Source organism: Tachypleus tridentatus, chromosome 10 (genome assembly GCF_004210375.1).
Source record: "Tachypleus tridentatus isolate NWPU-2018 chromosome 10, ASM421037v1, whole genome shotgun sequence".
NCBI classification, from domain to species: domain Eukaryota; kingdom Metazoa; phylum Arthropoda; class Merostomata; order Xiphosura; family Limulidae; genus Tachypleus; species Tachypleus tridentatus.
In genome coordinates, this window is record NC_134834.1 from 67,642,634 (window position 1) to 67,714,722 (window position 72,089).

The 72,089-nt window shown below is 32.8% G+C and overlaps 1 protein-coding gene across 1 annotated transcript; it reads right to left on the reverse strand.

The window, feature by feature from the left end:
* Positions 1-30,548: 30,548 nt before the first annotated feature.
* On the reverse strand, positions 30,549-58,737 carry Fdh (alcohol dehydrogenase class-3 Fdh). Its single transcript, XM_076461849.1, has 10 exons — positions 58,429-58,737; positions 57,411-57,512; positions 56,873-57,014; positions 55,625-55,712; positions 46,695-46,827; positions 39,447-39,663; positions 39,000-39,130; positions 38,312-38,447; positions 34,857-34,995; positions 30,549-31,098 (listed from the first exon to the last, which is right to left on the reverse strand). Exons 1-10 carry the CDS (start codon positions 58,450-58,452, stop codon positions 31,074-31,076), a joined length of 1,137 nt encoding a protein of 378 aa, XP_076317964.1. The 5' UTR covers positions 58,453-58,737; the 3' UTR covers positions 30,549-31,073.
* Positions 58,738-72,089: the final 13,352 nt, after the last annotated feature.

Sequence of the window (72,089 nt, forward strand, 5' to 3'; positions counted from 1 at the left end):
TACTTAAAGCATTAGTTTAAAATGCCTAAGTTGGTGTAATAATAAGGCTTTTCAGACGTAGCAGGACTTTAATTTCAGTTTGATTGCAGCTAATCCTTCTTCACATTCCCTTAGCAATCTTGTTATTTCCAAAACATTTGTAGATGTGGAAGTTTGCAAGTAGTATAATTGATAATTAATGATGAACTCAAATGCTAAGGTAACACCCTCTTGTAGTAGATCAGAAGTAACGACTGCAACTATCATAGGGTGGACTTTTTTTCTGGTTTTATTGCATAACAGTGTTGAATAACAAGGATTATGCAAACGGCAAAGAAAATTTTATTAAACCCCATATCACTACTACGTTATATAGTTTATATTCGTAATTTTATCTCATTTCCTTTTGAGCGAAAAACACCTTTTTGTAAATATAAACATGTTCACATTCTGGAGAAGAAGACGAAAAAGTTACAAAATTTATAATTTTGTAGCAATGAGCGAACGACTTCCTTTGCACGTAATTTATTGAAAACATTTCGGTTACAATGCTTAAAATACACTAAAAAGTATGTGATGTATCTTTGATTACTAATTCAGTTATATCAAATAAATATTCAAACTTCTATTTTAAAACTTTCGTTTTCACCTACCTTAAATAAATACTTCTACTTCGTATGTTAGCTTGAGTGAATTTGTTAGTTTAATTAGTTATAATATTCCAGGAAAGTTTAAGAAAATGAAAAACAATGTCTTTTCAAATCAAACGCTAGATTGTACTTCATTCAGGTGGGTATTTGATAACTCTGTTAGTAAATCAAAAATAATTCCGTGACTTATTTTTCTGCCTTCATAGTTTGCGATAACTATTCTAGCACAACTGAAGGTCACCATATAAAAATATCATACTTTCCCCTACTGAAAACTATAGTAACCGTCTTTCCCTCAACCCAGTAACATAATGGGATGGATTGTTTCCAGACAATTATTAAAATGATATTATTTTACAAGATGTTTTCTTCTATGTTCAGAGGAAAGTATCAGAGACTTAAGAATCTTTTCATCCATATATATATATATATATATATATATATATATTAACACTCATATACTTATATTAAAGCTTGAAGGATATAAGAGATACTACCCAGCTGGATTAAATATGACTCAGTGCTACCAATTATGTAGTAAACAACATAGACTTTATGAATACATTTTTTTTCTCTCAGTTGGATTACAAACCTTAAATACATCTCAATATAAGACAACACGATAAATGTTTACAGGGAAAACTATTTCCTCACTTTCCTGACCAACTGAGTTGTCGACATAGTTTATCAGCAAACTTTCCCATATATTGGTTTCAAAATAAGAGTTTTGAGTATTAGTAAAAGGAAAATAGTGTAACATTTCTCTTTCTGTGCTGCATGTTTTGTGGTCATCTAAGATTATTTAGTTGGGAGCAGCTACCTTTCCAAAAGGAAAGCACCCCAAAGGCACATCGATATGTCTTCGAACTCATACCGATATAAACCGAGTTTCGATATCCGTGGTATGCAGATTTTAGTTTTGACACTGTCACTAGAAAAGTAAGTATGTGTGTAAGATGGAACAGCTGTGTTGTTTGATAAAGCGCAAGCTACCTCATTTGGATTCGGTAACCATGTTTTGGTCTGCACATTATTAACATGTAAAATTGTTTACATTCCCTTTGCATGTATAGTAATCGTGCATAACTTAGTGTGGTTGGTGATGTTAGTGTACCATTATTACGAATTATTCAAATTCAACATTAGAATAGAGACACTTCTACTGAATATATTGTAATCAATAGAAAGGATAACCTGGGTCGACATATACTAAGTAAACAGGGATGGGTGATCGTGACACTTAATCTTCGTTGCTGAAATTAACCAGAAGCCTTACTTATCACATCAACCCTGCAACATTTGAAACCTAGTAATTCCGAAAGTATCTGGAATTTAGCAAAATGCCTCGTGAGAAGCGGCTAAAACAGGTATAGTGTATTTGACTCAACACTGTACATTCTTTTCTACTTTAACCGAAATTTTTTATTAATAATTATACACACATAAAAAAAGGAAACGGACGGTTTTGAGCAACCGTTCCGCTCAGCTTACCGTTTCTGAGAAACAATTAAAAATATTTTAGAAAATAGTCTGTTTATGTTGATATACGTTTAGTTTCTGACGTTTCTAAGGATGGTCTATAAAAGAAGAAGGAAAACTAAAGAGTAATACAAAGAAATTAGTTACTTTAGTATACGAAGAGTTCGAAAGGAACGAGTATAAACTAGCATCCACTGAGAATCTCTGAAGCAAGAGACAGAATACATCATTTTCAGACATATTTAGCCTGAATACTCTCACTACATCCACACGAAAAAATCTTGTCACTGCACAAAATGTTATTCACTTATAATGTAAAAAATTACACAATGGGGTAACTGCACTTTTTTTAACGCGAAAAAGGGAATACGGGATTTTTTACTTACATGTATGTGTTTTCTTACAGCAAAGCCACATCGTAATATCTGCTGATTCCACCGAAGGGTATCGAACCCCTGATTTTAGCGTTGTAAATTCGGAGACTTACCGCTCTACCAGCGGGGTATTTTGTTAGAAGTCCATAAACTTGTCGAGAGTCAACTTTCGTCAAAGATGGACGATGAACAAAACACAATCCTTTAGCATCTATGACTAACGAAGGTCTCAATTCATTTACACAGCTGTATGTCTGCGGACTTATAACACTAGGATTAGGGTTTCAATACTTGTGTTCAGCAGAGTACACATAGCCCATTGTGTTGTTTTGTGCTTAACTTAAAAAAATCCATTACATTTTTGGATCAGGGAAGAAATATTATGATCATACACAAAACTATTTTAATGTAGAATTGAACATTGTAATATCAGACGTAACAGAAGATACATCAACTGTAAACTTATTACTCCGTTCTTCATTTCTCAAAGTAAATATTTACCTGAATGAGAAGTTAATAACATCATCTTACAATCTGTTTGTTAATGTAGCCTACAAAGAATCAATACTGAGTTACAATGGCGAATAAAGTCAGTTGACTGCTGCCGTATGAGTCACGGATACGGCTGTAAGTTTGATGATGTAGATGGTTGTTCGAACAAAAGAACCAAAGATTACATCTGCCACAGTTAAAAAGTGTTCGTGTGATTAATAGATAATATCCAGCGAGTTGTTTTACAGGATAAAACTTTTACCTGACGATACAAACTTAAAACTTTGTCTCGTACAAATAAAAAATGCCTTTTTTTGATAATGACTATTAAATAATTAAGTTTCAACATTATTGTACAACATGCGTCTGATAAAGTCAAGATCAGGTTTTCCATCGTCTTGCCTCATATCAAAGCGTTTCAAAAATAAACAGCTAAATATTTTTTGAAACCATCAAAGTGAAAAGTTTTTAGTGGCTCTGGGGAAATTTGCAAGAATCCACTGATAATGTATTTTTGGACAAACATCAACTCATTTTATGTTTAGCTGTGTGTATAACGTTAAAGTTAATGGATTTTGAACAAACAAAAGTCTGTATAACTTCAAACATCACAGTGTCAGTTTTGTGGCCGTCAATGTAAATGGGAAACAAATCCCCACTTGACTTTCATTCTCCGATTTGAATGCTAAGTTTCGTATTCGCTAAGTAGAACAAGAAAACAGTTTCAAGACCGAAGAACTGATATCAACTATGATAAATATTTTGAAAGATTCACACTATTTGTATTTTATCTGACGCCCTATCTGTCTGCTGAAAATTCCCACTTCAATTTAATGCGGTAAGATAATATAAGAATTTAATTGCTTTCAAAGAGCTTTACCCAGTATTATATGCGTGACTGTCTAAAATGAACTGCGATCAGTTTCGGGAATTATCAGTTGAAAAACATCTTAACATATTTTTAAATATGAATGAAATCGGAATTTTATCTCAAGTTACGAGAACGCGGGAAAAATTTAACGGTGGTTTGCTTGTGAAACTAATTTACGTTACTAATTTAGATCTAATTGGTCTGTCTAGCAGCTACTGAGTCGATTCCTTCACGTAAACCACTGATAAGAAGATTCATCTTGACGAGCTGTTAACTATATGAATTAGTAGAAAAGTGCTACAAAGACTGTATTATTCCGTGTTTGAATAATTCGGTATTAGTTATGTGAATTAATATTGGTGTTTTAAAAATAAGTTGTTTTCATGATTTTGTTCAACTCGTTTACACTTCAGTGCTTCATTTGTTTATTCTTCATTTTCTAAAGACGAAACTGCCAGATGAGTTAATGAATCAGAAATAATCAAAATAATTAGTTAGGTTCTACTTCATTCAGAAAGCTAATTAACAAAGATTGAGGTTATATGTACAGAATTGGAAAATACAATTTATTGCATATTTGAAATTGTCAGATGAGCTCTGATAATTCTTATATAATTCATATTTCTCAACTTTATCCCAGAGAGACGTATCAATAAAACCTCGTACGTTTAAATTACTAATTCTTAATAATATACAGACTGAGCTTTGTTTTTATTCCGGCCCGGCATGGCCAAGCGCGTTAAGGCGTGCGACTCGTAATCTGAGGGTCGCGGGTTCGCATCCCCTTCGCGCCAAACATGCTCGCCCTTTCAGCCGTGGGGGCTTTATAATGTGACGGTCAATCGCACTATTCGTTGGTAAAAGAGTAGTCCAAGAGTTGGCAATGGGTGGTGATGACTAGCTGCCTTTCCTCTAGTCTTACACTGCTAAATTAGGGACGGCTAGCACAGATAGCCCTCGAGTAGCTTTGTGCGAAATTCATAAACAACAACTTGTCTTTATTGACTAAGACACTGCAGCATTACAATAAAGTCCCCCAGTGGATCAGTGGTATGTCTGCGAACTTAAACCGCTAAAAACCGGGATTCGATACCCGTGGTGAGCAGAGCACAGAGAGCCTAATGTGTAGCTTGTGTTTAATTCTAAACAAAAAAACAAATTTGTACAAATTCTAAACCTTCAAATAAGTTAGATCACCATGAAAGTACATATTGTCTGAATGTACGTAATTTATGTTCCAATTATTAATCGTTAAAATATAAGTAGCACTATAAATTTTAATAAACTCTGTGTCTAAAAAAAAACAATATTTCATTTAATACTTAATTCCTCACTCTACAGAAGCCTTTGATTCATTGGGACACATTTTTTAAACTATACTGTTATATTGGATAGACTATCTAAATTAGATAACATTTTGAGCGTCTCAACTAAATTTGTTTATTTTAAACAAAATGTCAATAATAAATGAGAGAGAAAATTGTTAATTAAAATTTAAGAAATACAATTAATTCAGACACAATATTCAGATATTATACCATCAAGGAATCATAAAAAATATTATTATTATATAGATCCTAATGCACGTAAGGAAATACGTTCATTAAATTCTACAATTTTAAATACTGAACTTACTGTCTTACTAGATTTTAATTTGCTGAAAGAAGAAAGTAGTAATAAACATACTTTGAATAATAATTATGAATTTTCTAATGAAATTTAGAATTTAAAATTTTATAGTGAAATCGTTGTTGTTAAATTAAACACAAAGCTACACAACGGGCTATCTGTGCTCTGCCCACCACCAGATATTTAGCAGTGTAAGTCCGCAGACATGCGGCTGTGCCACCAGGAGATAACTAAAACTATTTTGCCAGTTCTGTTTTGCAGAACATAGCACAAGATATTAGATATTTATCGCACTAGTATGCCTTAATATGTGTTTCTTACATGTGAAAATATCTCTCCCATGTATTGAAAAATACAAATGTTTTATAGAATATTCCATATATCGTTATGAATTAACTAAAAGCTAGCGTAAAGCTACACAACGGCTATCTGCGCTAGCGGTCTCTAATTTAGCAGTGTAAGACTAGATGGAAGGCAGCAAGTCAACACAACCCACCGCCAACTCTTGGGCTACTCTTTTACCAATGAATAGTGGGAGTGACCGTCACTTTATAACGCCACCACGGCTGAAAGGGCAATTATGTTTGGTGTGACGGGGATTCAAAGCCACGACCCTCAGATTACGAGCAGAGCAACAACTTAGCCGTGCCGGGCCTACCTATATATATATACGAAAATAACGAAGTATATCTGTGTGTGTGTCTGTGTGTGTGTATACTGTTTATGAAACTTCTGGACTATGTCATAGATGGTTATGTACATAGTTGATATGTTGAAGTTGAGACCAACCTTCTGCTGATAAGACTTTTTACCATTTGCTTAATGATATTTAATATTAATTAATTATATCCACCGTTAACGTTTTCACATCCGTGTAATTATTCATTTAATACCAATAATTTTATTAATAATATTAATAATCTTTAACAAGTATTTAGAAAGGCTGTTGAATTAAGAAGTATTTAGGACAGCTGATTTAATAAGTATTAAGAAGACTGTTGGTATAATGTATCTTTAATAATCTTTAAATAAATACTTCCGCTTCGTATGTTAGCTTCATTGGATTTGTTAGTTTAATTTGTTATAATATTCCAGGAATGTTTAAGAAAATGAAAAACAATGTCTTTTCAAATCAAATGCAAGAAAATACTTCCTTTAGGTGGGTATTTGATGGCTCAGAATATTCATTCCCTTATAAGAAACAATACGACTAAAAGTGTTGAATTGATTTATAACAACAATTAAAATGGACTGCGTATTTTAACGGTTTTTTTTAAATTAAGGATATTTGTTATCGAATAATTTTAGTTTCTGTTCAATTCAATAATTTTGCTATAATCTGTAGATTGTTTGTTTTGAATTTCGTGCAAAGCTACACGAGGGGTATATGCACTTGCCATCCCTAATTTAGCAGTGTGAGACTAGAGAGAAGGCAGCTAGTTATCACTAACTATCACCAACTATTAAGCTACTATTTTACCAACAAATAATGGGATTGACCGTCATATTATAACGCCCCTACACCTGTAATGGCGAGCATGTTCGATGCGATTGGGATTCGAACCCGCGACTCTCAGATTACGAGTACAACGCCTTAACCCACCTGGCCATGCCAGGCCTATAATCTGTAGAAAGGTTTCTTTTTAACCAATCAGGTGCTTTGTTTTAATAAAAGACGGCAATCAGGGGAATATCTGTATGAAAGAAAGTATATAATAGATACTATTTACCATAATCTTAATACTGTTCTTCAGTTTTGTAAGTTTCCAAATAACAGACACAGTAGTATTTAATTTACTCTAAAATACCTGCACGAGCACAACTTGTTGTTGTTGTTGTTTTTCCAGTACTCTCGTACATAGTTACGATGGAAAAAAACAAAGCAAAAAACACTGGCTTATATTTGCACTTTACAATCTTACGCATATTTGCATGTAGAATTTAGTACCTTAAAGAAATATTACGTAATAAAGTGTTTTCCAGCTACTTGATAGGTGAAATAATCCGAGGTTTATAGATTCATAAAAACTCCAATACACAGAGTTTTCAAATATTTAATATCCATAAGTTTGTTCTGTACTGACAAACACGTTTCGCTTGTTACAATACAACTGTGTATCCTTCTTCACAAAACGTATGTATATGTATAATTAGGCTGTAGTTTAAATCAAGATGTTGTCTGTAAGACTATTTCACATATAAAAATAGATTATCATCATTGCAGACATTAAATGTAGTTTATCAGTTCCACCGTCTTGTTATAAACGAGACTATACCTGATCCATGACGAGACAGCAGACACATGTAATACAGTATAAAACTATAAGCACACTAAATCAATTACACATATTGTAACACATCTTAAGTAAGCGTGACTATCGCCTATTGATAATATCTTAAGATTCTGATTCTGGGTGATGATGAAAAGGACCTTTGTGTAAAAGAGAGTTTACTTCTTTATAGGTAAAGTTAGTAACTTAGTCCAGTCAGTTTCACCATAGATTTCACTGTCTAATTTGTGAATTAAATTCCTATTTATTATCTTATTACCTTACAAATTACATAAAGCGAATACACGTTAACTACAGAAGTTCCCTAGAGGTTAATAAGCCGAGCTTGTGGATCGAAAAATCAAAGAATTTTCGGTGCAATGCCGCTGAAAACGCTTCGCATTTTCAGAGAGGTATGTGTTCAAAGCTAAATAAACTTCTCGATGTTGCTGACAAGATGCATTTCCTTGTAAGTGGCTCAAAATTAGAAACCGCTATGCCTGAGCTTTAGGAGTATCAGTGCTGATCACTCACTCTGTGTGTCTCCTATAGCACCATTCACATATACAACACTAACAGTATACAGCTCTCTAATTATAGCAAAGCTATATTTCAGTTATTTAAGTTTATTAAATATTTGCAAAGCATTTAGTTGAAGAATTCGATCAACAGATATTGTTATATTCTTAAATATAAGAACCATTGCGCTCACTGAAAATTGTTTGTTCTCAAGCACAAAGCTATACAAGGAATATCTGTGCTGTTGTCACCATATAAATTAAAAACACACATTAAAATACCATCAATATTGAGTTAATGACGCTTATAACTGTAGGAACCTTCATGTTTTGCAAAAACAGTTAGCAATTTCACCAAGGTGTTTGGGTATTTTTGTAACAGACAAAACCCTAAACATAAAATAACTTAACATGATACAATATGTCAGGGGTGGCCAAACTTGCTTAACGTAAGAGCCATATGCGATAAACTTCAGATGTTTGAGAGTGCAAGACATGAATAAATATTACACACACGTTTTATTGTTACATGTCATTTTGTTAAATAAATTTTATATAAATATTAAGAAATACATGTACGTAATAATATTTGTCCATGTATGTAGTTTTAAACTGTAACAGTTTCAATAATCACAAAGTACGCTTACACATACAAAACGTTTTCAAAATCCTGGCTGATTATTGTTTTAACTATATTGAGCGTATTTAATACGGTAAGGAAACATCTAAAAAATATATGCAAACTTGCATTTCATTAACTTTAAATGAGACTGCTAAAAATAAAAAAAATGGGTGAAAACATATTTTTAATGATATTTACTTGTCTTGGTAAATATCCGGTCAAACCATGGAGGAAAATATCTAAAACAATAAAATTAAAGATATTTTAGTCACATACCACCTTACAAAATTTTATTCTTATCATAATGTTTTTGACACAAACAGGCATTGACACAATTATCAGGATATTTACTGCTATTAGAAGTATTGTGAGTTTTCATCTTGTTTGCGAGTCGTTGAAACTCCGGTTGATATATTGTCAAGGCTGTACGAATTAGCTCCGTCTGGTGCTGATTCGTAAGGATTGCACGATGCTTCAACTTCACAAACTTTATTACAAAGTACAGTAATTCACAGCAGTATGTTGTGATGAAAATTAAGATGACTTGCACACTGGTTTTCTTCAGTTCAGAATATTTTATTTCTGGAATTTGCTTCCAGAACTCAATTGTAATATCGGATTTATGGATCATCTTTAGACCCAGGTCCACCTGTCTTCCATTTCCACAGCAGATGATTCTGTAACCAGAAGTTCGATTACTGGAGAACCATCATTGATCACATCAACCATGAATGGATTTACAAGAAAGGCGTAGCAGAGGTTCAGCTTCTACAAGTCCTCAAACCTGTCTAGGAAATTATCAAGCGGTCATTGTAATTTATCTTTCTATTCTTCCAGTTTGTGGTCTTTTATTTCAATATCAGGAAATGTACTTACTCTCCTTTTGAGATTGGAAAATTAACTGAAGTTTCTTGACAATACGTCTCTTTGAAAAAGTCTTATTTTATTCTGAAATCTGAAAATTGTCTGAGTAAGTTCAGAAAAAAAAAAATTCTTCCCCTGGAGTGCCAAGTTGAGAGTTTATAGATGATTCATTACATCATTAAGGAACATTAGATCTTGCATCCATTCCTCATTTCCCAGTTGAGGATGGAATATTTTCTTTTCTTCAAGAAAAGTAATAATAGGCTCCAACAGATCCACAAACATATTTAAGACATTGGTGGTTGACAACTACCTCACAGTGCAGTAGAAAGAGACATCCGTGGATTTATCTTCAAGCTCTAGTTCCTCAATAAAATTTTTGAGTTGTCAGGAGGTCTTCCGATTTAAGCATATAAAATTCACATTTTCAAGAACAAATTTCATAACATCTTTATACGTGAAGTATCTGGCTACCAGATAATGCAATGAATAGGGAGAAATTCTGGAAAGCTAGGATCACTTTTCATAAATGCAATTAATCCTGCAGTTTTCCCCACCATTGCAGGTCATCCATCTGTTGCACCTCTAAATAATTTATCCAGTTAAACATCACCATTTGTTAAGGCTCTGTCAAGCGCATTTTTAATGCCAATACCACAAGTTGTTTCTTTTAGTGCCACAAAGTCCAACATATCTTCTTTCACAGATATATCAGAGGAATCATAATAAATAAATACCGCCAGTTGTGCGTTGACTTGTATGTCTGCAGATTCGTCAAGGACTAAGCTGAATGCAAGGGAATTCTTTAAATCATTTTGCATTTTGCCTGCAACATCATCACTGATCTGAGAGATATGTCTCTCTATAGTGTGGCGTGAAGCTGGTGTTTGGGCTATTAATTCCTGAAGTTTTGCGATATTTGTATCTAACCCTGCAACAACTTTAGCTATATTCTTCTTAACAAATTCACCATCAAAATATGGACGTTTAGTACGAGCAATATTCCATGATAAAACTAACTTCTGTCGTTGTATATACTTCCTTACTGAACGTTGCCAACAGTGTCTGCTGGCTATTTAGTGATGATTTTAACACAGGAAACTTGTTTTTCCGTAATTATGATTTAGTTGGATAATCAGCCAAACCTTTTTTGTTATTTGTTTAATAATACCGTTTCAAGTTACTGGCTTTGTAATGACTGAGTGGCACATTGCAGATAAGACACAAATGTTTACTTCCTTTAACAGTGAATGCAAAATTTCTGTTTTCATCTTCATACTTTCGCTATTTACAAATTTATGACGCCATCTTCCTTCACAAAATTTTCACAGACATTTCTAAAACATTAAAGTGAAAAGAAAGAATAAGCTACAACATGCGCATTGCAACCAAACTACAGCGCCCAGTTACACACTAACACTCCGTTAATTTCACTGCCCGCAACACAGCCACACATGCCATAACCAGGCGATCACAAGCCACGCCCACTAAAACTAATATTGTCAGCACGGCTTGCGCGATTACTGATTTTCCAGCACAATTCCTCTGCAATCCTTGGTGATCCGAAATTTTTTTAATCCTAGACACAAATCTAGCATTAAAAGTAGAATTTAAATTCTTAAATATATTTACTCACAATGAACATACACCTACGTTTTAATCCAGTGGGCTCTCAGTTTACATCCGTTAAATAATTATAAAGCTTGAAATATTTTTATTTACCTTTTATTTTAATTGTGAAGCAAAAAGGATCTTAGTTAACATATATCCGCGAGCTGCACAATATACACTGCTGGTCAAATTCTTAAGGCCAATAAACATAAAGAAAAAATATGCATTTTGCGTTGTTAAACTCAACCACTTATTTGCATAGAGCTTCGAAACATGAAAATAAGAAAAGGGAAAATAAAAAAAACTATTTTATGCATTTAATAAAGAAAATTTGAAAACTATGAAATTAGCCTTAAATACTAGCTGGTCAAAAGTTTAAGACCATACCAAAAAAAAAGTCCTAAACAGGGTAGGAAATGCCCAACAAGAGGTCTCAGTAGTGAGTTTCACGGCCGTCATTGCAAATTCGATACAAGCGTTTTCAGAAGGTTGGCTGGAATTGTATTCCAGGTGGTTAAGATGGCTTCACAAAGATCATGCATTGTTTGAAAATGACGTCCATTTCTATAGACTTCTCTTGCCATCCACCCCAAACATTTTCAATGGGGTTCAGTTCGAGGGACACGATGGATGGTTCAAAAGAATCACGTTATTCGCCATGAAAAAGTCATTTGTCCTGGGGGCATCGTGGATTGCAGCGTTGTTTTGTTGAAAGATCCAGTTACTTTCAGAAGAGCGAGGGCCTTCAGTCAATAAGGATGCTCTCTCCAACGTGCCAATGTAGCCAGCTACTATTTGACGCCCCTGTATAACCTGAAGCTCAATTGTTCCATGGAAGGAGAAAACACAACCCAATTCATAATGGAACCTCATCCACTGTGTCGTTTAGAAAATGTCTCCTTATCGTACTAGTAACATTGAAAGCTATCTTGACCATCCAGGTTAAATTTTTCTCATCACAGAACAAAACCTTCGTCCACTTTTCTACGACCCTTGTTTAGTGCTTCTCAACAAAGTTTAACCGAGCTGTTTCGTGGTGTGGAAGGAGGTGTGGCCTTTGAAGACGTTTACGGTTTTTAAAGCCTTTTTCTCGTAGATGCAGTCTAAAAGTTCTTCAGCTATATTCTACGTCCGTAAGGGCCTTAATTTGGTTCCACGATAGGCTGGTGTCTTGCCAGACAACCCGTCAAATCCTCCTGCTCAACGCTGGCGAAATTTTCTTGGGTCGACCACTTGAAATTCTCGTTCCGTATCCCTCAAGGTCTTGTATGAAATTTGCAACAGCAGTTTTACTACGCCCAATCTCCCCAGCGATGGCACGTTGAGAGATACCTTGCTTTTGCAGCTTGACAATTCTACCACGTTCAAACTCTGTCAACTGTTTAGCCTTTATCATGTATTTACCCAACGTAACACAAGAGATGTCAGGGGAGATGTTGACAACGCTAATGCTTGAACACAAATAACTAAATTTTGTTACGTGTTTACCGATTAACGCTTCGTTTCAGTATGGTCGTAAACTTTTGACCAGCTAGTATTTAGGCCAATTTCATAGTGTTCACATTTTCCCTATTATATGCTAAAAAAGTTTGTTATTTTTATTTTCCCTTTTCTTATTTTCTGCAATCCACAATGCCCGCAAGACAAAGGAATTTTACATGGCGATGGCGAATAACGTGATTCTTTCAAACCATCCAGCGTGTTCGCCCGAACTGAACCCCATTGAAAATTTTGGGGGTGGATGGCAAGGGAAATCTATAGAAATTGACGTCAATTCCAAACAGAGCATGATCTTCGTAAAGCCATCTTCACCACTTGGAATAACATTCCAGCCAGCCTTCTGCAAACGCTTATATCGGCCATGCCAAAGCGAATGTTTGAAGTTATTTGCAATGACGACCGTGCAACTCGCTACTAAAACCTCTTGTTGGGCATTTCCTAGCCTGTTTCGGACTTATTTTTGATATGGTCTTAATCTTTTGAACAGCTAGTAATTAAGGCTAATTTCAGTGTTCTCATTTTCCCTATTAAATGCTAAAAACCTTTTTTTATTTTCCCTTTTCTTATTTTCATCTTTCGAAGCTCTACTCAAATAACAACGCAAAATGTATATTTTTCTTTATATTCAATGGCCTTAAGATTTTGGCCATCAATATATGTTCCTTTCAAACACGCACACACGTTTTATTTCAGAGGACATCTGATCAAGCTACAGTTAGAAATAAAATATTATTATATTATTTTTACTCGGCCGTTTCAAACAACTCTAATAAATAAAAAAAAATTATAACATGAAATATTTACCAGAAAACTTAAAGGAATCTATATTTTTTATAAAACCTGATCTAAGACCAAATTAAGAAGTTTAAAAAGGTATTAAATAAACTGTCGTAACAAGCTACATGCACTGGTGCATTTAGATAAAATATGAACAAAAATCTGACACATGTTAACACAAATACACCAGCCATAAGATAAGATAAAATCTAGTTGTTGAATTAAACTGATTGAGTTTTAGCTTCGTTTGTGAAAGAATGACTAAATATCCTAAGATTATTATGTTGTTGTTTTTTGTTTTTCCTGAGATCCAATAAATACTTTCCAAGCTGAATATTTGGTATTTACCTACTACAGTGGACGTTTTCTAAAGTTCTGATTGCTCAAATAATCATAAATTATTTGATCAATAATATAAATAAAAAAGTCATTTTGCAAAGCAAATTCTGATGTTGAAAGGTTCTTTATATAAAATTTTATAAATATTTAAAAGTTTATGTGCACAGTCAATTAAAATCATCTTTAGGTTTTGTTTTTAAATAGAGTAGAAAATAACTTGTAAAATTAAAGGCCAGCATATATTTTCTTATCGTGAGTTTCCCATAATCATAGTTGTCCTTTAATGTATCCATGCATGAAAATTTATTATCTGTTCATGTTCAATAATAAATAAAATACTCTTATGTTTAACTTTCACGTATTCCTAAAAGTGAGAAAAATATTTCGGGCATAAAAAACCAAAAGTACCATCCACCTACCTGCAATAATATACTTGTTTAAAAGAGAGTAACTTGACTAACACCTGTTTTTTTCCTTCAAAAGAAAAGAAAAAGATTTGTTAAAGAAGTAGCCAACCTAGCTACACCATCAATCTGGTCATGAACAGAAAGAGATGCAAAATTTATTTACTTCAAAAATACATATTTTTGAAATACATAACTTACATAAAATGTCTAAATATCATTATATTTCCAGCAAAACAAAACTCTATAGAGTAAAGAGAAATATCCTGGTTATCCATTGCAAAACACGCAAGCATTTCTAATTAGAAATATTAAGCACTTTAAGCATAGCTTTGTTCAAGATAAAGTAAAACTGATTATTACTTCATAGGTAAACTCACTTCTAGAACTAAGCAACCAATCGAACGTGCACCACATTTTCCCAGTCTAGTGGTTAATCAGAAAACTCTGAAATCTCAGAGGCATGGAAAGAACATCTAAAAGTTAACTGCTATTTAAGATACTTTTTGCTTTTGTAAAATCAACAAAAAGCAGAGGCTGCTTCAAAGTTGCTTAAATTGTTAACATACCTAATTTTAAAAGCCTTCAAATGGGATTTTTAATCAATTACAAATAGCTTCTGAACAAAAGAACACAAACATTTGCTGATAGAACTCCTGGTGATGTAAGTAAAATGTTGTGTACTGAACATAATTAGATTAATGTGTTTGATACTACACAAAATTATGAGTTATCACATGTATTGCATTATTTGCTTTCAACCCAGTTACTACTACAGTACTATTGAAAATTTTCAAATTAGAGTTAAAATAAATAAGACATTTATAACATTTAATTCCAGACCAATTAAAAAATCTCAAAATTAATAATAAACGATATCAATTGCAAAGGATTGTTTCTGTAAAATATTTGTTTTTGAAGTAAAGATCAACAAATGACTATAATCAATAAGAAGATATATCGATACGTTTAAGACAAAATAATTAAATATTTTTAATTTAGAAAAGGGAATAGGGATCGTCAAAAATTACAAAACAATGAGTCCACATTCAAATATTGTATTTTGGTTCTCTTTTCACAGTAGTTATCAGTTATAGTGCAGTCAAAATAGGGATTTGTAGTTTGAGAAAATAATGTAAACAATATTTCGAGTTTTAATTCTTTGCTTTTGTTTCAAGTCCCTGATTGTAGATTTGATTCAAGTTGTTTCTGCATTTTTTGATGATCCCCATTCTCTTATTTAAATTGTAATTTTTGGTTTTCTTGTTTATTAAATTCTTATATCCATTTATGGAGAATAAATGTTAAGCTTCACACCTGCACGAGCATCCATTTGAATGTTAAATGTTTTTCAATAGTTACTACTGCATTCGGTTTGTTTTGTTTGTTTCTTTCCATTAAATAATTATTTACTGAACCACGTGGTTTTGTGTTTGAAGCTTCGGGTAAACACACATTTTTAAAACGAAGTACTAAAATCATTAGATTAAAACGGCACTCTAGTTTTAGAAAACTCACTAAAATAGTCATAGAAAACCATGTAGAGAAAAAGTGCAACGTCGAACTCTAAAAATGATGAATCGTCAACGTGTCAGTTTCAAATTAATACGTTAAAAGTTGCACACACGTTGATATTTAAAATAATTTTACATGACTTTACACGGCTGTACAGTACATAATAAACATAACAACTAAAATTTTTGGATTCTTGACCAAAGTTTTTCTTATCTTTCCGCGTAATATTTTGTGTAAAAGTCTCACTATACAAATCGTAATACCTTTCTTAAGTTTCATGAATTACCTTTATCTTTCATTCTCATCAACAAGATTTTTTCATTTCCTGTTCGAAAGATAAATTTTTAACATGTATAACTTAATTCTAATAATAACTAAACTTTACCCACACTAAAGCAATAGTAGTTTAATAAAGTCTTCCAGATTTATCAGTTGTTTATAATAATAAAACTATCAAACAAATAGAGAGAGATAGAGTAACAAACTGATTTATTTGGAAATTGTCTCCAACTTTTAACCTCTTATGAACGATTATGTATAAAACATCCTACCTTGATTATTGGCATTAAATCCACATTTTACTAGAATGGTTTTTCAGCAACTTTATCAAGATGAGTATGAAAACTTGTTAACAGCTTCTAGATACAATTTTACAATTTCCTCCACTTTTACTGTGGTGTGATTTTCCAAAAAGTATCTGTTGATAATTATTGAATGACATACACTCCTTAACACCGCAAAACAAACATCACAGTAAAGTTTATAAAGTGCGAAAGGACAACATTTTTGCTATAACATTTTTGCATTGTAATTTTATGGAGTCAAGCGAAGATAGCAATATCAATGTTTTTAAGAATAGAATCTCAAAAGTATTGTAAAACGCTAGTGAAAATGAAGGAAAGTAACAATAAACTGTCGCTTGGTCAAATTCTCAATACATTCTTGAAGAAATACAAAATACACAATGAATAGTAGACGAGTGTGAATAATGCATAATCCATAAAGAACTTGCCATCATGAAGAGAAACAATGAATTATTTCATAAGTTTCCCTAGACATACATTAAGAGCCAGAGTATTGATTGCAAAGAGTTGGTGCTTTCACTTGTCAGTGTTCAAATCTAACTTTACTATTTTACAAGCATCGCATAATTTATTACAGAACAATGCGGAAGTAAATATTTGAGAACAGAAACTATAAATTCATTATTGGGTACAGATTCAACTTTTTTTAATGACCATTACAGCTACATTGGCAACTTGACGATCAGAAAGCTATAAAAAATACATTATCGTTGATTTGGCGTGTTACCAGTCTAATGCCATTAAATTGTTATTTTGGAAAGGTAAAACAGTGTGGTGCAAGCGGACTGTCACAAGAGAACAGATTACTGAAACGAAACGAAAAATGGTTTGTCCATCTATAAAGATATTCCATGAAAACATATTTGTGAGTCTTTGATTTTTTTATGTGAATCATAGAAATCTCACACTCAACGCACTGCTAGCAACTTTCGAGAACCATACAATGAGAGTGAAATAAATCAACCCACATAATACTGAAAGCAGGATTAAGCAATAATATAACTACAGTGCTCTCAGACTAAGCATAAGAATTAGTGACTAACAATTCAATCACAGTGCTACCAGATTAAAAATAACCTCAGACTAAACATATTTGTTGCTGAAAAACATTATATGTCTATTGCTGCTTAACAATACAACAAGTCGAATATTTCATTAATTATATATATATATATATATATTTAAGACAATGCAAATTATTTAATATTTACAGTTACTGTTATTTAAACAGTATTACAAGTATGAATTATACATTACTGTTTCATATATGCAGCTAACATGGAAAATTTCCTGATCTCTTTGTATGATAAAATGAAACGCGTATGTATAGTTATTCTTTTCGTTATCATTGTGGCACAGTGGTATGTCTGCTGACTTACACTGCTAGAATCTAGATTTCAATGCCCGAGGTAAGCAGAGCACAAACATCCTGTATGTAGCGTTGTGCTTAATAAGAAATAAACAACCTATTCCTTTCATTTTCCTTTACTTTCAGGATTTTAATCAACATTAAAATTTATAAACTTTAATTAATTTATATTATTGATTCATTTAAACTTTTATTTACCGTAATTCACATTAAACATAACAATTAATTATTATGCCTATATTTCACAAGCATATGTGTGTGTATTTTCTTATAGCAAAGCCACATTGGGCTATTTGCCAAGCCCACCGAGGTAAATCGAACGCCTGGTTTTAGCGTTCTAAATCCGAATACATACCGCTATACCAGCGGGAGGCTTTTTACAACCACGTAGAATGGATGAATTTATAAACTATCTCTATGATTTTCGTCAGTTTGTTTTAAATTATATCAGTTACTCTACTTCAAGTAACTAAAATATGATACCCTGATTGAATAACTAATACATGTATAAACAAGAGGCACTAAATCCTGGCTGAATAAGTAAAACTTATAATGGCTACTGAACTCGGACTTAATAAATAATACATGTAATGGATAATTAACTCTGGTTGAATAAATGATATATATCGCGAATATTAAATTCTCTTTGAATAGCTTTTAAATCTTAAATAAATAATTGATACATATGAGAACTCTTGTACGCTGGTCCAAAACACACATATATATATAATGTTTTAAGCCATGTTTGGATAATTAACGTATGTCAAAAGGTTATAGCCATCGTTTTCAAGGACATTCTAGATCCATGTTTATTTCTATGGTATATAAAGTGAAGTATTTTCTACGCACTACATTATTAGTAGGTCGTACATCCTATCACAACATTTTCTCTCTGTTAATGAATCCTCGCGTGAAAGTGTTTACAACGTAAATGTAAAACATTAAATTTTATAATTCATGTTATTCTTTAACATAAAATAGGTTAAATGTGTGTTTGTGTTTCCTTACAGTAAAGCCACATCGGGCTATCTGCTGAGTTTACGAGGTGAATCAAACCCGTGATTTTAGCGTTGTAAAACCGTAGACTTACCGCTGCACCAGCTAGAGACTAGTATAAATACAAACACAGATTCGTGACAGAATTATACTTGTTATTTATACGTTTCGTAATGAAAGTATGTTAGTATGTTGTAAATTTTAGCCACCACAATACCATAAATACTTGGTAGTTCACAAAACATAACCATTACACATAAACACACACATCTATATATACTAGTGATTGTTAAAGTGTTTTCGTGCTTCATCGTGGACTGTTGTTAAAATCCTGTTTGCTTGTATGTAAAATAATAAATAAATGATTATTCAAACTTGTTCGACTCATCCCCACAGGAATTTTTAAACCAACAGCATTGCTATCACCTGTTTATTTCCAGAATTATTTCCGATATCATAATACGTATTTCATACATCAAAATAACAAGTTGATAATAAGTTTTACAAAAGAAACTTAATTCCTTTCATCATTTACCTATGGTTCCGTTGATGTATTTAATAGACAATATCTTCAATCCATAATAATTCATTTTTATTTTCAGCTGTTCTTTGTCTCGTTTTGAACTCTGTCTAAAAGATGGCCTAGTATGTCCATGTGAGTTAAGGCGTTCGACTCGTAATCTGGGGGTCGCGGGTCCGAATCCCCGTCGCACTAAACATGATCGCCCTTTCAGCCGTGGAGGAGTTATAAGTGATTGTCAATCCCACTATTCGTTGGTAAAAGAGTAGCCAAAGAGTTAGCGGTGGGTGGTGAAGACTAGCTGCTTTCCCTCTAGTCTTACACTGCTAAATTGGAGAAGGCCAGCAAATTAAAACAGATAGAGCTCTTACCTTAGTTCATTTCAAAATTTTGCCTATCTTTACTACAAACAAACAAAAACTCATATCTATGAACCTAAAAACCTAAAAAACAATTCAAATTATTCTTCTGATTTCATACTTCAGAAATTTTGTCAAGTGTTAATGAGATTACTCAGATTTCTTTGCTTAGACTTACAAGAGTGCTGTAACCCAAGAAGTGGCAAAGGTGGTTTTGAGTCGTTGCCTTCCATTTAGTCTACCACTTCATGAATAACTAGCACATATACCCTACAAAATCCAATGAAAAAGCATTTCTGTTATAAGTAGTCACTGACTTGCACATTTTCCAAAAAATACAGGAGTCCCCCTCCACAAAAAACAAGTTTGTTTGTTCAGTGATGTCGAGAAAACCCACTTGTAGAGAAATATATATGCAAAAACGGCTCGTTTGGGTTGAGAAAATATTTTACATAGAAGAGCGAACAACGTTTCGACCTTCTTCGGTCATCGTCAGGTTCTTCTATGTAAAATATTTTCTTAACCCAAACGAGCCGTTTTTGCATATATAAGTTTGTTTGTTGTTTTAATTATTCTGGGTTCAAAAACTCAATTAATTTAATTTATACTTCTGTAAACATAGGATAAATAAAACCTTTGAAACTCTTAAATTGTGTTTAGGACAAAACGCTTTTTTTTTTTTTTAATCCCTTGTTTACTAGCCAAAAAGTAATTTGCACATCAGGTGCAAGCAGGCAGTTTCACCGAGATGTTATTGGGATGAACAAAAGTATTTTTAATGTCTCCTTCAATAAATTATGTCATCATTGAAAAAATAAACGTGATTGGAAGATCTCTCTTAATATGAAAATTTGTATTAGTCTGTTTTAATAAGTGTGGTTTGGAATGAATGAAACCACATTTATTTAATTCAAAAGAGTTTCTCTCTTTTAAACTGTTTGTTTATAGCATAATATACTATTAACAATTTGTCCATGGCAGGTAATCGAATCCTAAGTCTGTAAGCCCACCGCTAATCCACAACATTTATATTAATGATAAGTAGCAAACACTAAAAAATACTCGCTTGCAGAATGTTTAGTGCAGAATTTAAACAATGATGAAACAAGCTGTTAAGTTTCGACAGTTTCTTGCATTTCTACATAAAATTAGTTTCCTGAGTACTGTACGAAGAACTTTTTTTCTTGTAGATGAACATTTATCTTTCAATAAGTTATGGTTGTTTGTTTGATTTGAATTTCGCTCAAAGCTACACGACGGTTATCTGCGCTTCCTGTTTCTAATTTAGCAGTGTAAGACTAGAGAGAAGGCAGCTAGTCATCACCACCTATCTTGAGTTATTCTTTTGTCAACGAATAGTGGGATTGACCGTACCATTATAATGTCTCCACGATAGAAAGGGCGAGCATGTTAGGTCTGACGGAGATTCGAACAGGCCACCCTCAGATTACGAGTCAAATGCCTTAACCACCTGGCCCGTTAGAATTTTAAGTTAGAAATACATCATTCTGTTGCTTCACAATTTTCTTATAAACTGGCTACGGTTGAACGACGGTATGTTTGTCGACGATTTTTGAGGCCATAAAAGATTGATTAGAAATATTAAGTCAAAAACAGAGAAAAAAAATATATAGGAAAACCTGAATATCGTTTAAAATAGTGTTTTAATGAATGTATGTGTTACAATATTAAGGTAAATATTTACTCTTGTCTGGAGGCTCGGTTATTGTTTTCACTCTTCAGGGAGTGTGTATCAAAAGTATAACACGAAAGGTTTCATCTTACTTTTATTACAATTCGTATGAAACTTAAATATTCTCCAAGTATAAACGTATCAGTTTAATTTTGATGAAAGCACCCTTTTAATGAGATAGGAAACGTTTGTTTGTTTCTTTGTTTCGGAATTTCGCACAAAGCTACTCGAGGGCTATCTGTGCTAGCCGTCCCTAATTTTGCAGTGTAAGACTAGAGGGAAGGCAGATAGTCATCACCACCCACCGCCAACTCTTGGGCTACTCTTTTACCAACGAATAGTGGGATTGACCGTAACATTATAATGCCCTCACGGCTGAAAGGGCGAGCATGTTTGGCGCGACGTGGATGCGAACCCGCGAACCTCGGATTACGAGTCGCACGCCTTTACGCGCTTGGCCATAATGCTTACGTCTACAGTTTTGAGGATGAAGAATACTTTGGTGTTTATTTCATGTTAGTCAAAAGTCGATAAAAATGAGCAACAGACGTTGAGTTGTGCGATTATTTTTCTAGTTTTAGTTACTTGCAAATTATTTAAATAGTTGTAAAATGTTATAAAAATTTAACCTGAAGAGCCTAAAACTTGTTTGTTTAACTATGATGATTTGTTTATTCAAGCACAAAGCTGCACAACCGGATATTGGCATTAAATGTAGATCAGGTTTAATGATAGGAAGTTGTCTTTTTCTCTGATTTTTAATTGTAGATAGTGCAAAGTGAATGGAATATAGATTTTCACGTGTTGTTTTGCTTTCAAATCACAGTGTACTTTGTTTTACAAAATTCCTTTTATCTAAATGTATTATTCACAAATGTTTCTTCCATGAGGGAGATGAAAACAAAACACTTCTCTAACATCCAGATAACCTGATATAAAATAATTCACTAACTGGTTTCGTAAACATAACAAAAGTTTCTTTTATGCACAAATTATCAAATTTACCAGATTTGTATTTTCAATAAATACAAAGATACAAATTTCATGTTCATACTAAAATTAATGTTTTATTCACTAAAGGTTTTATTTTCGATAAACGTGTACTATTTTTAACGTAAAAGAAAATTCAAGTTTTCTAGTACTCCCTAGATTGGGTTGTTTTGAATTTCGCGCAAAGCTACTCGAGGACTATCTGCGCTAGCCATCCCCAATTTAGCAATGTAAGACCAGAGGGAAAGCAGCTAGTCATCATCACCCACCGCCAACTCTTGGGCTACTCTTTTATCAACTAATAGTGGAATTGACCGTCACATTTTAGCGTCCTCATGGCTAAAAGGGCGAACATGTTTAGTGTGACGAGGATTCGACTCGAGATTACGAGTCGAGTGCCTTAACCACCCGGCCATGCCAGGTTAACGGATGTCAGTTGAGATATTATTTTTTATTTCATGCATTGTGTTGAAAATTTGAATTTGAAATACGTTTTGAGACAACCATTTAACATGTATATTTCAAAAAGGTTTAATTTCACGATAAAAATAATTGTTTTACCTTAACATTTTCAAAATTTGTATACCGTCAGTTTAAACCTTAGTTAACAGATTTATGCAGAGTTATATATTAATTGTTATTTGCGTATGTGCTACCAAATGACGTAAAAGTAGTGAAATGTGTTTGCAGAGAACAGTGCTCAAATCGCATTTATCATGATTGTACAGAATATTTTTCTCGATTTTGGCACAGGAGCAAGACAAAAGTACTTAAGCAATGTATCATTGTAAGAAACAAATCAACACTATTTAGTTGCAGATGTGTTAGAAAAAACAAAGATATTTCTGCTCAAAGCTAGGCTTTATATATATTTATATGAGTAAATAAGTAAAGAGTTACATAAATATTCTTAATAATTGTTGCACTTCCCGTTCCAATACTGTCATTCTCCTAGCCTCACGCCGTGGTTCGGTATTCTGCCTGCTAATTAGTGTTTATATTCGTAAATTCGGACGTGTAGAACCACTATTCAGATTCAAGAGCCAATTATTACAACAATTATAACCTGTGCCTTTTGTTCTGTAGAATCAGTGTTCAGGTTCGTAGATTCAATGTCCTGAATAAAAATTTATATTGGAGTTCCACTCTTGGAATTCTTACTGTCTTGTTAATTAAAGTCAATGTTTACTCTCCTAAGAATATTACCTTCTAGGATGAATGTTCAGATACACAAGTTTGATGTTATATTACGGAATGCTTAAACTTTCAGGTCCACTGTCCATTGTTATAGAATTATTATTTAGACTTATAAAGTTTCACTATACCTATGTAAGCAGCAAGTGATCAATTTGAAAGGTGATTACAGTATATAAAGATAGCAAAAACCGCACGGTTAATAATGTAATATTTTGTGAATCTCCATATCTCCCGATGAAACAGTGATAAACCAACGGGATTACAACGCTAAAATCTGAGACTCGATTATCCGCATTGGAAATAAGAAATAACTCAAAGTAGCTTTGCTCCAAACAACAACAAAAAACAAAGTTAATGTTCTTATCTGCCTACTAGCAACCAATAAGATATTATTTATATTATATAACAAATGTCAAAAATGACAGGCTATTGCGCACATATCAGAGATGGCAACTAAAATCACAGAAAAAGAAAGAACATGGAAACCCGAACAAAAACGTACTAAAAATTCTTTATTCAGGGTGACAGTGTTCAAAGCATGACTGTTACACCCATATATACATTAGGTCTCACTGTATCATTTTTATTCCTAAAAATCTTCCCCACATTCGACCTTCATTTTCTTTCTCATTGTTTTCTCATTGTGATGTTTGATTTTTGCGTAAAATATTAAGCAAAACGGAAATTGCAGTTTATATTGAATAAATATTTTAAGAAACGATTTATAGTAGATCAGTGGTGCACAAAATTCTGCCCGCGACGAGTGGCTCGCGATGTCCAACGGGAATGTCAAACACAGAGAGTTCGCGCGCCTGAGCGAAGATTAAGCGCTATAGAAGAATATGTATTAGATTAGATACTAGATGGTTCCATATTTGTGTCAAGCAATAAAGAAAATTTAATAAACAAATCTCGTTAATGCATAGGCATTTAATCATTGGCGCAATGACGTAATATTTCCGTAATTACGAAATCTCACACGTTCCAACTGTTCTTCGAGATTTACTTACGAGCCCTATTTTGATATTATTTGGTAACAATCTTGCGTCTTTCAACGTCAAACATCAAGCCGGACATTTTTAAGCTCGTAGATGACATGAAGCACCACCCATCGCACTGACTTTGTGAGAGTTGACATATCATAAAATTTCTTAGAATAATGTGCAAACTCTTTGATGAAATCGTTATTTATGTGTTCATAAATGTGATGTCCATCTTCTGTGAAACAACTGTGGGACGATTTTAATATTCTCTTTTTTGTGGCCCCAACGGTTACGAGAAGTCTGTTTGTGACCCCTGACTCAAAACGTTTGTGCATCTCAGACAACCACAAACAGAAACTCAACTATAATTATATCGTCCTGCCATCTATAGGTGTCTATACGCACTACATAAACAAATAGAGACTTCTTCACTATCATTTCTCGCACCGTTATTCATTTCATATGGCATTTCCATTGTTCGTCCACTTATTTCCACGCGTTCATACATAGAGAACCATGCCCCGCTATTGACCTTATCATACATAACTGGCTTGTTAATCACATATTAACTTGTATATAATCACCAATTGAAAGTCAATCCATGTTTTAGTCATTCTGCAGTGTTTCATCATGTTACGAAGGGTAATCTTCAGTATCAACCATTTAAGTAAAGTGTGAAAGATTTATGCAACTTGTACGATACAGGTTTCAACACACATGATTAAATTAAAATAAATTGATTGCAAATATCTGGTAAAACTGTAAAGTCGACGTAATTGTAATACTAATATAATAAATAAAATTGGTATTTCAAACAGTTCTTAATTTTGAAATTAAAGTTCAAGGGAAGTATATTTCAAGATACACTTTGATCAACACGTGTCATTAGGCTACACTAGTTTCAGAGAAATCCACTTATCAGCAACCATGAACATGTTCACACCAACAGTATGTTTGAGCTACAGTACAAGTATGGTAGTAATTATTATATTTATATACATTGTGTGTCGTATAATTTATGCATTCACTTTGTTTAAAATTGAATCATTTTCATCTTTAAAGTTTATTAATTCAAACAATGTATCAATACAGTAATAAATTTTACTAACAAAACATCGTACCTATGAAGAATTATTTGTAAGACTTATTATCAAAATATTGCAAACAATAATTTCTCAGCAGTCAATTCTCTTCTTAAATAAAGTGCTTTAAAATGCTGCCCTCAACTACCGTCAAGTGAACCCTGTTACAAAAATAAAACTGTAGTCTTGTCTGTCTTTTGCTGGAAATTATCATCCAAGTCAATAGACAGTACACAAGCACCTGACAAGTAGTTTCGAATGGTATTCTTATTTTCAAAAAGGGTGGTAAGAGTTACCCAACAAATTACAGGCCAGTTACCGTTACTTATGTAGTGAAAGCCAGATATGTGCGAGTTGTTTATTTTTAAAGCTCTTCAAATTCAGTTAGTAAAATACGATATTGTAATAAGAGAGTCAATATGGACTCACCAAAGGGAAATTTCGCCTCAGTAATCTGTTAATTTTTTAGGACGTTATTTATCTGAACAATGGATATTCTGGACTTTGTGCAATTGAATTTTCAAAAGACTTTTTTGATAAGTGTTACAACAGAAGGTAAGCAAAAAAAATAACATTATGAGGGGGTATAAAACATTAAATGATTACACTATATCGTGGTTGGATGAGAAAAAGGAGAAGGTTGTTATTTACAGAAACCAGTCAAACTGGGCATTTGATACTTATAAAATACTTTACGAGGCAGTACTTGGGGCGTGACGTTTTCTTATTTACAGTAATGACATCAATCACGTACTATACAGAGGGAGAGAGCAGGTACGCCCGGGCCCCCTATTTTTGCGGTGTAAAGAGATTATGCTAATGTAGTTATACAATATGTAGTTATTCTATATAACGTCTTCTGCATAGTGTACATTCTTCTGATAAAGCATTGACATTTCTTGGCTTGAAATACTCGTACACAAATGACTTTTGTTATCACTTTTCTAAGTGGAATCTACAGTTGTATTGCTTCTGAGAGGTTTTATATAGGGTAGATTCTTTACAGTAGGTGTTTGTGGTTTGTTGGTGATAAATTTCAACAATAAACAAAGTAACGTGGTCCATTTCATTTAAAATAATATATTAAAACAAGTCAAATATATATCAAACTTCCGTTACAATGTTGGTTGTTACAGTTGTATCAACAGCTTTAAATAGCTCTTTTTCCGTCAAAGTCCACACAGGTAGTTCAGTTACTTGAGAACACAAATAACAAAATAAAAGATTTTGTTTGTTTTTGTTGCACTGTTATTATAGTAGTCTCCGATAATTTCCCGTAAAAATTACCACTATACACACTTCACTAATCTCACAATCATACAACCTAGATCTAAATAATAATCTTTAATCATATACTAGGACATTCCATACAGTACAAGGTATTTTGATGCAACAATACTCAATTAAAACAACGAGAAAAATTCAGAAAGTTCTAATAATATGAAGGAACAAAAACATTTCCTAACTCATAACAATTACTAAAACTTTCATCGATGGAAGAAAGATGGCTTTCTCTATTCTCCAAGACAGGCCCCAGGTACTGGCTAATTGCTTAAAAGTGTGAATCAATGTGCCAAATATCTATTACAGAATTAAGGAAAAAACCAAAAACAACTATGTTTTCACAAAATCTTCATTTAATAACAACCACAGTTTCATCACTAAAGATATAATCAGGTACTAGTGAATCATGGCCATCAATAAATGAAGTTTTTGTACCAGTGCTTTCAAGAATCACTTATATCAACACATTAATGAAATGTTTTGCTACACTGCCACTAAGTTGATGTTCATGTAAACATTCAGCAATTGCTCTCTGCTATATAAATAATTACATGATGTGCATAGAAACTGAAGAAAGCCAGAGTGTTTTAGCTTTTATACACAATAATTATGACACTGCTATCAACATTGAAACTGTATGCAAGTTATTTATGGAAAATCACCTCAGGAGAATGGAGCATAATAATATTATTTTAGTAATCCACACACACACACACACATGTACATACATGACACTCAATGATTGAAATAGCTAATATACTGTTTTATAATTGTTTAAATTAAAAATATAACTTAATATCTACTCTAAATGCATACAGTATAGTACTCTGATATAATAAAACATACATTTCTATGATAATGTAAGTCTAGCTCCCCATGCAATGTTTCAACAAAATGATTTGTTGACTTCTCATTTGATATTTGTGGATTCTGTGACCAGTCATGAAATTGTTTAATCTGTATTTCACACAAAATTGCACTCAGATTTAATCTCATAGCCCTTATTTTCTACAAATTTTCTGGAAGGGGGCAAACCTTTATAGTATTACCATGCTGATTGTGCTTTGCACAGTATGAGTTGCTTTTCATCTCACTAATTAGAACCCCTCTTTAAAACATTCTGCCTGTGGATTTGGATACTTTTAATTGCATAATTAATAAAGTTTGTTGATGACATTAAACCAGTTTGAATTTCTAGTTGTACTGAAGATGAGGTTTACAGAAGGACTTGAATCAACTGGTAGGATAAACAATTATTTGGCAAATGACTTTTCATTATAGTAGGTATTTGGGAATTTAAGGTGCTAGGTACTAAGGCTATCTGCACCAAGCAAATGTTATTTATGTTTAACACTAAAGTAAAAGATGCAAGTGCACATAAAATAAAATGCAGGATAAAAATGTTAACATTTTTTATCTTGTGTAGAAAGGGGTACAAAAGTTAAATAGAGTTAAAAGGCCAATGGCCCAGAAAAAGTTAAAATCACAATCAATGTGGACAGTGTTATTGACATTAATGACATAACTGAATGTTAAAATTAAACCAAGAGACAACATATGTCTAGAAGGATACTACTGTTGGCAATCTTGGCAATAATGTAAGCAATAGTAACTTGAGTGTCACAAAGCTTTTTCTGAAAAAACGTGATGAGCAATGAAACAGTGACCAATGCAAAGCCTTGACAAGACAACTTCCTCTCTCCAATTCCCAAGTATATTGAACAGCAGGAAAGCAACAGACTTCATTTCAATAAGGTTACTCTGATATTGTTATCCCAAATCTAATGCCACTGGGGTGTAAACTTCACTTTGATGACAAGCCCAAAATATCCATAACGGAAATACTGTAACAATGCTAAAGTAGATGGATTCATTTCAACTAACACCTGGAAGATCATTCCACTAATACCTACTACAGCTAGAAATCAATAAATACTGAACAGAAATGGGTAACAACAAAAATAAGCCAGTCTTTTATGAAAGTACAAGAAAAGTCACAATAAGAGACTCAAAGGCTTTAAAGGAGCTATCCAAGTTAGTATAACTCGTTAACTTAACATAGTGCTTAGTTTCAATATAATCCAAGGTAAGCAAAATGGCAAATGGCATGACAATGAACACAGAATCTGTAGAGGGGATCCTGTTAACAATCACAGAGCCACAGCAAACCATGGTAGAGCACACAGTCAGATTTCAAACCATCCACAAAAATAAAAACAGAAGAATGTTCAAAAAGTCATTAAAGTAAAAATGGTACCTCCAAGCTGCAGTACATGATCCTTTAGAATACTCAAAGTAGGGTCATAAGTGGAAATGGTAGTGAGACATGCAGGGAGGGACTAATTATCAAATTCAGCAATATCATCCAATGTTAGACCCAATTCAGTTGAATGTGCTAAGATACAAAGGTCAAATGTATGAACAGCAAACCATCTATTAACAAAAAGCACAACCCAGTGAGTAGGTTGAAAATCATTCAAAGCTGCCACTCAATGAACCTCATATTCAACAAACAACAGTAAATCTGAGTTACTGACATAAATGCTGTTTGCAACTGTAGATACAAATGTGTAAAATGTTGCAACTTTTCAAAATATTATAACACTTATATTAAAACATAACAAAGCCATCTCTAGCCACAATTCCCCTTAAATTTCTCATCTAATATTTTATACAAGCTTTTCATTATCATCCATCTGTGCAGCTACATAAGACTAACAAAACAATTGATTTTGTATTTAACTTCTTCTGGGTAATCAATTTGAAAATGTTACTGAACTGGCAGGAAGATAAGAGCATTGTTGATTCACATGTAAAGGACAGAAAAGATGGAATGAAACAGTTAACCTCAAATCAATAATTTTTACTAATATTTTGTGTTATTCTTCTGCTATGTCAGAAGTTATTAAATAATCATTACCTGGATCCAAATTTCAAATCAGAATTTAGTTTCAAACTAAGGATAAAGACGGTAATACCTTTTATATCAGAAGAAACAAAAATAATGGAAATTAATCCATTTCTTATTTTGGTGAAAGTGAACCAAAGTCAAAAGAGAGAGCAGTATAAATATGAAAATTTTGTGAATAGTTGATTTCCTTATTTACATTATGACTGCATTTGTGAAGTTTGACACAGAGAAAGCAGGAACACTGAAATTTAAAGGATTAGCTGTAATAGTGATATTTGAGTATTTTAAGAAAAATGGTAGGCATTACATTTGATAAGTCACCTTATATCACATGAGAAATGAATTAAAAATATCTAAGTGTCCACATTAGAAATATTTAACTATTGCATTTAAACTATTTTGAATAATTCAACAAGGATGGAATGTTTTGAATGTCACTTTAAAGATGAATTTTTCTGGGATTACAAGTCTTATTAAACTTTTGAGCACACATAGTTCATACTCTTAACGTGTTTACTTGTCAAAATTTATCAAATAAGATAACAGCTATACATACTATGAAGTTAATATTACAGAGCAGAATAACTAAAAATTTCCATTGCTTAGATGTTTTGTCAGTTAAAACAAAAATATAAAAAACTGAAAAAGGTTGAAAAGGAATCATCACCACCACACTCACACTGAAATGTTTGTTTTAACTCTAGCAAAACAGTAAAGAATTTATTTCTGTTTCATTTATTATGACAAAAATACAGCAAAATAATATCACTCAAGGGTAAAAAAAATTATATTCACATTTTCAATAATTGTTTTTCCCAAGAGCATTGCTTAATAGGAATACCAGAAAACTTAATAAAGGTTTACAATTAGCTAATGGAAATACTACATTATGAAGATCAAGGTTTTTGTGAAACATTTCCAAATAAAACTTGAAATTTCAAATATTATAGAGATGATAATAAGCTCATGATTTTTGTTTTTTTTCTCATCAGATAATAATGAAAAATACAAAAGCTACTGCAAAAATATATTTTTTACTTACAAATGCAAAGAAATACAAAAAGCATATGTAAGAAAAGCCTGAAATCCAGATATTCTTACAACAATAGCTGATTAATATTTAATCTTTAACTCACTTTAATGTCAGAAAGTTCAATTAATTGAATAGTAAAAATTTCTTCTTCCACTGTCTTGCATATAAGATTTCCACCTCAAAAAGTGACGACACTACGCAATCTGTAAAATAAGTAATAAACAATCACATGTATATGAAGTGGTTTCTCACATCAAGGTACTTATCTATTATTTGATGAGACAAACTAAATTCTTCCATCATGTATTCTATTTGTTTATTACAGTTTGCAAAAAAGTAGGGATAAAAACAACCAGATCTTTCTTGCTACAAGTCATGGCTGATGCTTTTACAGTAAAGTGGTCTAAGAATATTTTTATTGTAATTGGTAATCTCAGTTTCGATGTTAAATAATAAAAAATTTATGATTTCATTACAAAATGAAGCATCTATTATAATCATTAAATTAAGGTTTCCTTTGCTTTTTGATGCACTATCGAAAAATTGCAGTTTTTTAATCCACAAAAGAAACATTTAGTGCCTCTTCCATTTCAGAAAAAATGTTTTTAAGTTTAGTTTGGTTCAAATTTTTGCACAAACATACATGAGGGTTGTCTGCATCAGCCATCCCCAATTTAGCAATGAATGACTAAAGTGAAGGCAGTTAGTCATCCACCTGCTACCTTCAGAGCACCCTAACCACTTAGAAAGGGTCAAAGAATTTTAAATTGTAGCATCAAATGTAAAGAGTAATATTCAGCCACTGTCATTACATTATCTGTTAAATATATCATACTTTCAGGATATTTTGACTACTTTCCTTAAATATCTGTTGACTATATTAAATATAGTTTGACTATTATCCTTACATTTTCTGTTGTCCCTAAAATATGATCACAAAAAAAAATTGCATAGTGTTAATTTCCTTGAATATGTGAGACAGCTAATATATATGTATATAAATTTGCATAACCTCTTATTTCTCACTACTTACTTATTATTTCCTTCTTTGGTAGATAGGTGAGATACATCTGAAGTGCTATTATTTTTTAACAAACTTCTGATTTTAAATCCATAACATACAAGTTACATAAAAATATGCAGATGAACATTGATTTCTTCACATTTACTGAGCATAAGAAAAAATATTCTGAATGCTATGAAGAGAAGCAATAGTTCTGATAAATAAATCATAACAAGAACATTGTAAAAAACACAATAAAAATAACAATTGTGACCAGTGAATCTTCTTTTTCACTGGGACAAAGGAAAGATAAAGAAATGCAGTTTAGATTGTGAACCTAAACTGAAAAATTAGAAGTATTAGATGGATTTAAACCAAGACATGTCTTAATTACTTTCTCATGTAATGGGATACAAAGATAAACTTGAAATGCCTGAAGATTTAAAAACAAAACAAAAAACACTGAAATCTTTCCAGTTTTTTTTCCATTCAATATAAATATAAAGCAGTAAAGAATTCATAATAATTTTTTTAAAACTCTAACCATCAAATGATTGTTCAAAATAAGCAATTAAGTTACCACAAACTATTACTGAATACAAGATTTACAGTAAGTTAAAGACAGCAACTAAAACCAATGGAACAAAATGTTAAAGAATGAAAAAAAAAAAAGGATCAAAAGTCATTTGTGTAAATAACACAGTTAATACCATACACATTAAGACTGAAGACCTGGTAAGTTACTTTTATCTCTGTCTGCTTTTGAATAGAACCTAGTTTTAATACTGTTTCAATACCAAAGCAAATCAGATCATTGATAAAATGGCTAGGTTGGTTTAATTTATATCTTTATTTCTAAGCAATATTACTTCACTGAGATACAAACAAGTAAAACCCACATGCTACACTGCTCATAGCCTGTCTTTCATAAAAGTCATTAATTCCCTTTGACATTTGCTGCTGGATTATTTACAAACAACAGTAAAAGACCTTGTTTTAAGAGATTCCTTATGAAACTTGTTCATTCAGGCAATATATATGGAAACATTTAACCCATATTTGCCATTGTGGTATGCAATTTGACTAGCTAATGGAATATTTAACCTATTTATAGCTTAATTAGAAAAGTCAGTTAAATCAGAGTAATTTTAGAACACTATATTTTACAAGTGTGATAATGTTTTGTCATGTAAGACACAAGTTTAAAATAAAAAAAATAATTATATTACGAAACAGTATTTTTTATAATTTGTCATCTTCCAAATGATAAAAAAAGAGAAACAGTCCAGATTAAACACTATTTTTTTTCTTTACATGTATGTCTTCTACCATCATCAATGCAACTAAAATGTAAAAACAGAAATTTACGAGGTTAGAGAAAATGTCTTCAATGGAAAACAGTTGATTAAAAAAATTACTTGTGATAATGCACACATACTGAAAGGCATGATCATGCATCTTGAAATAGGTGCTGATAACTTGTTTATTTGTTTACACAAAGCTATCCTGTGACAAATTGTTTACATCATACTCTGAGAAAATTTAAATAGAAATGTAAATCACTAAAATTAAATGTACCCAGATCTGGCTGTAAGGATAAATAGTATACATGTATGCTTGTCTGTTACAATGTGGTCATTCTAGAATGTTGCTGGCTTTTTTAATTTTTAAATCTTAAAGTCTTTCTAAAATATTTCTGTGTGATGGTTTGGTTAATTCTTCCAAATATTTTCATCAGCACAAATTTTCCTTATGCACAAAGCTTGATTATAGATATTTCATATAAATAGATGGAAACTAAAATAATGAAGACATTGTGGTCTAATCTGCTAAATTTCTATAAAAGTTCAAAAAGGCTATCTTTTACAAAAACTATTACCTCAAGAAATTTGGATGTGTTTATGGAAGAGGGGGTAGATAAGTGTAATACTTTTTTTAAAGAAGGAATTAATTTGTAAGAAGCAGTTTTGCAAAGATTCATAACCAGAGAGTCCAAAGAAAAAAGAAAAAGAAGCAAATATAACACTTTGGCATGTTAAGATTTGGATGTTACTCAAATTAGGAGCCATTACTAATTTGAATGTATTCCTCACTGTTGAATTCAAAATTACTGATAAGTTTGCATAACTCAATGAGTTTGATATTCTAATTAGATTCAAGTGCTGCATCTAAAGTTAATACCTTCATCATAATGAGCATATATTTAAAAGGAAGAAATGTCTATCAAAGAGAGAAAGCTGTTAGAAGGAAACAGTCCCATATTATTATTTTTTTTCGTCGATGTAAAACACATTAGGTTTTTTGTAGTAAAGAAATTCAGTAAGGTGTCCAAGATTTTTCTTTGAAGGTGGGTGCAGTTTGGAGATCAGAAGAATCAGTTTTTTATGGAAGAATTGCAAAAGCCAGAGAGAATTTCACATTCATTTGCAGAACTGTTTACAGGAGGGCAAATATTTAGTCATTCCATTTAATGTCAAATTTTACCTTCAGTCAGTGATCAGTATAGGAAATTGATCTTAAAATGGTTGATAAAATTTAATTTTACTGTTTAATAGGGCTGTTAGATAAATCAGATTCATTTTATTTTTTATTGTGTTATTATTATTGTTGTTGTTGTCATGTGATGTAAGTGTTCAAGATGTTCAACAGAAGTAAGTGGTACTAGTTAGAAGAATTAGTCTTCAAATAAAACTAGAAAAACAACTGTAATAGTCATCTCATCACTTAAAACTATAATCTAATTCCATTTATTCTCGAAGTTTTTATCAGATTGTGTTTCAATATAATTTCCCAATATTTTATGTTAAATATTTTTAATCATGAATTTTGTTGCTATTTAGTAACTACAATCAAATCAATGAATTTGACAAGAGCTTCTGTTTTAAACTATTTCTAACTTCCACAGTTAAAATGATTATTAAAAATGTAACAATTTTTGAAATAGCGTAATCTACTTACGACTTCCCACTATGCATCAAGTCAAAAGCCTCGTTAATCTTCTCAAATGTTAATGTATGTGTGATAAACTCATCAACCATTAACTTTCCTTCCAGATACTGTTCCACCATTTTTGGGACCCCATCTCGACTCTTCCATCCTAAACAATATTAAAAGTAACATATTAAGAAGTTAAAATCTCAACATGTCTTTTATAAGAACAGTATATTTTTTTGTACTATCAATATTTAAACATTTCATACGTCATTTAAATGTAAAAAAACTATAACAGGCCTATACTGAAATTAGTAACTAATTTTAAGTGGCCCATTTACACAAAATAATGAATACCATAACTGAAAAGCTTTCCTTTTTTCTTAAAATGAAAATTCTAAACACACACACACATATATATATGCACACACATACAGACACACAAACATACACACATTATTTTCTTAAACTGAAAGTGTATTTCAAATAATACTTCTCCACTGATGACATACTTATTTCTTGATCTATAACATTTTTCACTCTTTTTCCATCAAGCATTGAAAGTACTTGCTCCAGTTTAGTTGGTTTTTTTTTTTAAATACTCAACTTAAATGCCTTAAGTAAACTATAATTTCCAAAATTCTCCATCACTTGAATGCGCTCTTTATTTAGGTACTGCATGTAAGCATTTCATTCAGATCATGTAATCACTTTTCAAAACATAAGCCAGCTTTTACTGGGAAGACAGGGCAAAAAGAGTATCAGTAAGGTAAGTATTATCAGCAATACATTTTCAGTTTAGGATATCAAAGATTCCACAACTCATGGTACGAATTAAGAGGTCTTGATTGCTACATTCCACACTGGTGGCTAGGGCTATTGGACTGCAATGTCTTAGATATATATATACTTTTGATTGGATCCCAACCTGTAGCCATAAAGTAATGTGTACCACACCACCTAAATCACAAAAAGAAAATAAGCAGCATATAAATCCACAAACTCTCCTCTACCTGAAGAAGTCCAAAAGGCAACACTCCAGACCCAGAATGACAGTTTCATGAATGCCATACTCAACCAAAGGAACACAACTCATATGGTTTGTAATCACGAACATTCACCCACTCCACAACCAAGTGGTCAAGAAGTATTCTGCTTTTTCCCTAGAATTGTGGAGAGGACATGGAACCTGTGCTCAGCTGAAAACCTAAGATGGGACCACTTTGTGTTCAGAATTATGAAGTGATAGTGGACCTCTTTCCATAAACAATATACAAAATCCAATTGATTAAAAGGAAAGGCCATGCAACCTTCAACTGTATTGTTTTGAAGTCTGAATTTGAATTACAAGTAGGCTTCCACAGAGGCTGGTGCCACTCTTACTGAATCTAGTAGAAACATCCAGGGACTCAAGTAGGATTTACCCTCTTCTCCCATCCCAACAAGAAACTGGAAGGTTGTAAGGACTCCTGAGCTCTACTAATAGTCTGAGGAACAATACATGTTGGAGAGTCCCAAGGAACAGTGTAATGGAAACTGTAATAGGTGAACCAAGTTCCATGCATCTTTAAAAGCAAACTGATCCCAGTTTACTCAACCTGAAGATTGGCAAAGGGCAGGAGCCCTTTAGCTTTACTCATGATAGTCCATGAGTAGCAGTCCATAATAAAAAATAATACCATCTAGTAGATGCCTATATGGTCTTAAGGAACACCCTATTTAAACAGAGCCTGTTGTAATCTGTAGTAATTATAGTTAAAGTGGTTGCTAGTGCAGAACTGAGAACAGAAAGCACACCTGCCTGGGCAACACTTGCCAGAGAGTAAGATCAATGAAAAATAAAGTGACCCTGGAAAGAAAAAGTATATTATTGAGAAAAATATTCACACCTGGTTATTGTTTAACAGATGTGGTCAAAATAGCTGCGTGAGACAAGGCACTGCTATCCCATTGTATAACTGAGAGGCAAATCTGAGAAAAAGGAAGAAAAACTATAGTTGTCACTTACCATCCTTTCTATTAACAAGGAAGTAGTAGAGTCAAATACAATTGGAAGCCACAAAAACCCAAGTAACCAATTGAAAAAAATGGTCTGGGGGTGGTTAATAAAAATAATCCTCTATTAAGGCTGACCTAGCATATGAAGAAGTCAGAAAAACTAAGTTTAAATTCTCACCAGTTGTTCCCAGGCCATTTGCTAAACCCTCCTCAAAAATTTTCCAGAGAGACACCCTCAGTCCACATATATGTCTCCATCTTACAACAGATCATATTACAGACAGCTTTGACTGAGAGTGACTTCTTTCCTGGCTGTTGAATATATTGAGAAATGATAAATTACTACTCAAACCGATCTACACTGATGTTAGATGTTTATAAACTCCTTTATTCACTCATATTTAAGTGTTGCCTCTAGCTATTTTCAAAGCTCAGTTTCAATCAGACTACATGCTTTGACATCATTAAAAGAGCAAAACTGAACTGCCAAGACAGAAAAAAAATCTTGTAAAAACCCAAGACAATTATATTTTTTAGATTTTTTAGCAAATATAAAACTATTTTAAGGTTGTCAGAAAAAGTCTTTAAAAAACTGAAAGTTGGAAAGCATTTTCTTTATAAATTAAACTACATACATGTTACAAAATGTCAATAAGATACTTTTGAATTAAATTGTTTAAAAAAATTAAAATATATCCACTTAAATTTTGAAATCTGACATACAAGTTTCCTGTGATCCACACAGAAAAAGTAACATGAGCAGTTGATTTATTGATAAAAATGTTTTATTAATTATACTGTTTCATAAACTATTGTTAGACCTTCAACAAAACTGAAAAAATAATGTAACAAAAAATATTTTAATAAATCATTCTATAAAGTTGCTTGGGCAAATTTTTGACCAAGATCAGAAGTGCAGAGAAAAAAAAATCTTAAAGTAAAGATAAAAAAGTCAGCTATTCAATGTAAGCATAGGTAATTTCACCCTCAAATTATTGACTTGCTTTTTCACTGTTCACATGCATGGTTTTATGGTATGTTGTGATCCATACTTCAGCAGTATATATTACTGTATATTTTATCAGAAGCGGTTTTTCCATAGTATTTTTTCATGTTAGTTTTCCGGATCCTCACACTTTCAGTAGAAAAAATAATAAAAGACACATACAGTGGAGTGAAAACAGAGGTAGTTACTAGGGGCCATGTAACCAAATGGCTCTAGAATTAAATACAATTAATGAATAACTGGTTTAAAAAGCCACACTTCCCTCACACTTTCAGTAGAAAAAATAATAAAAGACACATACAGTGGAGTGAAAACAGAGGTAGTTACTAGGGGCTATGTAACCAAATGGCTCTAGAATTAAATACAATTAGTGAATAACTGGTTTAAAAAGCCAATATAGTAATTTTAGGGTTAACTATTTCCACTTTAAAGCAAATCACTAAAATTATTTCACACTCTGATTAAATTGTTACCTTACCTCCAAAAGCACTTCCTTTCCACACTCTTCCAGTTACTAACTGAAATGGACGAGTAGAAATTTCTTGTCCAGCTCCTGCTACACCAATGATCACGGACTCTCCCCAACCCTTGTGGCATGCTTCTAATGCAGCTCTCTGGATTAAAAAAAAAAGTCGAAATAAACAAAAAGCAAGGTCCCCTCCTCAATTAAACCTTGAGCCTTAATGTATTTAATTTATTCAGTAAGTTATTCAATTTGAAATAAGTGAACCACAATTTACAAATTGTAAGTCTGTTATTGACCACAAAAACCTGTACTTGTACTTCCAAACATCAGGAGATACCTAGGAATAATCACTAATACAACTCCAGTATCTTCAACATTACATAGTCATAGCAGACTTCTTAAGAGTTTACAGCACCAAAAATATTATTCTTGTGAACCCCTTAAGAAGGGTATATAACAAAATTAAGTTACAAAAAGTATTACTGTTCTGAAATTTTACTAGTTTTCATTTTCCAATGTAGTTTTATCCCTTGAGGCTGTTTGGAAAACTCATAAGATACCTTTATAATGGTACAAACTGTTTATCCACCCAAAAGTATTAAATATATAATTTGTAATATATATTAAATCAGAATTTTTTTGGTAAGGAACTAAGCATGATATTTCAAAACAATGGTTTGCGACATTATTTAGCACTTACCATTGTAGCAACATTTCCAATACATTCAAAAGTGTAGTCTAAGCCTCCATCAGTCATATCAATTAGGACCTGTTGTATTGGCTTATCATAGTCTTTGGGGTTGACAAATTCTGAGAATCCAAACTTCTCAGCTAAAATTGTAAGATGAATTTTGATATTTTTTAAGAGAAAGTTATTATTCACTTGATTCATCAGAAGAAATATCTTTAAGGCTAACTTATATGAACTATGCAAGAGCTTCAATAAGATTTGCAGTCTTGGCTTTCAATAAGTATTGCAAAACAACATAAAAACAAGAGCAATTATGTTAATTAAACCATGAAATTCACAGAATTCAACAACTTCTGAAAAAATTAACTTCAACTACTTAAAATTAACAATAATTGAAACTTACAATTTACATATGCGAGTGGAGTTTTATAACATCACAGTTACAAGTTACAATACCTATTTCAAACTTCTCTGGGTTGATATCAATTCCAATGATGCGATTTGCACCTCTCTGTTTACAGCCCATGGCCACAGCTAATCCTACTGTACCCAACCCCCAAATAGCTACGTTCGATTCTGGCTCAACTTTAGCAGTGTTAAGAGCAGCACCATAACCAGTAGGAATCCCACAACCTAACAAGCAAATCTTATCAGCTGGAGCCTTGGAGTTTACCTGGATAGTAAAACAATATTTAAAAAAAATGAAAATTTAACATTTACTAACTAAAAATTTATTTTCAATAATACTTACCCCCACTGACAATATAGCTATTCTTAAATATTGGCTTTGACTATATAAGCACTGGTCTTGCATGCTCCAGTCTTTTATAAACTTGGCCATACCTAATATGCAATTTTTCCAAACTAGTTAATGCACCTTCTGTCCTGGTACTTTATACAAGAACTTCACTTAGATAATGTAATCATTTATTCAAGACTTACACCAGCTATTAGTCGTGGGGAGACAGGCAAAAGCATCAGCACACATTAGTATTATCAAAAAATATTTTTAGTTTAGGAAATTGTTAACTTCCAAAACATATTTACTATCTGCTGAAAACAAAGATAGCATTCCACATTGAGAAGATAAAGGAACTGGTGTGGGCATAATCCATACAGACAGTATTTGCATAACACAGTGTTGTATTAAGATAAAAGTGGTACACAAGAGGAAGTATGTTCTTCACCTGAAACCTAGTTCTTGTACCAAGGGTGGAGTAGAATATGAGTAATCATCATAACAGGCCAGCCCCAACCAGATAGCTGAGGTTCCATAATTTTAGGTTTAAATTAAGGGGTCTTGATATCTATGACCACAATGTCATATACACGCTTTTGACAGGATCCTAACCTGTGGACATAAAGTGATGCATTTTGCACCACCGGAATCATGACAAAAAAGTATGCAACACAGAAAAGGACAGACTTTCTCCTCCATCTGAAGAAGTTCAAAAGACAACATACTAGGCTTGAAACGATAAAAACTAATCAGGTTTGAAATTATTAACATTCATCCTCACTCCACAACCAAGTGTGCAAGGAGTATTCCACTTGCCTCTGGAATTATGGAGAGAGCATAGAACCTGTGCTCAACCAAGATCCTACGATGGAACCACCAAACATTTGAAATTATGAAGAAATAGTAAACTTCCTTCCATGATCAATACAGAAAACCAACACTGATCAAAAATAAAGAGCCATTCACACCTCAACTGGATAGCATAGCATCACACCTGAGCAGGAATTACAAGTAGGCTTCAGTGGAGTCTGTTGCCACTCCTACTGGCATCTGGGAAAAACATCCAGGAACCCAAATAGTAAGACCCCCAACTTCACCTATTCTCCAAGAGCGAAGAAACACTTTAACATTATACATAAAAAGTCCCTGTTCACCACCCTAGTTACTGGAATCTGAGTATAGTAAGGGACATTGAAAGAACAGTGCTCCGAAAAGAGTGCAAAAGGTCCCTAATTTTCTTTTGAATAAACCAACCCCAATTTATTCATTCTAATTATCAACTGGAACAGACAAAATCCCCTTTATCTTTACTCATGATAGTCCATAAGAGGCAGTTCATCAAAATACAGCAATAACATCTGGTAAGTGTTTAGATGGTCTTATGGAACACCTCATTTCTACAGAGCCTGTTGCAATAAGTAGCAATCAAATTAGTTGTTCGTGTGGATTTGGACTGAGAGAGGCACACCTATCTGGACAGTAATTGTTGCAAAGTGGGATCCAGTCAAAGCAAGATGGAAGGAATTCTGTAAAATAAAGAGACAAGATTTTGACAAAAATATCCCCCTCCTCTATTATTAAAAAACTATTACAGCATATAATTGAAACAGTGAAACTTCTAAAATCTGTTGAAAATTACTGTAATGACAGACACAATACACATATAATAAAATTAAACCTACACTAGCATTTAAATCTGTTAGAAACAATTATACTCACTGTGCATGGGGAAAACACTCAACCTACAGCTTGGTACTTTTCAAATACAGGCTTATCTTTTTCCTGTCATTATATTCCAAAATGGCATTAACAAAGCAAGTTAATGATGTGAAAACAGCATCCATGTGTGTTGGACAAAGTATCATAAGGCATGTCAGTAAAGGTATTGTAAACAAATTGTTAATAGCCATGAGCTAACAATAAAAAAAAGAAAAGTTAAGAAAGTAACAATACCAATCACAGCGTTCATTCACAATATTGTAATTTTAGGTTTAGTGATAACTATCTATTTTGCACTCAACCTATCAGATGTTGAGAGAACAAGAACAGTGGTGTTTTTGCTGTGAGACCTGCACAATTATAATCAACAATTAAACATGCTTGCAAAAAGTGTGATGACAATTTGGCACAGATATTTTTACAACAAAACTGATTTCACTTAAAATTTAGATGCAGTAGATGCTACTTCACAAGAATGTTCATAGCATCAACAGAGGAACAACTGCTACTAACACATCCATACACTTAAAAAGGTAAATAACTAAACTTAAGTATACCTACTGATAATTCAAAGAAAGAAGGATTTTTACAAGTAGCTGAATACTTGAAGGAAAATGCTTATTAACAAATAATTGTCAGTGACCTAACAGAAAATCTGAGATTGCTGCAACCACAATGCTAAGATATATAGTGTTAAGGATATGAAAAGAAACCTTGACAAACACTTTGGTAACAGTATCACTATTACCAGCACCAGTGAAAAAGTTGATGCACTAACATTCAGGAGCACAGCATAAAATATCCTACATAGCCTTCATGAAGCACTCAAACTCAGACTCTGAAACAGAGGGGAAAAATTGTTAAGTTAGTTACAACACTAATCATGAATGATATCATATGTCATCAAACATCCAGAGATGTCTACACCCACCCATAATGTTTTATTGTTTTTGGAAAAAATGCATTTCTACGAGAGACCCTGCATCTACATCTACAGATAACATTCTGCAAGATGAAGACAAAACAGAAAAGTGCATCAGTATATCTACCACTGGTTCAGAGTCCTCTTAGCATCACAGAATTGTTCTAGCAGCCCAGATGCATCATCACTTTGGGTCTATTTTCTTCATTGGTCTCTTAAACAGTCATAGTTTAAATTCATCTCATGGTCATAACTGTAATTGTGGCACTTAGAATCAGACGAAAAGTATTAGTGTCAAGGTGTGATGCTAGAACTGCAGGTGTTTTTGATAAAGGAAAAATTAGAATACACTTCTATAAGGAAACCTGTAGTGCAAGTTTTCTCTTGATAAACATGAAACACACCAGGTGTGCAAAAATCTGTTGTAGCAGATTTTAAATGACATTAATTAAGGCTCATTTTCGTATTTAACAATGCTTTATGATGAAAGGCCCAATTAACTTTTGTCAATAAACCACATAACAGTAACTTACAATTTTTTCATCCTGCAGACAGAAATGAGCTTTCTTGATTTCATAGATAATGTGATGTCAGTAACAGATCTCAAAGAATTGGTTAAAGTTGTGTATACTTAAAATTCCATGGGCAACATGCTCATTAAAAAGATACCAGCAAGAGCACTTACAGGATATTTTGTTGTGGATGCTACTCAAAATGCAATTATTATAGCATAGACATTTAATGTTCCTCTTCCTGAAGTCTACATGCCTGAGAGTATGAAGTAAACATCAATGGAAAAACCTGAACTTGTACATGATAACAAATGAAATGTAGACAGATATTCAGAAGACTTCATAACACAATACAACTGTATGACAAACCTTGATGAAAACAAAAGTTTCTGCAGATGCTGTCAAATTAAAAAATCTGATTAATCGAGTCAACAAAAATTTAGAAAATTAATAAAGTTGTAGTGGCTAATCAACCTATTGCACATCTGTGACTGCAGTATGTGAAAACAGTTGGTCTGCTTCACTAGTTTAACAAAGCAGAATGGATAGGAAAACTGGTGTCTTCATTTACAATCACTCCAAAAAATGCATTATATTTTGCTGTTGTGGGATATAACTCGTGCCAAAGCAGTGCATGTTTACTTACAGCATATGTTTCAGCTTGAGATATGGCATCAGTGTTAATGCTTTCTTTCACAGTGAGTACCATGTTATTTGGTATAATGATCATTACTGGGCATCAGTGTTTCCAAACTTGGTAATAGATTAGGTTTTGATGAGAAGCACAAAACAGGTGAAATGACACATGGCCAGGGAATGCCCAAGTCTCAGAACTGGTGCAACTGATACCATGCAGGATCTTATAAATGCAAACTATCTGACAAATAACAATATAAATATGTGACAAAGGCCAGGATGATAAAGATGATCTGGTTTTCAGTACTGAAATCTTTTTTTTAACTGCAACACCCATGTTTACAAAACATTACCACCAGTGTTACAGCTGATGTCAGTGCAAACACTCATGAAATAAAAGAAGTGAGAAGCAACATTTTTGGAAACATGGAGGGGATGAACATTCTGTATTACACGTTCAATAAGAAAAAATCATGTAGTCGCAATAGGGCATTAGGTTTCTGCCAATGTTAATGATGAGTCCATCCTGATGGATACCAAGATCTTGTTCAAGCATTTGTTAATTGTTGTAGTTCAAGTCACAGAAACATTCAAATCAAGCTCTGCAGCAATGCATCATCTCTGTTCCATCCAACTGGATTTTTCTTTAGAGGAAAACAAACCATTACTTACTGATCCAATTTGGATTGTGAAGCAAGGAAATCAAATTCTTGCCCGAGATGAAGATGGAATGTGTTATATGATTGATAGTGGGTCATTCATTCAAGGAATATAATGGAAATGAGAAGCAACATTTGACTGCATTTGCAACAGCTACTTAGATTATGTTCAATGTAAATAGAATAGCCCATCTTGTTTTTAACAGTTATAAAATAGGTTCATCTGTTAATCATACTATATATCTTTGATAAAGGTGTTGTAAGAACCCAAATGAGTTTTATTGGAACAGTTTTCATAAATATGAACAAAGAGTACTTCTTGGTTAATAGTTCAAATAAACAGAAATCCATCTTTATGTTCTATGAAAGACTGAACAGAAATTGATTTAAAAATTCCATGCAGAAGGCAATGCCAGCCTAATGACTGCACAGATAGCAGTAGATCCTACTGGTAAGTACATTACTTCTGTCGTAGAACAAGATGTGGAGCTATTAGTGCTACTATGCTTTTATGCAGACTCAAACTCATTTAGCTTTTTCTTCAAAACAAAAAAGAAAGAAAACAGATGTATAAAGAATGTGGAACATTAACTGGCTCCAGAAAACACTAGGTCCAAATAAGTGTCACTTGTTGTCATTCATGAATACAATTTGTATATGTGATACTAAATCATACTTCTTTAGTTTCGAAAAGGAAAGGGGATGGCCCGATATAAAAAACAGCCTGAAATGTCTTCCAGTGACACATCTAAACATGAAAATTTATGCAAGCAAGAAGGCTCTTACTCATTTATATTAAAACTATTCTGCTGATGGTTTAGATGCATTGCATAACAAATGTTTATACAAAGTGTGCACAAGTATCACATGTGCACTCTACACCTTCCTCACAGCAGTAGCTACCTGTCCATAGTTCTTGTGCATTATCAAGTTCAGCAGTAGATGGTATTGGCTTTAAGTGCAGGATAACTATGTAACTATGATACAGACAGTAATACACAAAGATGTATCTGAAAGAAAAATTGGCTAGAATTCTCAGTTGAATGAGGTTAGTGCAAGAATATCACTGCACAAACTTCCCCTTTGTTTCTATGGATGACATGATTGAAGATGCAGTGCAAGGCATACAACAGTGTTTTCATTGAAAAACTGAATGGATTTATTGCTACTTAATGCTAATCTGCTGTAGTATATATGCCAAAACACATGCTAAAATTAAACCAATGGTAATATGCATGGTCAAAAATATACAATTAGACACTAAGAGTATTTAAATAAAACTCCTACATCCATTCTTATTGGAAAAGGACACTGTCTGGGTAGTTGATGGTCATCTTAAAAATTATAGCTATCTTGAATACCTAAGTGGCCATAGTCTATCTAAAAGTACTTAGTATGAATATCTACATGAAGTGTTTATAATTCTCACTAGCATCATTTGAACAATTCTTACGTAAATTTAGTTTATGAATAATCATATTGACAAAAAATATTCCAATAAATGGTCACCTTTATGCTAATTAACAATTCTACCCAAAACTATTATTCAGGAGAGTATAAGAGGGTTAGTTAAAAATAAAACAGCAATTATATTAAAATTATGTCTAAGTCACCTCACAGATTGACTGAACTACTAAATTTTAACATAAAATGTTTTGGTCCACCTTGGCTATTCCCCCTGAACTAACGTTTGTTTTTTGTATACATAAGAAAGCCACCCCTTTTCAAGCTTTTTCTTAAACTTGTTTAAATTTACTGTCTCTATATTATTGCTGATCAAAACTTTATCCTAAAAATTTATACACATCTTCAATATATTTAACCCAAAAAAGGAATCATTATGAACTGATAAATTAGCAAACTTAAAACAATTTTCACGAATACCAACCAACCAAACTAATTAGTATAGTAGTATTAAGGTACTCTTAACGTACAAAACAATATTAAAGAATTAACAGTAATCTCAATCAATCTTTCAATTCACTAAATGTCATTGAGTCACACTGGCTTTATAGAATTTCATCACTCATTAGTAACCAATGGATAAGGGTAAATTGAAGCAAGTCCAGCCTTCAATTTAATGGTGGAGTGTATATTGTAAGCATGGTGTTTTGACTGACATGCTTCTAAAATACTATACATACAAAATAATAAAAAAATAATAATTTAAGAGTAGGTCTTACAAGGTAAATGATATAAGAAAGAATATCAAATTGCCCTATGTACAAAAATAAAACTAAGAAAAATTTGCATAAATATAGAATAGATACAACTAAACAGTTCACATGATTTCCAGTGTTTACACTATCAAAAAATCTGTTGGGATATAACACAACCTACTGACTTCTCATACAAAATTTCAATTTCCATGCAGTACTGAAGCTTAAATATAGATACTTTAGTAACTAACATACATTCATTAAATGTAGTTGTCCCTGTGATAATTACTTGAATACAGATATTTCAACAATTAGTTACTTTCATTGAATGTGCTTTTTTCTCACGATAAGAACTTACTTTTGCTACAGATATTTCAGCAACAACTGTATATTCACTGAATGTACTTGTTCCCATGAAATGGTATATCTGTTGCCCCTTACAAGTGAACCTAGATGAACCATCAGGCATTACTCCTTGGCCCTGGGTAGTTCTAAAGAAGACAGAAGAGACAAGTTTTTCTAGTATAGCATAAGGATATAAACTACTTAATAACAACTGGAGAAAAATATTAACAATGATAAAAAAATAATAACTAAAATCAAACTGCTTACTTTCTTAGATTATTCATTTCACTTATAAAATAGATTATTTAGTTTTTATATTATTTATCTGTGGCAGCTTGCAACAGGGAGAACACATAAGCTGATCTGATGAAGTCCATAGAGTGAGTTCACATGTAACTAAAACTTGTCCAAAGAGCTTAAACTTTTAACAAAACCTCCCACAAGTTGTAGTCTACTCAATACCTTTCAGTGTTAGAGAGAACATTTTAAAATTACAAACACATTTTAATCAGCTAAGGAAACCCCAACATGAACCTATGAATAAGTAACATCTTTCATAACTAAAGTAGTCAAAAAATACATTGGTTATAAAACAATAAAAGACAGTTAAAAAAAATGTAATTTTACTTCTGGTGATTTTGTTTTTAAAAATATTTATAAAGGCAACTAAAACAGAAATACAAATTGTTATTAAGACAATCGAATATCATCCATATTTTCAAAATCAATCAAATAAAAAAAGAATATATGTTAAGCTAGTAATTTTAGGTACTTATTTTTTCTAGCTGATAAGTATTCTAGAAACTTGTTATTTTCAAGAAAATGGCAGCTTTCACCCTAGTGATAATTCAGCAATTACAACATTTTATCAGGAACTGGAAGATTTCATAGCAAATAATGTTGCAATGTTTAAATCTATGTAGTACAATTTACCCTATCTTTCCAGTTGGAATTTGTTATCAGAGATCACGTTAATAAAAAAAGATTACAGTAAACCAGAACATCAATTTGAAAAAAACCTGGCATCTACACAAAGTCATAATAGATTATGTTACAACTCATCTCATCCCAAAAAATAATGATTTTTTTTTGTTTTTTTTTCAGTTTTTAAGCTTCTAGTCTGCCATACATCACTTACAGTAGGGAATAAAAATAAATAACTACATACACACAAGTATGCAACTATAATGACTACTATACTGTTATTTTTCATAGATAAATCAGTTATTCCTAAATATTTGAAGGTATAATATTTGTGGCATCAGATTCTACAGCTTTTGATGTTAAATTCACTACAGCCTGCCTATGACACAGAGCTATCTGTTCTTGATATAGTCTTTTAAAAAAAAAATGCACAAATTCAGCTTGAAATATTAGTTGTTCACCTGTTGGCTCCTGTCTTTGTTAGAAACAGCATACTATTCTCCAACGTCTCAAACATACAGGGCTATATATTCAAATGAGGAACGTTACAAAGTCGAGTAAGATTTAGTTTTTTCTTTTTTTTTTTTTAAACAATAGCTTTTGTTAAGATAAAATGTGGTATTGCAGGACTATGAAAACTAGCCATGTTGAATATTTTTGACATTCTTTACATTAGTATCATGTTGCACTGACACTTAAAAAAAGTGTGTCCAGTTCACAGAAAAATCTTTTAAACAAATATTTTTTACAACACATCTGATATTTTGTATACAACAGATACATACATTTTACTCTAAGCTTGCCACATTTCATGTATATATGTAGTACATGTGGAATTATTTTCAACATTCTTATTCCAATACCTTGTCAGTCCACTGGTCTGGTCCTGTGCAGATTTGGATAAAAGACCAATCAATCTCTTGTGAGAGGTCAGAGGTCCAAGCATGTCATCACATTTGTTGACTTGCATGCAAAGTTTTATTGAACTACTATTTTATAAATGTATATCAATAAGTTTGGAATCAAACTGATATCCACTACATGCGAAATTTTAGAAAGCTTAGCAACCTATGTCCAACAGCAATCAAGTTTGAAAAGTAGTAGCTACAAGAGATAACTATTTGCTTTATTTCTTTAAAAACAAATTATATAACTTATTTCTAAATAGTAATAACACATATACATATATAATAATTGAAATGTAACTGTATGTTACTAAATACTAGTTCACTAAAACACAACCAAGAAGACTAAAGGTCAGTTTTATATTACTGGATATGTTACAAGTGCACGTGCACCACATCAATGCAAGTTATGTAACAATACTAAAAATACGTAAGGCATGATTGGAGGATCAAAATAATAAAAAATTTTACACATGTGTGTGGTGTGCATATGTGTATTATTTGTATCTTTACGTTACAATATGTAGCCACTTTAGCAAAGAAAAGCATAACTTGTATTTATTTCCTTTTTTTTTTTTTTTTATGATGGTTACGAGGTTGGCCAAGTGACAGACCCCATATAGTTAAAATATAGAAAATAACAAAATATAAAGTTTTATTTGAAACAAACATATGAAAAGTACTTAGGAGTTTTCAGAGATTATACAAATAATATTTTAGATTTTTGTCAGTTGGTTGGCATTTTATGGTGCAAAGCAACTAGGCTAGCTGCAGCAAACCAATAAAAATATTTAAAATACATCAAAATTAATAGAAAAGAATTGTGTTAAAACAAAACAAAGTTAAATTTTTGAATAAAAACTTAAATAGTATTAAAAAGGTCAATGGTCTTTAAAAAAACTAAAAACATTTTTAAGGTGAGCAGTGTCACCAATGCCAATGACACAATCTAGCATCAGGGATAAAACACGTTTAAAATGGTGTTGTCATTCAGAGTTATAATGATAGCATGACAGTAAAATGTGAACTGCTGTGAGTTGAGTGTCACACAGATCACACATCGGTGTATCAGTCCTGGATAAAAGAAAACAATGAGTTAAAAAACTGTGACCAATGCATATTCTTGTATGGACAACCTCCTCCTTCCAATCCTTACGGAAACAAGAAGGCCAAAGTCAAAAAGAGGGTTTTATCTGGAAAAGCTTATCATGTTGCTCACTCCAAGTCGACTGCCAACTAGTGTGGAGCCAAGCCTTGAATACAGGACCATACTCCATATACATAATGGGCATAGCTGTAATAGTGCCAGAGCAGACAGACTTAACTGTGGTGTCAATGAACTTGTTCCCACAGATACCAACATGGCCTGGTGTTCAGAAGAACTAGATAGAAGTAAATGTTAAAGGTAAATGGGCCAGTCAGTTTTGAATATCAGCGAGAACAGGGTGGAATCTAATGTGAAGCAATTCCAGAGCCAATATAGAGCAAACTAGGTAGGTATAAATAGTACAATTCGTGTACTGCTTAGCTTCTATGTGATCCAGAGTAAGAGAAATGGCATACAGTTCAACAGTGAACACAGAAAATAGAGTAGATTCTGTGTGCAACCACTGAACCACAACAAACCATGGCAGAGCCCACAGAGTAACCTGATTTTGAACCATCCACAGAAATGAAAATGGAAGAATGGTTCAAAAGATGTTCGGCATATAAAAGACGCTACTTCCAACTGAGATTATCCACCTTTCTCAGGTGACTCAAAGAAAGATCACACTTGGGAATGGTAATAAGCCATGGTGAGATGAGTTGACCAATGGATACAGCAGTGTTATCCAAAGACAAACTGAATTCATCCAACTGCGTCTGGATACAAAGACCAAAAGGAACAATAACAATCCATCTGTTCTGAAAAAGCACAGCCCACTGAGGATGGAAAACACATCTCCAGGTGGGATGCAGTGGTAAGGATTGAAGTTTTAAAGAATACAGTACAGACGGTTGTAAATGACAAAGGTTCACGAGATTCTGTGTACAAACTTTGGACTAGGGAAGTGAAGAAAGCCCCCTGTGCACAGCCAAAGCTCCTGATAATGAACAGGGTCCAGCATCTTTAAGACTAAGGTCCTGGCAGAGCCACAGACCAAAGACCCATAATCCAGTTTCAAATAAATGAGAGTGCGATAGATCTTTAGCATAGAACATCGATCCCCTACCCAAGAGGTAGAAGAGAGGATATGGAGTATATTCAGTGCCCTTATACACTTGACTTATAGCTGTTTGATGTACAGTATAAAGGTCAGCTTACAGTCAGAGATAAGCCCCAAGAACTTTGCCTCAAGGACCACAGGAAGCACAACTTCACTGACACAGGGTTCAGAATCAGGGAGAATACCCTGTTGGCAGCAGAAGTGCATGCAAATAGTTTTAGAGAGAGAAGAGTTAAAACCATTTGTTGTGGTCCACTTCAGTAAATGACTGAGGGCAGTTGTTGCTACCTCTCAATGAACCTTATGTTCAATGGCTGACACAAGATGTGGAAGTCATCAACATAAAGCCTCTTTGAAACAGTAGGAATAAGTTGTCCAGTGATGGCATTTATCTTTATAATGAAAAGCGTGACACTCAAGACACAGCCCTGAGGGACTCCAAGTTTCTGTAGGAAAGAATAAGAAAGTGTCAAACCCACATGAACTTCAAATCATCTGCTCATTAAAAATAATTTAATAAAAATGGGCAAATGGCCATGCAACCCATACGAGTGGAGGCCTCACAAAATACCATACCTCATTTGTATTGTAAGCCTTCTAAAGGTCAAAGAACACTAACACAAGACATTATCACTTGAGAAAGGCTTCTCTTATCGACATTTCAAGTCAAACCAGGTGGTCCACAAGTGAGCACTGTCTTTGGAACCCACACTGGGTGGGTGAGAGGCAGTTGTTTGATTTGAGAAACCAAACAAGATGAGCACTAGCCATCCTCTCTAAAATATTACAGAGACAGTTCATCAAAGCAATTGGACAGTAGTTTGAAGGAATCTTGAGATCCTTGTCAGGCTTAGAAAAAGGCAAGACAATAGAGTGGTGCCACGTATCAGAAAAAATATTCTCCTGCCTGATCTGGTTAAAAACAAACAGAAGAATAGCAAGAGAAGTAGGAAAGAGATGGCACAGCATCTCGTAGTGTATATCAGTGGGTCCGACCGATGAAAACCAAGCTTGAGTTCCACCAGTGTAAAGAGGCAATTATAATCACAGAGATTATCAGCCCACAAGGAAAGAGGTGACTGCTTTACAAGAGTCTTGATGGCTTAGAAGGAGGAGGATGAAGCAGAAGTGCTAGATACCTGGCAAAAGCTTTCACTGAGAGTATCAGCAACTTCCTGACCATAAGAAAGTAAGACTGAAAGGGAAACCAAAGTATACTGCCTACTGACCTTCCAAATCTTGTCCCTAATGACTTTGTAATTGGTGTTAGAAAAGATGTTGGTTGTGAATTTAACCCAACATTCCTTCTGGCTTTGACATCTTACCTGCTGAGCATGTGTATGGGCTCGCTGAAAAGTGATGTGTTTTGAAAGTGTGGGGTATCTGCAAATGGTATCCCAGACCTGTTTTTGAGCCTACTGTGAGAGTAGTGAAAGAGCCAGTTGGCTCGGTCCAACATCCACAAAGGTATGTAGATTGGGTGGCATCGACCACAGCCAGTCTCTCTCAAAATAAGAAAATGATCACTGCCTCATGGGTTACTGTTAACCCTTCAGAAAAAGTGAGAAAAAGATGAAGGGGAAAAGACTGAGAAATCAACAGCACTAAAAGATTGACTAGGTGCATGAAAATAAAAACTAGTATTGAAGAGAGAAAGGTTGTGATCTAAGACCCTTCTCATCAATATCAGCACTTCTTCAGAGAGGATTTTGTTCATTAAAGGCCCCAGAATTAAAAAGGGAAACAGCAGCTATTCAATGAGAGTATCAAGGTCTGACTGATCATAAGTCTTTCCAGGAGAAAGCAAAGAAAGCAAATAGTGATGGTATTACCCACAGAAACATGGATGGCTACAGCCTCCAAAGGAGTGTTGAGTGGCAAAGACAGGGTGGGCACATCCTGATCAACCAGCAGTGTCACCCCTCCATGTACTTGTCCATCATGCAACCCATCATTTCTGTACAGAGAAAACTGCCAAAAGGTGACTATTGGCAGGTTTCAGAAATGTTTCCTGAAAGGAAGGACACAGGATGGTAAGAATCAATCAGTACTTTGATGTCATCCAAATAAGAACATAAAACTCAACAGTTCCACTGTATCAAAATGGCCATTTTTACTTATGTAATGGCATATTGGGTAGAGAGCCCCTTCTGTTTTTCAATGTCTTTTTTTCTTTACTTTCTTCATCAGAAGGAGGTCTATTGGCCTCCATAGATCCTGCCTTTGGTCAATTGGGAAGGTCGCTGTTGTTAAAAGAAGATTCCAGTGACTGAGGGTGTAAATGAATGATTATTCTGCACCTTGAGGCCAGAGAAAAAGATGGACCTAAGGAACCACCAGAACTCAGAGCCAAACGAAGTGGATCTGGGGAGCCACCAGATGAAGTGATGAGGATAGAAATGGGAGTAGATGAGCCAACATGCCCCCAACAGAATCATTTTCAAATCACCTAGTCTTTTCTCCTCTAACTATAACAATAGAACAGAGTGCACCAGCTTATCTCAAAATGGAGAGTAGATCAGTTTACAAGCCTCTGCATAAGGAATATTATTTACAATCTTCTCCTCCACCCACTTAAGGCAAAAACGAAAGTATGAGGGGTGTGAATATGACAGTTGACACAGTATAGTTAAAGTTCACATTTGCAAGCATCATGGTCTTTGCCACCACAACAAGCACACATTAAATATCTACAACTAGAGTTCTTTGAATGTCCAAATCTCTGGCACTGAAAACAGAGGATTTGGAATATAAGGCATAATCCTACAATATAAATATCCTGCTTTGATATTGGCAGGTGGACATGGTGATGTGAACTTCAAAATACTTACATTAATAGTTACCATAATTCTGTCTTTGCAAGTAGAGATTCAGTGCAATGCAGATATGCCTTAGCTAGGAAAACCAGTAATGATCCCAGACTCGGGAATGTTAAGTCCTTCTCAACTATAACTCCTCTGGAAGAATTCAAAGCTGCATGGAGAGTAACTTCGATGGGTATATCCTCGATGCTCCTTGAATTCAGGAGGAGTTTAGTATGTTGTGGTGAAAATGTTTCCAGATCAAAAGTTTCTTACTGACTTGGGGGAGCCAGCAAACCCTTTTTAATCCCTTTTGAATAAGAAAAAAAAGAGAGACATTTGCCCTAATGGGTTTCTTAGCTAAGGAGTGCATAATTAAAAATTGAGGTACAGAATCTGACAGATAGTGACTGTACAACAGTCATCATTGTGTGGTCATTTTCCAATAATCTGTTTTTTTCTCAATTTTCTCAATTTTATATTTTTCAAATATGGGGGTATCCATAATAAAGGTAATATGTTTCAGTACCCACTGACCTCACCCACCATGAAACCCTACAAAGGGGCCTACTACAATGTCAATCAAGGACATTGCAGCAATGCAAGGGTTTCATGAGCACTATACTCAAACATCAGCATCAGACACAATGTCCACAACATCCAATGAGAACATCCAACACTGGTACTTGGTTGACCGTAGTTCAAGTGGACTAGCTGATTGACACTGGGAAGATCACCCCAAGGCTGCCTGTCTACAGGAATTCAAAGCCAAAGTAGTGTGTTAGGGTTAGACTCCTCAACCACCAGGATCCTTTCCTACCCTTCACGGGAGAAATATTTAGAACAAATAATAATTTTTTTTAATCATAACATGAAATCACCTTGCACTCAGGCTAGTAATGAAATAGGTGACATTACCACAAACAAATGTTTAGTAAAAATATTTCATTAAAAAATCAGATTGTGTACAAAAAAAAATTGTAATCTTTACTAAAAGTCTACAAAAATTTGAGATACACATGTTGTATCAAAAGTTATAGTGCAAATACTTAATGTGTGGAAACATGTAGATGAACTCATGTATATCATACCAAGTTCATTGCAAAAGAATTAATTTGTATCTTTTCAGATTTCAAAAATTTTTATCATCACTAATATAAAGCTCATGAGCATAATATAATTACTCAAATAATTGTTTTTTTCAAATCCCTTGAAACGAGGAGTAATATTTTATAACTTCCAATCCTCTGGCACTTGCCAAGTATTCAAGGGCCTACAAAAAATATTTGCTCATCTCAAATATCCAATCCTAAACCTCCTTAAACATATCTGAAAGAAATGCTTGAATTAATCTTGCATTATACTTTATAGATACATTTTAATAAATTATGGTTTGGGAATATTTACTTTAATATTAGTTTAGCATTGCACCTGAAGGTAGTCATCAAAAACTCAGTGATGGAATAACATAACCAATACTATTGTATTGGATTCATTTATTAATGTATTGTTTATATCTCTTATTAATATTTTGAGTAATTTTAATGCAGTTCTTTAATTTAGAATATTCTGGAAAACTAACTATACATTTGCTTTTCTCTGACTGTGCTTATTTTTGGATGTCAACATATAGGGAATTGAAGTAGTGTGGTACATCAGTGGAAAAACTGATATACATCTATGCAAGTTACTTCTCATGTATATGTTAGTTAGTTAAAATACGTAAGTCAGCAATTCTCAGTAAAAAAAAAAAAAAGGTAGAAGTAGTGGCAGGTACAGTAGTAAGAAAAAAAGTTGTCTTATTTCATGCTGTTGAATTGATAATTAGTGTTAATGAAATTAGCACAAGATTAAAGCTCATGAAACGTACATTTCTTCACTTGTCTTACTCTGCTGTGAAACTCCGTTACCTAATCCTTCTATTATGACAATACATATAATCCACCTCAGGTTTTTTCCAAAAGATCAAACAGTTGTATATAGCTACAAAAATTGTATAAAATGAGGAACTATTATCTCCTACTTTTGGTTATCAACATGAATGTGCTATATAAGTCTCTTCCTAAGTCCAAGCATTTTTTAATTTATTTCATTGAAATATCTTACCTGATCTTGCTACACAAATTAGTTTTAGGACTTTTGCAAAATTTACATTCTCTACACTGAGGAATATACAAAGGCACAACTTGATCACCTATGAAATGAAAATAATACATTTTGTTTCTAAATAAGAATTAACCTTTAATATTTCTAAAGAAAGTCTCAGACACTGCTATAACTAAGTTCTAAATATTAAATAATTATACAGGGTAATTTCAAGTCTCAATACTTGAAATAGCTCAGAAATTTACCACAACTAGATGCAACTTGTTATACATTAGAAAGACACATAACGTGGTTGTATTTTTCTGCAGTTAACTTCTTGTTAACATTTAATCCAACAACTTATGCTTAAAACTAAACTATACAACCATCCAACTATACATCCTTTTCAAACAAACTGTAAACAGACCAATAGAATTTTTAACTGTGACTTTCAATTACACATTTATAAAAATTTTATATGAATGTAATGAATGTGCAGAAATTATTTTCTATAAATCAGTTATTCTAATATATTGGATCATAACATTTACACACATAGCAAATGCACCAGTTTGCTATATGTGAACAGAATAACTATAAAACATTCAGTTAGTGTTACCTGATCATAAACAGTTGCCAGATAAACTCTTAAAGGATCCTACAAAGTTGAAAATTTTGTCAAGATAATTAAAGTAAATTTTAAGTCATAGCACAAATTTCCTTTCACAACAGACCTATAAATGTTTAATGTTGTGTTGGTACAGTTACTTTTTATCATATATACTTAAACAATTGTGGTTCAAAATAAAATTCCATTGTGAGTGCTCCCAAAAAGTTTTCAAAACTTGCAACATGGAAAATAATGACAATGATGTAATCTATAACAACATAATAGCTTTCAAAATCTAAGTGGATCAAATTCTTTATTTTAAAGTACAAAAAGGCAACTCTTCGTGAATGAATTTTATCAGAATATAGATATTTATGTTAAACATACTCCTACACTTCACTGTACTAGCTCTTTCATGAGCAACGATTCAGTCTAAATCAAGATATCATTGTTGAGAGTTATTGTTAATTAATTAACAAGCTGAAAAATGTTATAACATTCCCTCCCCCACTTTCTCTACAAGATCTTCTAGAACAATTAATGTAATCAGAGGCTGTTATGGTAACTAATGTAGTATACTACTGTTTATTCACAAAATTAAACTGACATTACACACACAAGTTGTGATAGAAACTTCATTTTTATTAATGTTTACTCACCAGGCTGGACTGATGTAACACCCTCACCCACACTCTCTACAAAACCAGCTCCTTCATGACCAAGGATACATGGAAACTTTCCCTCAGGGTCAAGTCCATCCAGAGTATATGCATCAGTATGGCAGATAGCAGTAGCAATAATCTAAATGCAAAAAAAAAAAAACATTGTTTTTACTATATATGTGCACACAAAGAACTAACAATTTAAATTACAAAATCAATGTTTCAAACTCACCAGTTTTGATATTAAGTGTTTTAAAATGTAGTTTTCTTTACAAATCACAAAGCATGTCCTGGAACAAAATAATTCACTTAGTTAAGCATTAAAATATGGACACTTTTTTCAAGTAAGAATGATTGGCAATACTACCATGTTGTTCATAAATAAGAAAATAGCAAAACTATGCATACTGCAATGAAGACATTATTCTTCACAATACTAATGAATATTTCAGGAAACGTTATCATTACCTTGTTATTTACAAAAATATGCTACTTATTTTTACACAAAAGTCTAATGATTCTGTGAGAAACTAACCTTTATACGAACTTCTCCAGCTTTAGGAGGTGCCACTTCAATTTCTTCTATCAAGAGAGGTTTCTTGGATTCCCATGCAACTGCTGCACGACATTTAATAGGCTAGGGAAAAAAAACAAAACAGTTTTGCCAAGTTGAATATTCAAATTAATACAGAAAAGAACTGACAAATGGTATAGGTTCCTTTTCAAGTAACTATATGTAAAGTTTTTACTAATCTGACAATAAAAACAATAAAAGTTATTTTTAATTACATACTTAATGATTTACTTACCTAGACATGAATGACTTTAGAATTGGATAAATTGCACCTACCTTTCTAACATAGAAAAACTATCAAAATTGTAAATTTATGTTAATTCTAACACTATAATGTGACCTTAGTTCAGATACTTCTAAGAAAGTGTGCACATCTGATAATCCCAAATTATGTAAAACCTATTTACCAAATGAGTAAAAGAATACTGTATTTTGCACGTTTTATGATAATTGCACTGAGATGTAATATACGTTACGCTACAATAATGAATATAAACAGTTATTATATTAATAATATTAAGTATTACTTAGAAGCAAAAATACGATAATTAGTTATCGTGTACAATAAAACATGCACAAACAAGCAGAAATACAGTTACACAATTTTAATATACTGAAAATTTTAATTGCGTAACAATTAATTTTACTAATATCATTTCACAAAATTCTCTCACACTTACATAACTCTATAGTATTACTAATATACGATATCAGTCAGATAAACATGGTATCAAGTATAACCATGACTATAAAGCTCATGTTAATCCACAAATGGTGCAAGTGTACACTACCAAAACACAGCTTACATACGTACAAGTTACGCTTTATATGTATATTAAACTATGTAAATAAAACAAGTTCTATAACTAAATAAGTAAATTCACGTTTCTAGTTAACTGCACTATTAGGACATATTTTAAATGATAAAAATATGAACAATATAACCTATTAAAACCCATGTACACTGTTGAAAACAAACCTTCCCACTAGTTTCAGCATCCATTTCTATACGGTACGCGTGTTTCGAAGGGCAGAAGACAGTTGAACCACGCTAGAAGGCTTTTATAAAATACGTCTCAAGGCCAGTGTATAAAACTCAATCGATCAAAATTAGAAATAAATCTTTCACATACGCACATGCTTTTTCTACTGAACAAGTGGCTATGCATGAAAAAGAGAATATTTATTATTACATCCCCCAATTAATTTATATTTGATTTTTGTTTTGTTACAATAAAAATAGTCTATAACAAAAACATATTGCTTGTTACAGTTACACTAGGCTTGTCAGGAGAAATACAAGAATTATCTTGTAGATTTTGGGAAAATAAATACATGTAAAAGTCAACGATAAATGTGAAACAGCTTTTATAACTGATAGTTGACGTGATAAACTCAAAATAATATGTTTACTTAAAGAAATGTGCTATCACCTTTCAAAGATTCATGAATAAAGTGCGTAAAAGAGCAAAGAAGTATTCTAAATAATGTGAAGTAAAGTTTCTATTTTGTTTTGATTTTGTTTATTAATGTATTTTTTCTTTTATTGTTAGTTTAGCTATATTTTCATTTTCCTTTATATTTAGCTCAACTGTTTCCTATTGTATACTAAACATTGCACAACTAATTAAAAATACCGATAAGAAGTTGTTCTACCCGTAGTATATGGCTACGTTTATGTATGATTATGTACGACAAATATAGTTAGTTATTCAACATGTAATATCGTGGTCTAGCAAGGGAATAAAAGTTGTGAAAGTCAGACATTTGAGATAGTTGATCTGTTAAAATATGTTCCTAATAACAGCTTGATTTTTGTTTGTAATTTACTAATATTTCTTTGAGAAAGTCTAGTGTTATTATTGTGAATAAACTTAATAATTTGTTTTTCTATTCCGGCCCGGCATGGCCAGGTGGGTTAAGACGTGCGACTCCCAATCTTAAGGTTGTAGGTTCGCATCCCCGTCGCACCAAACATGCTCGCCTTTCACCCGTGGGGGCGTTATAATGTTACGGTCAATTCCACTATTCGTTGGGGAGAGTAGCTCAAAAGTTAGCGGTGGGTTGTCATGACTAGTTGCATTCCATGCTGTCTTACACTGCTAAATTAGGGACAGATAGTGCTCGAGTAGCTTTACACGAAATTCAAAAATAAACAAACAAATTTTTATTCTGGTTCTTTTTCTGTGAATCGTTTTTATGATCATTACTATACACGTTATTATTTTTCTATGGGTTGTTATTTAAATTGTTGGTTTTTCGTATTTCTCGTATTTAAGTTTGATTGGGCATTTGAGATATTCATTTATAAAATTCTGGGCAGAATCTTCATCATTGATTAACATTTTGTAAAGATTGTTTTGTATTAATAATTTGTGACATATCGTGTCTTGTTAGTAATGTAATTGTTTGAAATCTTACAATGTATTGATGGTATGGTTGTGTGGTTGCCAGCACTTGCCCCCCCCCCCCGCTAGTACAGCGGTATGTCTCCGGATTTATAAGACTAAAATCAGGGGTTCGATTTCTCTCGGTGGGCTCAGCAGATAGCCCATGTGGCTTTGCTGTAAGAAAACACAGACAGACACACACACGCCAGCACTTGATAACTCTATATATTAAAGAACTCCAACCATGTTTTATAACCTTTGTAAGGGTAACCTAACTTTGATAATTAGTACAAGTAGTTTTACAACAGGTTGTAAAATTATTCCTGAAGAAAATACACCAAAAATGTAACTCGTGGTGAGAATATTAGGACTATAAAATACTCTCCTGCTCCAAAGAACTGTAACAAGTTAAGTACTACTTTAAGTGTGTGTTTGGTTGAAAACTTCATCAACAAAATATGTAATTGTCATGCGACTTGCAGCATGCATACATTAGATTTACTTCAAAGTGAAACTAAGGCCTATAGCGGTCTGCTTCTGCAAAACATGCCACATGTTTGACATGACTGAAAGATCCCTGTGGTAAATTACTTTAGACTTGCAAGCTACTTATTAATGCTTTGATTTCATAATTTGAGAAGCGCTTTGAAGCTGCATTTAAACTGTTTAAACTGATTTGGACGTTAGGAAAAAAAACTGTAAAACAAATGCTAACTTAAAAACTTTCAGAAAAGATGGAAGGTGGTGGTATTGAAAGTTCAGCAAATGCAGGTTTAAGTGATTTTTTGTAATGTTCGCGTACAGAGGGAGGTATTGAAGATGATTTATTCTTCTGCTTTAAATCGTGTGCCAATTCTTTAAATAATTCGTTCCAAAGTAGCAATGATCGAATGACACTATTCCTAAGAAAAAAACCATTTACTTCAATACATATAGAATAAGACTTACTTCCTTCATCAACTTTTACATATCTCAACATTTACTTCAATACAGACATTCCACTCAGAGCAGCTGTAGAGCACATTTTCTCAGCAGGTAAAAAATACAGTTGTGTTGAGGAATAACAATTTCGAGAAGCTGATGCTACTGAATTAAATAACAAAGTAAGATATTATTAGCTTGAACAAATAATTAGTGACGTAATATATTCTAATACTACAGATTTATTTTGTTTCATATTAACTTATTATTATTATTCATTTATTTTTTGACGCTGTGTTCTTTAATTTACTATATCTGAAAGTGTCGTAGGCCGTATAGTTGTTAGCTGCTTTCCTATAACAATAAAATATTAACATTTATCAACGAAAGTTCGATTTTCATTTTTACATTATTCATTAACAAAAAAAAGCAAAAAATTCATTTTCAAAAATACCAGTAGTGATAGCGCCACCATACCAACGAATATCTAGCGACGACAGTAGCGCCGCTATATTTTTCTTACTATACCGGAAGCAATAATGGCGTTCTATTGAAGAGGCAGCGTGCGCAACTAAGTCAGCTCCTACAATTTGCTACAACTGTTGAACCGTAACACAAGCTAAGGATAAAACATGTCAATCGGAATTGAATTCTGCAGCGTTACTAACATGGGCATTGATAACTGCCCCAGTTTTACAACTCTGATCAAAAGGTTTTACTTTATATTTGCATACAGATGTCTAAGCTATTTAACAGGTAGCAATCGTATGTCATTACATATGTTATTCGAGCGTTGAATGGAGTAGAAAGTCAGTATACAATTTCAGAGATAGAATGCTGAGCAGTAGCCTAGATTTTTTTTTAAATTATATTCATTGTATTGGCAGATAATTTAATTGTTTTGGTTGTGCTATATTAAAATGGTTACAGACAACTCTAAAGTTAACCAGTTTGTTAATGCATTGATCTTTAAAATCACACGTATTTCTTTTTTATTATTCATCCAGATTTGCACCTAGGAAAGCTGTTACAAACTTTGTAATGTTGAAAAATAGTCTACTGAACAGGCTTGAGACGACGATGATAAACTTGAATATGCTTACCTTAAAATGGTTAATTGTCTGAAAATTCATTCAGAACTGTAGAGACTAAATAAATTAAGACTTTGTCTTGAATAACTTCGTTATTTTATTATATATACCAGGAAAGTCGTTTGTAGTGGATAATTTCGACTAGATGTTCCATAAGCAGTAACAATTGCTATATTAACTGAACTATCTCCTCATCTTACTGGTAATCATTTGGGTGTGTAAAAACACAATTGAAAAGCATCAAGAAGTTATTATTAGCCTTGTATAAAACAAGATATTGAAATTTATGTCTGTTAATGTTATTTTTGTCAAATTACAAAATTCTTTCAAAAACTGGCAGCAGTATTTATGGAAAGCACTAAAATTATGGAACTTTCTTAAAATAAGAGAAGACAATATGAGAGGTTATAGATTGGAATGGTTATTATATATTGTTTCAGTAAATGAGACGAATTATATTCTCGTGAACAAATGATAACTCAACTACGATATTCTAAGATATGAAATCTTCCTTATCTGATACCATCTTAATGCGTATCCTGCTAAATCTCTTACAATGGAAGAGTAAGCAACTGAACTGTAACAAGTTTTGCAAAAAAGAAAGTATAACATTGAAATAGCTCGTAGACAACAGAAATACTCCATTCATAAGCGATGTACAGCGACTTGCAAAGAAGGTAATATCGTATTATTAGATTCTTATCCTTCATATTCTGCTGTTTTGCTGCAAGTTGTGTTTAAATATGGAAAAGGCCTTTTGAAATTATCGTATTTTCCTAACTTAACTTCATTAGTGTGAGAATTAAGAGATCCTAGATCTCATGCAATTGTAGGATGATGTCATGTTTCTGATACAAAGAAATAAGCTTCATTTCCTTTTGTGGTTCTCACTGTTGAGATTAACAAAAGTGATTCTGACAGTGATGGTCATCAGTATTTGAGACGTTAAGTCCTTTCGTCGTGCTGACAACAAAATATTTGCGGGACTTCCACCAGTAAGACAGAGAATTCCTCCAGTTTCTAGGGTAGCTACTGTTTCATTCCCTGATCGATTGACAGATTTCATTGACGATCTAATTACGGCAGCTGCTGCTCCAATCACTCAGAGAACATTACTGTCAAGTCCCTGGGTCGCCATCGAAGGCTAATTGGTCTCTCACAAACTGAGAGGAGAAAATAGTGATAAACTGTTCCATTAAGCTGAACCAGAGCTGTAACTAAAAGAACAGACAGATAACACTTTCACAATGAAAGAATAGTTTTTGTCATGTAAGTATCTGTATTTAAAACTCTATAGTTATTGTAGTATTGGTGTAGAGGTTATTTACTTTTATGAGATAAAATTTAGGAACTAAAATCGGAGTGACTGTTGCCATCACAAACTTTTTTTGAAATGGAAGAAGTTAGAGATAGTTATTTATATTTCATTTTAATGTATACTTTATTTATATTTTGTCCTGTTGTTTTTTTCTACTATTTAGTTCAGCCTCATAGTGTCAAGCAATCATTTTTTACATTGAGAAATCCATAGAAGATTCCCCTAGCGGTGACGTAAGGATACTAGGTTCATGTATGATGATGGGAAACAAATTCTAAGTTACTAGCCGTGTGTGTGTGTTTTCGTATATGATGAACCGTATAATCTTTGCTCTACAATCTAACGGTAACCATTGGAACACTTTTTGCCCACCGGGCCTGGCATGGCCTAGCGCGTAAGGCGTGCGACTCGTAATCCGAGGGTCGCGGGTTCGCGCCCGCATTGCGCCAAACATGCTCGCCCTCCCAGGCGTGGGGGCGTTATAATGTGACGGTCAATCCCACCATTCGTTGGTAAAAGAGTAGCCCAAGAGTTGGCGGTGGGTGGTGATGACTAGCTGCCTTCCCTCTAGTCTTACACTGCTAAATTAGGGACGGCTAGCACAGATAGCCCTCGAGTAGCTTTGTGCGAAATTCCAAAACAAACAATTATTATCTCATGGAAATATTTCTTTTTTCAAATAAATCCGTTAGATGGTGCTGCAAATATTTTGTCGTTTCAATCGTGAGCTATATACACAGCATTTAAAATTTTCAATAATTTTTAGTTCTTTTACAAATTAATAGAGGACACTACGTACCATCTACAAGTACTGTTCGCTTGAAACTGTACATGAACAATTACACATAATAGTAAAATAAATTCATTCTCTTATCATTACATATCTAAGTATATTCCTTTTCGTTTATTTTTACGACATATAATTTTACTAATTAGCTAGAGCACGAAAGCTATGTTTTATATTTAGTTTCCAAAGTGAAGTTTACTTTTATATTCACGATGTGAACCTGAGTAAAATCTTGAGATAAAACTTTAATAACAAATTTAATACTCTTAGCAAATGCAATCAGTTGTTTAGAAGCTCCTCTCTCTACATTTTCTTTTTGTTTTCAACATCATTTTACACATGCAATCGGAGTATAGAGATAGTTTGTTTTTTTTAATATGAGAATTATCGAATTGGTACAAATAATTCAGTATTTTTCTTTTTTAACATTTGAGAGTAGCGTTGTTTTGGCTTATTTATTTAATTCTCTCTTTTATTTTATTGTAAAGGTACTTAAGATATTTCCGTATAATGCATTTGAATAATAACAACAACTTCTATTTACCTGGCTGACAAACAGATAAAGAGAGTGGTCGAAAATAATCTATATATGTGATGAAATTATGAATCTAAATTAAAACCAACAAACTCAAAATCAAACAAAAATAGCGTGCTCGCAGGTTTTACCATGAAATAATTTGTTTTTCTTGAAGCGGTTATTATTAATTAGTTTTTTTTTGTTGTTTTTTTGCACGAAATAATCCAACAAAAAATAAAATTTAAAAAATACAGAGAAAGTTTTATAGAAGAAGTTTTTTTTCTTATTCAATATGAGTAAATATTGTAAGCACGTGGTCAGTGTGAACAGTAAATTGTCTTCGAATTCTAACCAAATATAATAAGAATTTTAAGTTGCATTAAGGAATGGAATCAAAATCATATTTGCTTAATCAAAATTATTCAAACATAATTGGGAATATTCTTCTATTTCTTAAAAAAAATTAAGTTAATATGTGGATTGAATTTTTTTTCCCATTAGGAGAAAGTTACAAAGAACTTGAGTTGAAAAAATGTATTAATTATCATTTTAAAAACTCTCGAGTCGTGCATTCAACCATTATAAATGGAATATATACATATACGTTGTTTACGTGCATTTTCTTGATGGTAGGCAAAACACAAATAGCCCATTGTGTAGTTTTGTGCTTAATTTCAAACAAACAAACAAACAAAAATTTTCGTGATAGTTAACGTGTGAACGACAACCCAGATATCTGACTCCATTTAATGAGTTAACTCTATTTTTTTTAACTCAGTTGAATTAGTACTCTACAATCGTTTTGTAAAAGGACAAGTGAGATATTCAAGATTAAAGCTGTGAATTAAAAAACTTTTCTATAAACTTTCCTTTATATTTTTTCGATTAAATTTACAAAATAAAATAAATAAACTTGTGTACTAAGTTAGGAGGAAAAATTTTATTTACTTGAAGTTCTTTGTAATTGATCATAAAGCTGCACAATTGACTATCTGTGCTCTGTCTACTACGGGTATCAAAACCAGGATTCTAGCATTGTAAGTCTGCAGACATTCGACCCGGCATGGCCAGGTGGTTAAGGCAATCGACCCGTAATCCAAAGAATGTAGGGTTCGAATCCCCGTCACACCAAACATGCTCGCCCTTTCAGTCGTAGGGGCGTTATAATGTGACGATCAATCCCACTATTCGCTGGTAAAAGAGTATACCAAGAGTTGGCGGTGGGTGATGATGACTAGCTGTTTTCCCCCTAGTGTTACACTGCTAAATTAGAGACTGCTAGTGCAGATAGCCCTTGTGTAGCTTTGCGCGAAATTCAAAACAAATCAAAACGCAGACATTCCGTTGTGCCACTGGTGGACTTTTCTTGAAGTGGCCTTAATTATAAATAGAAATGTCCTCTTGCTAGTACAGCGGTAAGTCAACGGATTTATAACCCTAAATATCAGCGGTTCAATTCCCCTCGGTGGACTCAGCAGATAGCCCGATGTGGCTTTACTATAAGAAAACACACGTTTGGTCGTTAGGGTTGGTTGAAATAAATAATCATGATTTAAGTAAAATAACTAAAATCCTGTGTGTATGTTTTCTTATGGCAAAACCACATCTGGCTATCTGCTGAGCCCACCGAGGGAAATCAAACCGTTCATTTTTGCGTTGTAAATCCCTAGACATGCTGCTGTACTAGCGGGGGACTAACAACCTGTTTATGTGATTCTTAAGTTTAATCAAGAGAGAATAGAGTATTTAATAGCAACATGCACTTTCAGCTTAAACATCAAATTTTAAAAATTCGTAAACAGAAAAATTTACTCTGCATTTTTGTTTTGTTTTTCATATCTGACAACCTTCCCCAGCGTTTGACATCAAAACATATAAAATAATAAAGCTTATCACTCACAATCGAACTTTCTTATCCATTCGAAGCTTACGTTCTTCATTCCTATTATTCTGTCAGATAAATTCATGGAATTCATCAATAGCATGAAATACAAAAGCAAAGGTTTTGTTTTCCTTTTTACATTTCGTTCAACTAATATATATATATATATATATATATTAATGATAACACTCTTAAATGTTTCGAAATATTAAAAGAAACTCTTCACAAAAATTATAATTTTAAATATGTTGGGACTGCAAACATAAAACTATGATAATAAAGAGGTTGAATATATATATTGTACAATCAGAAGTTTCGAGGTTAGAAAGTTTATTTTAAAAGGCAGTTGTTATAGTCACCTTTTCAAAAAGATAAGTTTAATAAAAAAATATATAAAGATCGGAGTTTCTACCAATAAGAATACTGATGCTATAATTAAGAGAGACTTTAATTTCAGACGTATTTATTGGGAGTTACAAAGTCAAATATTGAGGGAGGAAGATATTCTTTATTGTGTAGTTTTATACCAGTTAGAAAGTCACTTTAGATTTATGGCTAATCACTCATAAGGATACAGTTGCAGAAATAGGGAAACATTTTAAGAATAGTGAACACAGCATAATTAAGTTTGATATTTTGCTACATGTTCTAATAAAGATGCATTAAATTTTAGTTAAAACGTTTCTATTTTTCTGTTTGTTGTGAAGCGCAAACTACACAACGAATTATATTTGCCGTACCTACGACGAGTATTAAAACTCGGTTTTTGGTATTATAATTCTTCATAATCATAGCTGAGCTACTAGAAGGGGGAATTTTTTTCGTTTGTTTCTCTATCCTGATCACTGACTTACTAAATAAATTGCTGTCAACAATCTATAGTTTATAAGATTTGAAGAAGTGTATTGGTGATTTCCTGAAAAATAAAGGGTGTTTTTTTTTGTTTTTTTTTATTTTTCCAAGGTTGTGTGTGAAAGGACAGCCTTGGAGTTATAATTGCTCCCTTGTCGTCTATACATTGTGTTATATTAGATGAAATATTTATTGGAGATCCATATTGGCAGTTAGAAAGGCTACTAATTTTAAATTATTTTGTTTAAATATTACTTTAGGCAGTGCAGACATAGTGGGTTAGAAATCTGACTCAAATTAATTGCTCCAAATCTCTATCTAATATTATCTAAATGTAATAAATCCGTAAACAACGTTTAAAATTATTTCATGTAACATATCTAAGTATATTTAAGTATGTTCACGATATTTTATCGGCAGAACTGTTCGATAACAGTTATAGCCAAAAATATAATAAAGTGTTTTTTGCCTACATTGCAATAAAATTATGTTGTTGTTGTTGTTTCATTTTCGTTTATTACAAGAGAAAGAAAACGGAAATTGTTTAAGAAAATTTCCTATATTTAAACAACAGGCAACATTCCACATTCCTTCAGTTTCAGGCTTGGCATGGCCAGGTGGTTAAGGCGCTCTGCTCGTAATCTGAGGGTAGCGGGTTCGAATCTCCGTCGCACAAAATATGCTCGTCCTTTCATCTATGGGTCCGTTATAATGTGATGGTCAACCCTACTATTCGTTGGTAAAAGAGTAGCCCAAGAGTTGGCGGTGGGCGGTGATAACTAGTTGTCTTTCCTCTAGTCTTAAACTGCAAAATTAGGGACAGCTAGCGCAGATAACCCTCGTGTAGTTTTGCGCGAAATTAAAAACAAACAAATAAACAAATCTTCAGGGTCATTCTAAAATACGCTTCCCAAGGTTTTTTTAGTTCACAAAGAGATATGGAAATTGCATTTTTCTTACATGCAAGTTTGACAGGTTTGAAGACATTTCCTTTAATCTAAGTGTTAAGGATTTTATTTTACTTGAACGAAAGTTCAAAAGTTTCACATGGTTCGCACACAATACAGAGACACGTCAGTATATAAAGAACAAGAATAACTGGTTCTTGTTTTTATATAAAAAGAGAAGGTCAAATTACTCGTACTGAGGTTCTGTTTTTTCAAACCAAATCATAGGTAGTTTCCTCAGAACTATCAAGAGTTCATTATACGCACATATAGGTAGTTTGTTTATGACTAAAACGATATTCTTTGAAATAATAGTATCTAGAACAGTATAACGGATTTAGATAATGTATGGTGACTTTATACGTGGATAAAGGTTTATCGTTAAAGTTTAAAACACTAGCTGGATATACATTTAGATATTCAATGTTAGTATTTCATATGTTGTAAACTGCTGTCATGTTTCTTGCCTCAATTCTCCATCATTTGCAAACTACCAAAGAAAATTGAAAACATGTTTAGCTGTTCATTTTTGCTACTAAAAATTCAGTTAAATATAAACAATTCTTTCTTCTCGCACTTTGGTCGGTTGTTTTAGAGAAGTACCACATTGACATATTTACCGTGGGAATCGAGTCCCGGCTTTTAACGTTATAAGTCCTTAAGCTTCCCACCGTCCTACCAAGTTAGATTTACCGTAACATTATAACGCCTCCACAGCTGAAAATGAGAGCATGTTTGGTGTAATGGGGATTCAAACCCGCAACCCTCTGACGATTTAAGTGTAGTTTGTACTTTGAAATTGAACTGTTGAACTCAAAACTTTAACAAAGAGTTTGTGACTAAACTCATGTCGATAAAAATATATACAGTGGTTGATATAATCCCATCTGCCCTCCCCTTAGTGGCACAGCCGAATATCTTCGGATTCGCACCGCTAGAAACCGGGTTTCGATACCCGTGGTGAGCAGAGTACAGATAGCTCACTGTGTAGCTTTGTGTTTAATTCCAAACTATCAGTCAATAGACCCACTAAACCCTCGTTTATCGTCTTGTGATGTCACATTTAAACGATTAATTTCATAAATTTCAACTTTAGGTTCACTTATATTCCTTGTTCCAAAACAACAAAGAAATAATATCTGATACGACATACAACATCACATAAAGCTTCTTTACCTAACACGTTCTTTTCAAATTCTAGAAGTCAGATCGGTCATGAAAACCGGTTAATTGTCTGGTAAGAAGATACTGTTAAAGAATATGAACAACTGTCGTAAAACAAGAATACATTGAAAAAATATGACTAAAACACGTTTTTCATGGTCAACTCCTAGCAAACACAACAACAGCTTGGGCAAATAAAAGCAATTACAATCCATTTAATTGATCATAAATATGTTTAGGGAAATGTTGTTGTTTTTTTAACGAAGTGCTCTGTATAGTAGTTTTAATAATACCGATTGACGGTTTATTATACTTAGCTCGGATTATTGCAAGTTTAATATAATAAACAAGAATTCTAAAAATCGTGCACTTATTTATTATCACTATGGTATAAAGTACAAAAACTAATTTCAACTCTGTTTGTTTTGAAATACAGTGATAAATAATATCATGAACTTCTCAATATTGTTTGGGTAACCTAAGAAGTCGAGATAAGGTTGACTGCGTTTACCACTCTGTCAAAAATGGCTTACGTCACGTCTCACAGTCTGTACGTTTTTACTTCTGTTACCATAGTGCTAACAGATAGTGTATCGCAAAATTGGAATTCTAGGCCAGTTCGAAAGAAAAAGAAGAAGAAAGAAGAATAAATAGAGACGTTGATGAAATAAAATATACCAACGATGTCAGACCAGCATAAGATAGTAATGAAAGGCAGTTTGAGTTAAATAACATCGCAAGCATATTTTGTGAAATCCTTAACCAACCACAAAGTTATAAAGCTGATAGCCTTTCTCCAGACACAGACTATTGCAAACTGAGGGTGTTATTTTATGCAGCCAAGTAGAAATTGGGATTGCCAGTCATTCCGGCGACAGCATCCAGACAGTTAGTCTGAGATGCTTTCGAAAATAACACGAAACTAATTCGGCGAATTGTATCACAGATATTATAACACGTTAACTCATACAATAGCAATCGTTGATTTAAACACAAATAAAGGCATTTAACTGTTCAAGCATTTGTACCAAACTATAATTTTTGTGTTTATAATTTCTATTTTGACAAATATACGTTAAGTATATTTCTTAATTCTCAATAGGAAACAACAAACAAATGTTATATAAAGTCATATATGTAGTTTGTGTTTGTTTTTTCACGCCCGATCAACAACTGGCGGTGATAAATGAAAAATAATGAGCTTCCTGCGATACACGAGGAACTAAAAACACTGTTAAAGGGTATGGGGGAGGAGAGAAGGGCACGTTTGTTCTGAGTGTCTATAAATTTATTTGGACGATCCAGCATAAATTAAGTATCAGATGTTCAATACGTGATTAATACTTCATCATTTCCCATAATGAAACAACAGTATTTATTAAATTTACTTACTCAGAGAATGAAAAAAAAACAACCTCCAAAACGTTGGAAATGCTATTTAATTTCAAGGAACTCCACTGCCAGGCATTAGTAAATCAAATTACTTATTGTAATGGTATTGTTTAATTGAAATGATTTCCAATTCAAGTTCGAAAATTAATAATAATCTGTCAAAACAAAAATTTAACATAAAGAAACAACTGTCATGATGATGCCAAACAAGTTACGTTCTTCTACGATATTATGAACAAATTGTAGACTCTCGGGATAGGTTTCTACCTGGTTAACTTCAAAATTGGTTATTTTTTGTTGTTGTTAATAAGCACAAATTTACACAATGAGCTGTCAAAACCCAAATTTTAGCGTTTAAATTGAGCCACTAAAGAGTCAACCTGAAATTTGGCGGAGTAAAGCGCTGAATCTAAAGCAAGTAATTTGCTAACAAAGAGCAGACTACAAGGTTTTGGAATATTGTTTTGTACGAGTTTCATTTCGGTTAATGGAAGATTTCGAATTATTATTTGATGAAAAGTAAATACAGAGATGGGTTTTTCAACTACTTTATAAAATATTTCATGGGTGAAAAACAATAAAGCAGTTTGTTTTGTTTTTACTAAGCTTTATCGTTTAGGTTTTGTTTGTGAATTTACATGATAACAAATTTTGGATGAAATTGATTTTCTAGTAAAATGTATGTAAAATTATATACAAAATTGTAATAAGACCCTGATGTTTTATGTAACTTACTTCAGTCCTTCCACAGCAGTATGTCTTCGGACTTACAACGCTAGAAACCGGGTTTCGATACCCGTGATGGACAGAGCACAAATAGTCCATTGTATAGCTTTATGTTTAACTTCAAACATGCATACTTTAGTCCCAGTGAAAGATGAGAGCTAAAGAGCAGTCTTTGGGTTTTAGAGAGAAAGCTTACAGTGCACACATATACGCATGTATATCCATATTTACGTGTGCGCGGATGCTTCGGTGAATGTACATAAATCAAGAATCTGCATATCCTCGGGCATCGTCCTGAACAACTACTATTATTATAAAATGTACATAATACAGAATCCTACAATACGATTCTGCATATTGTTCGATTGATATGTTTAACTACTACTGAACAATGCTCATATTAACGGGTTAATCTACAAAATTTTTCTGTTCTTCAGGAAATAGTTAACATGCACAATGTATGGTAAATATGGACATTTTCCAAATTAACACGTTCACTGAAACATGTCTATTTGTGTTATTATGAATTCATTCGAAGTTATATAATAAATCATTGTGAGTACTTGTATATATATATATGATTGCTCATCAGTACTATAAATTTAACCTACTTAAAAGCTATAAAGTAAGATTAAACCAAACCCAAATTATTC

Coding starts and splice junctions, on each gene's coding strand:
- Fdh (XM_076461849.1), bottom strand. CDS start 58,452: ATGGATGCTGAAACTAGTGGGAAG. Junction 55,713..56,872: donor TGTTACATCAGTCCAGCCTG/GTGAGTAAACAT, acceptor TTCATTTCATAG/GTGATCAAGTTGTGCCTTTG. Junction 46,828..55,624: donor AATTTGTGTAGCAAGATCAG/GTAAGATATTTC, acceptor TGTCTTCTTTAG/AACTACCCAGGGCCAAGGAG.